The following is a 72089-nucleotide window of genomic DNA, read 5'->3' as shown; positions in this document are numbered from 1 at the left end:
TGTTCCTTCCTTCAACCATCTCTTGATCTCAGATTCTGAGAGAGCCAGAATCATATGAAGAAGCTATGCAACATGAATCCAAAGAAGAATGGACGAAGAGCATGCAAGTGGAGATGGACTCACTACATCGCAACCAAACATGGGAGTTGGTTGAGTTGCCTAAAGGTAAGCGGGCACTTCAAAACAAATGGGTGTACAAGCTAAAGGAAGAAGAAGGTGGGAAGAAAAGGTACAAGTCTAGGCTTGTGGTAAAAGGTTTTTCTCAAAAGAAAGGTATTGACTTCAATGAAATATTTTCTCCTGTTGTAAAAATGAACTCAATTAGGCTTGTCTTAAGCCTTGTGGCTGCTCATGATCTAAATCTCGAGCAAATGGATGTAAATACGGCATTCCCTCACGGTGACTTAGAGGAGGAAATCTACATGCTTCAACCAAAGGGGTATGAAGTTAAAGGTAAGGAGAAAATGGTTTGCAGATTAAAGAAGAGCTTGTATGGTTTAAAGCAAGCATCAAGACAATGGTACTTGAAGTTTGATCGATGGATGTTGGATCATGGATTCACAAGATGCAACTCGGATCACTGCGTCTACACGGAGAATTTGGGAGATGGAAAATTCATCATCCTAATGTTGTATGTTGATGACATGTTGATTGCAAGTGCTAACATGCAGGACATCAAAGACCTAAAAGAGGAGCTGCCCAAATCTTTTTCAATGAAAGATTTAGGTGCTGCAAAGAGGATACTTGGTATGAAAATATCAAGGGACAGGACGAAGAAGACAATAAAGCTATCTCAAGAAGATTACATCAAGAAGGTACTAGAAAGGTTTGCAATGCAAAATGCAAAACCAGTTTCTACACCTTTGGCTGCTCATTTTAAACTAACGAAGGATATGTGTCCAAAGACACAAGAGGAGATAGCCTATATGTCTAAAGTTCCATATGCTGCAGCGGTAGGTTCTCTAATGTATGCTATGGTCTGGACAAGGCCAGACATTGCACATGCAGTGGGAGTTGTGAGTAGGTTCATGGACAACCCAGGTAAAGAGCATTGGCAAGGTGTGAAGTGGATACTTAGGTATCTAAAAGGGACAACAACAAATGCTTTGTATTTTGGAGGAACTGATATTTTTTTAGAAGGGTATGCTGATGCAGATATGGCAGGTGACAAAGATACTCGAAGGAGCACTACTGGCTATGTGTTCACGGTTGGAGGCACAGCAGTAAGCTGGGCTTCAAAGCTGCAGAAAGTGGTTTCACTTTCTACCACGGAAGCAGAGTATGTAGCAATGACGGAGGCAAGCAAAGAAATTCTGTGGCTTCACAGATTCTTAGAAGAGCTTGGATTCAAACAAGACAATTGTGTCTTGTACAGTGATAGCCAAAGCGTTATCCATCTTGCGAAGAATTCAGCCTTTCATTCAAGGACAAAGCACATTGAGGTGAGATATCACTTCATACGCACTCTTTTGGAAGAGGGACAACTAAAGCTAGGAAAGGTGCATACAAGTGAAAATCCTGCAGACATGTTTACAAAGGTGGTCAACAAGGAGAAGTTGAGCTTTTGCTCATCTTCAATCGGTATTCAAGGATAAGAAGCCAGAATGGAAAGCAGTCACCGGTTTGGTTTGGAGATCAGTCTCCAAGTGGGAGACTTGTTAAGTATGGAGCCTGATTTACCCTCGTAATTTTCTGTGGTAAAATCGCACATTTGTAAGGCCCCCATTATGAGGAGAAGCCATTGTGCATGAAGGAAAATCACTCACCGGAAACCAAAATTTTCACGGACAAGAATCAGAGGCAACTTTAAAGGCCTCGGGGGCGGAGGCCCCCGAGACTTTTTTTCGCCGGAATATTCTTTTTCGCCGGAATATTATGGCCGGACAGCGGCCGGAAAGTGGTCGGAAAACAACCGGTCGGTTGGCCGGTGGCCGGTAGTCAATGGCCGATGGCCGGTGGTCGGAAGTCAATGGCCGGTGGCCGGTGATCGGAAGTCAATGGCCGGTGGCCGGTGGCCGAATTCAATGGCCGGTGGCCGAATTCAAAAGCGGACTTGTCTTCTCAAGGGCGGCCACACATGGGCGGATTGGAGGGTCCGATTTGGACTTATTCGCACAAGGGCAGCTACACATGGCTGTCTCTCATAAGAGAGGGCAGCCCTTTTGGCCTATAAAAGGAGGCCATTTCTACACACATTTCATAGTGTGAAGTTGATGCAACAAGGTGAGTGTGAGGTGGTGAGAGTGAAGCAAGGCGGGAGCTCCATTAAGGGTATAATCCCTTTGTAAACTACTTCTTGTTTTGAAGTACTAAAGCCATTGAGTGGCTGCTTTCCCGTGGACGTAGCCCACATTGGGTGAACCACGTATATCGTGTGTACTCTCTCTCTCTCTCTCTACTCTATAATCTCGTGTATGTAAGTCTATCTCTCTCCATTAAGTAATCTACTCAATTATCTATTTAGCTACGTCTTATTTCCTAACAAAGAGAACCAAAACTATGCCGAGAATTTTGGGGAAATTTTGTAGAGTCTCTCCCATAACTGGAGCACACATCTCAAACTGAGATGAGAAAAAATGTTATCCAAAGCATAAACAAATGCATAAAGAATGTCGACTAATTATAAGCGCATCTACCACTAATCACAAATGATCCAAAAGATTGCCAACATGCATCAAAAGCACCTAGCCCTTTCTATACATGTTCTATAGAGAGGCCTTGTAAAATAGGGTACTTCAGCAACCTATATCACCAAAAGGATCTCAACAATTGAGAATCCCCCAACTCAATAAAACCTCACCATGACCCTCCAAAAGCTTAGTAAATAATGTGGACTACAATCAAGCTTAGCACTGACTACCTTCTGGGCCAATTCTCAGAAATGGCTTGGATCGCATGGAATGCCAAGAAATAGTTCCACAAACGTTGCTAAACAACATACATGAAACAGATAGTTACTACTATCTGTAGTAGGACTTGCACAAAACAAGCACCAAAGAATGCAAGCAGTATACAAAAATCCCGCGGGAATATTGCTTTCAAAAGAGCACACAACACTCAACAGTGCACACTATACGCATAGTAAGCACATAACTCCTAAACTAAAGCAAAAAATTAGTGCCAAAGTAAACTTGTAACTTGTACCTAGCAGTACTTGTCTAATAAACAATGTCCAAGTAGCTAACTAGGCTATGCATAGGAATCTAGAGACTTGGTCTCTTTGAAAGATATCCTTAGATGTCATACAGAGAGCCAGAATGCATATGGGTATCATAAACCTCTTTGAAGAAATGCTTAGAGAGACAAAATACACTTGTAGCAAAACAATGTACATGCACGGAGCAAAAGTATGATGTCCACCCCTAGATATGAAACCTATAACTCCACATGTAGAATCACTGTCGAATCTATGCCTCAACGCGATGTGATATCCAATGGTATACTCCACCTATCAATGTTGGTGTTGATGCCTCCACCACTCAGCAACCACTACCTCCAAGATGAAGTAATGGGACTTGGAAAATCGATCAAATTTGGAGCACAATCTTCTGTCTCTCCGAATTTGGTGCTCTCTCCAATGTGTGTGATCTGGGATATGCAATCGTGTGCGGCTATCCCCCATTGCAATCGTTCACTACCTATAAAATCAATGAAGTCAAGAGACGAGCTCAAAGCCGCAAAGTGAATATATAAAGACAAAGAGGAGACTGAACAAAAATGGGATCAAAATGGGATGATTTCAGGTTGAAAGAGCTCCGTGAAGACTGAGAACAAAAGCTCAAAACAACATGTAATCTTCACACCTCTCTCTAGACTAATTTGTTGTTGTTGTAAATGCTGCAATTTTGTGAAAATTTCTAGAAATATAACATTTCCATCGCATCTAGAGCATTTCAAAATGGTAGCATAGAATATTAGATCATATAGATCTGAGTCCAAGTGTGAAAGATATGCCAAAAACAATTATTTCTGAGATAAAAAACAAAACAAAATTGTATAGCCACAATTTTTAGCTATCTAATGCGTTCAATAATCTCTCTAAGCTTGGTTGCAAGCTATTCCCCTTGCTCAACACCTCTTGAATGAAGATCTACACTCCCTGAGCTCTCTAATTCGAGTTCCAAGCTCTTCTCTTCTCTCCTATGAGCTCCAGCTATCAAATATTGATACACAAATCTCAATGCCATCGAGTAGCTCTCGCTAAAGCTGCAAGCTCTCCCTGATGCTTTGATACCACTTGTAGAGTGTGTGGGTAAAGATGCGTGCATAGTGTGGTGGAGGAGAAGGGAGAACAAAGTGTGGGTGGACCCGTGATATAGTGGCAATGACCACATACTCCTTATTGTATTATGATAAGGAAGAAAAAATGTTAGAGTTAGTATGGGTGTGGTTCTTTGGCCGATAACTTGGCTATTACCCCAACTCTTTGTGGACAACGACTACCAAGGGTCCATAAGTAGACAATTCTACTCCATGTGATCTCTCTTCATAGGCATCATCCTATTATGACCTTGCTCCAAGTGGTTCAATACAGCTCGAGCATTAGTCATGCTCCAAACATGACCACTGCCTGTTGTGTACAATTGAGGAAGATAAAAGATCGCATCCTCGCATTAAGGTTAAACCAAGCCTATTGAATCTCTACAAGCTTCTCCAACTCCTTGCAAGAAAGTGACCTGTCTGTAGGAGCCTTTGGCCGCTCAATCTCATCCCAATAAGTTTCCCAATATTTTCTTGAGAACAAAAACTTTTTTTTTTTTTTTGGGGGGGGGGGGGGGGGGGGGGGGGTCAACTTAGCTTGTAAAGGTGCTCGTAGATTACCCATAAGTGGTTGTAAACCTCGATTGCACAACATTGAGACTAGGCCAGTGGAGAGTGGATGCTCAAAGAGTTCAATGAAGGCGCCCGAGGTTGTAGTGCCCATGGGTGATCCACGGGCTAGCACAGATAGGTGGGCCATCACTAGTGACTGCATTAGGCACTCACTAGCACGAATCCTCCCCACTGGCCGTACTTCCCAATAGTTTTTCAAGGAAAAAACCTTCTTCTAGAGGGGGGGGTGGGGGGGGAGGGGATGCCAACATGGCCATCATCCGTAGTCGTGGTAGAGCTTGACTAGGCAACATTTAGAGTAGGCCACTATAGAGTGGTTGCCCAAAGAGTTCAGAGTCTAGGGGTGAGGGCGCCCAGGGTTATAGTGACCATGGCAGGCTAGCGTGGATAGGTAGGGCACCACTATATGTAGTTAAACTTGCTATCCTCATTATGCTTATCATGTGTGGTCCATTAGGCACTCACCTGCTCTCCAAGGTCAGGTCATGAACCTGAGATCCTTCCCTCCTCTCCCTTGGCCTTGGCATAGAGGCATTGAATTGGAATAATACTATGTGTGCCTTCAGATGCACACTTGGTGTTAAGTGTCCATGGGGATCGACGAGCTAGTGTGGATAGGTAGGCCACCACTATATATGGTTAAACCTATTATCCTCATTATGCTTATCATGTGTGGTCCATTGTGCACTCACTAGCCCTCCAAGGTGTCATAATAATCAAAATTTAATCCTCCTAAATGATTTTCTCATGTTAAATTGATCATTTAATATGGGGAAGTGCCAGGGGAGAAAAAGCTAGAAAATTGGTTAAGCTAGCAGACTGGCCACAGCAGGGATCCAAAGGAGGGAAAATAGGGATCCAAAGGGGGGGCCATCTGCATGTGCAATAATGGGCTAAAAAGACCCTAAGGTTCAGCCCATTAAGACTTCCAAAATGCTAAGGTTCCAAAATTCAAAGGTTGTGTCCAAAGGTCAACCATAGGGGAATTGGATGCTTTGTGTGTGTACAAAAAAGTCTTTGCAATCCCTACTTAGGAGGGGGTGAGCCTTGCATGTAGGGGATGAGAGAGAAAGCCACACACACACACACAAGCTCCCTTTACACAAAGGGAATGAGGGACACATGTCAGCTCCCTAGCCCAAATGCCCACAAGGTGTACCCAATTCCTATTGGATGGCCTGGGAGGTGGACCAATGAGAATTAGGCTAGAGTAAATCTAGTTTAATTTAAAAACACTTAACAAAATAACCAATGAGAATTAAGTCCTCTAGAAGACTATTGGACAGTCTCCCAAGGGGTCCAATGAGCATTCAGCAGCCCAATGGCTTGCCTGATTCCTATTGGCCAGGAGGCAAAGGGGTCCAATGAGAGTTTAGTTGAATTATTAAATTACCTAAAGCTCTCACAAAAGGGGAAAGGGGGACACATGTCAGAAGGCTATCACTTATACTGCTTAATTACCATTGGCTAGGCCTGGGGAGGTCCAATGAGGGTGGAGCAAGAGCAAATAGCAAGAGGGTTCATCCAAGAGAGAGAGAGAGAGAGAGGGGGCTGATTTTTGCAAGGCATTATCACACACACACTCTCACACAGTCTATGTGAGAAGCAAGAAAAAGACTATCTCTTCCCAAGCTTTAATGGAGAGCTCATCACCTACTTCAAGCTTGTGAGATAGAAGCCTACATCGACACACTCTTGGCATGTGGATGCAAATCCAACCAAGATCCAAGATCCAATGCATGCTCATCTCCTCTATCAAGCTAATTACTAAGCTAAGCTATGCTAATATGAGTGATATGTGAGGAGATGTACATCTTTCTCGTAAGACTACTCCTTCTTCCTCTCAATCTACTCTCATACCCTGCTAGCTCTCACCATCTTCGAAGGTGTGTGAGGTCTTGGGTCTGAGACCGGGGATAATTGATGTTGTGTTTGTTAAGTGTTTTGCTTAGTGAATGAAGCTTTCATCTTCATTGCACTAGCTAGTCTTGAAGGAACACAAAGAATTGTATTGTACAATGTCTCTCTTGATGGGAGAACCATAATACAAAGCCTTTTGGAGGGGGGACCGGCTCCATGCAAATCCGGTCCTCAATTGTTGTCAATAGCTTAATTTCTCTCTCTTTTGAAAGTATTGTTCATGCTATCTAACTAGGTGTTATGCTTTTTGTTGCTCTCTCCACCCAAGCACTCTCGTAATTCTCATTAGGAATCTATTATAATGAAATGCCCACTATGTTCATGCTAATTTCCGCTACACACAAGTTTTTAGGCCATTCAATGTTACACAAGGTTTGAAGGGCTAGTGAGGACAAGTAGTCCACCTCTATACATAGTTAAACCTACTATCCTCATTTTTAGGCCATTAAATGTTACACAAGGTTTGAAGGGCTAGTGAGGACAAGTAGTCCACCTCTATACATAGTTAAACCTACTATCCTCATTATGCTTATCATGTGTGGTCCATTATGCACTCACTAGCCCTAAAAGGTTCGGTCATTAACCCAAGCTCCTTTCCTCCTCTCCCTTGCGAATGGCATAGACTATGGTGGTGCTAAATTGGAGCAACACTAAGTGTGCCTTAAGATGCACTAAGCGTGTGTGTACCGTAAGTTGCACACACACACACACATTTTTTTTTGTAAATCATATTTGATTAATTTACCTGTGGGAAACCTCAAAGCGAGGAAAACCCACCAAAAAGATCAGATACAAAGAGAAGAACACAAAAGTGTTCTGTGATGTGAAAGCGCTAAAAGCACTCACGCGTGTGCACACACACACACACACACACACACACACACACACACACACACACACACACACACACTTTGATCGTCAATCCTTTCTATTATCGCTCATAAATTGCACACATTACCTTTTTCTGTCAAGTTTCTTTTAATTGTCTAGTGTAGAGCGGAGTAGGGGTTGATAATGGCACCCCACTCCCTAGATGCAAATACAGTAATCATTGGCTCTACTAGCTCCTATGACACATATAGGTGGGTTCATTATTTTATTACCTGCGAATCTTGCCAGATATGTTTGTCGATTGTCTCTAGCAGTAGCACATAGAGCAAAAAAACCCCTACATTGGATTCTTATTCGAACCCGAGATCAATCCCATCAGAAGTCCTCGCGCTAACCACCTCAGCAGTCTACTTTTGTAGTTGCCATCTTCTGCCTTTAATCTCAAAAAAAGATGTTGCACCCTCCTCCGAGCATGTGATCCACCTATGGTTGCCACGTGCTAACCGCCTTGATTCTCACAACATCCCCTTCAATTATGAACGCCATCCCCTCAGGATCGTCGCCCTTTTTTCTATTTCAGCTTCATCATTGAAATCTGTTCAACATTCGCCACCTACTTTCTTTTGTGAAAAGTGTAGGTACATACTAGATCATACTCATTTTATATTAGGGAAAATCTTTGCAGATCCTTTCATAGAGTGAACTCCAGGCAGCAAAGCCACATTAAAAAAGGTGTTCAATAGTAAGAATCGAACACGAACGCTGCGAGGAGATTGACAAACTCTTGGCATAGTCCATGCCATAGTAGTGAGTTCATTGTCTTCTTTTCAACATATTTAAGTAAAAAAATTTGCATACATGTCAGCTTTGCAACCCATGTGCGCTTGTGTTGCACTCGTCTGCCTTGTTGTCTCACACAGGTGCTGTCTCGATCTTCGCTAATGTCGTTTACAGGTCCTCTTCTCGATGTTGAGTGTAGCGTTTGCCCCTGTGTGCCGTGTGCCACTCACTTGCAAGCATACTTGCTTTTCACTTTGAACGCAAAGGGGGATCTTTAGAGATTCTATTTAATTTTGTAGGGACATATTACTATACTGGTTTGACTTTAAAGAAAATCCAACACTTCCCAAGATCCCCCCCCCCCCCCCCCCTATATATATATATATAAAAGTCTCCCCCATGAGTCTCCCCTCTCTCGACCACCTCCTCCGTGTCTGCAGCTTCTCCCTCACGCACACCAGAGCTCACCTTCCCTATAAACTGCCCTACTGCGACAAACTCCTTTGGTCAGTTGAGGACTCTGTCACCCTCACGAACATAGTGCAGCCTCCACCGCCCTCTATTCTCTCGCCCTGCTTCTCCGACTCGCAGGTTGCAGCCATGCCAACCTAAGGCTCTGTGTCAGCGGTGTAGAGAGAGAGAGAGAGAGAGAGAGAGAGAGAGAGAGAGAGAGAGAGAGAGAGAGAGAGAGAGCCAAAGAGCGACCTATTACCCTACAACTCATCGCCTCGTTGTCCAACTCTATCTACCCTGCCTCCTCCCCCCAAATGCTCTGCAGGTAAGATTGCACTTGCGTGGAGCATTGTAGGAACGATAGAGGCATTGAAGACACTTACAAAACTGCACGAGAGACACTGGAGCCACCTATGAGAGAGAGAGAGAGAGAGAGAGAGAGAGAGAGAGAGAGAGAGAGAGAGAGAGAGAGAGAGAGAGAACCAACTTACCACCTTTTTGCATGTCCACAAGCTTCAACACTCGTCACTCCACCTTCATCTGCATCTAGACAGAAAGATCCAAAATGGCCCCTTTCTTTCCGCCTCCTTTTCTCTCTCGTCGACACATCTTTGCTTATTCCCTTCAATTGGGGGGCAATTGGTGATTAGTGCGCGTGTGTGCAGATGCGTGCGTACGTGCGCGGAAGGGGAGAAGCACAAGCCGGTGTGGGTGGAGCAGCCTCACAAGACTAAAGATGAGGAGCTCCTTATTCTCATTTATAATGAAGAATAAGGTTATGTATACACGTGGGCGGGCGGTCGGCGGACACTGGACGTCTGGGCGGGCAAAAGACGGAGCGCCTTTACCCCAACAATAGTGCACATGTGTGCGGATGCGTGCGTATGGGGAAGGGGAGAAGCACAAGCCGATGTGGGTGGAGCTACCTCACAAGAGTAAAGATGAGGAGCTCCTTATTCTCATATGTAATGAAGAATAAGGGTATGTACATACGTGGGCAGGCGACCGGACACTGGAAGTCCGGGCGGGCAAAAGGCGGAGCGCCTTTACCCCAACAATCTACCCACTTAAAGGTGATGAGCCAATAAGTGAGGCCTACTAGCTAAACTACTAGTATGTACAAGAAACTAGGTGAGAGACTCTTTCAACCTACGCCCACTGGCTCACTCTATCGATCTACACGTAGTTGTATCAGCTCTGGTGGTAGGCGAGTGTGCGTACCCACGCTAGAGCCTGCATGCAATTCCCGCAGACAACTCTGTATGGTCTGCAAAGCTCCACGAAGCATCATTCTAGTGTCAGCCATGGTACGATTGACAATCCCTGCTGCAAATGCTCCCATTGCAGCTACTAGGTCGGGCCTCGACAGTAACAAGTCGAAGATGAGACGCCCGAACGCTGATGAAATTTGCGCAAGACTGACTGTACTCGCCTCCCTTGCGCTGTCTGCAAAAGCTGCATCATCAGGATTACTCACCGCGTATGGATGTGTCAACACTGACACTAGGGAAGCTACATCCCTCTCACCCATAGGCAAAACTGTGCATCCTGGCACCAACTCATCAGCCTCTAACATGAAAATATAAAAAAAATCCATATTTGTCAGCTCTGTCTGTGTCTCTAAGGAGCAGACTTGCTCTACCTCTGCTTGCACAAAGTCTGACAACACCTGCTGTGTCTCACTAGAGCACTGCCACTCTATCTCTGTCTCTATAGAGTCTACTAGCACGTCCTGCACAACTAAATGCTCTGTCTCCTGGAGCATGATGGAGATCACTGGCGAAAAAGACACGTCTCGTCTCTCGCTCAAGGCATGCTAGCACAAAACCGAGACTACGCCATCTCGAACCTCAAACACATGCATAGGATATACCGGGCCGTTGCGGGCTCCTCTGGCAATCACTAGTGAACTGCAATGCATTGGAAAGACTACTCTCTAAGCAGTACCTAACAACCAAAAGCTGCCAACTGTTTCACTGAGATCAAGCTCTGTCTCAGCTGAGGAACATAGCGCACATGTCGTAGCATGTATGATGCACCACCGGGCAATGACAAACAAACATCTCCTGCACCCTCTATGTCAAACGCCGAACCATCGGCCAAGTGCACACAACCAAGTCTCTCACTAGAAAATGTGCTAAACCACTCACGACATGATGTGAGGTGGAAAACTGCATCGCTATCTAGTAACCACTGTGGAGAAAGTGTGCTAACCATAGACAAATCTGCAAGAGGTACACTCGAGGCAAGCATGACATCATCGTCACTGGTATAGACTGCCACTGAAACTGCCTCTCTAACATTTGTCAAAGCCGTATCTTTATCTCACATACATCTCCGCTGCTGTCTCATACGCCTGAAACAACGACGCCTAATGTGCCATGTGTGACCACAATGCCTACAATGCAAGTATCAGCAAGTACGAGACCACCGTCTCTTAATGTCACACATGTCTACTACCATAAGTGAACGCCAAAATGGCAACAAAGTGGGAGATCACTCAACCACTACGCTAATCAAGCATAAACCATCCTGTAGCTCAATAGTGAAAACCTGTAATCTACATGCTGTAGTCTCACGCTCGGAATATGCGTCGATGTGAGAACATGAAGCAAAATCAAAGGAAACCTGTAACCACTATGAGCATACCATAAATGTATCGCTAAGAACCAAAGTATGGCGAGAAATCCGAGAAAATCTGACAGAATCTCCCCTGTAAACTGAGCAAAACCTCAAGTACTATCTCAACCATAAACCATGCCAAACTGGCAACAAAGTGGGAGGTCACTCGACCACTACACAATGCTCAAAAGCATGATCAATCGCATTAAAATTGACGCTCACATATGTCTAAAAGCAACTCCACAATCTGCAAACTCTACAAGCATAAACTGGGACAAACTGCTCAACTGAGCGTAAAGCACATAACCATATGCGCAAGTAGAGAGCAAACTAACTCAAAACGCATCCCACGAGAGAAACTGCCTGCAAAATATCAGCAAAAACCTGTGAAACGTGTGACTGTCTATCTGTAGCCACACAAGCATATACAATCACAATCCTCACTCCTACGAGAGTGGGTACAAGAACACCAAACATGTCCAAACTGACAAAACCTGTCAAAGTGAGAGTAAGCACTCGATCACAGTCAAAGTGGGAATATCTTGACCACTGTAGAAGATGGCATAACACTGAGAACTTTTATGGCGAGAAGACGGGGAAAAATGAACATAATTTCCTTTGCAAAATGAGTCAAAACTCAATGCAAACCGCAAGACAAAAAATTACAGACGATTGCCAAAGTGGGAGTCAACTCGACCACTATACCATCACAGAGCAAACTGTAAATATGTGCAAACCATGGCGAAATCTGGGAAAACTCCGGCAAAGTTTCCCGTGGAAACTGAGTAAAAACTCAAAAAATCTCACCAAATCGCATGAAAACTAGACACATAATGTCTCAGTAAACAAATCCACAAATGGTCTACATACACTGCCAAAAGCCTAGCAAGCTGGCTCACTCCTGACCGAGTGACTCTATGGACGTGTACCTATCTGAAGACACCTGTAAACTTGTAAATCTGCTACCTACGAGCTATACCTAGCTCAAGCTGTATCCACATAAGCATACATAGCCTGAAACTACACCAAACTGTGCGGAAAATGCTCTCTAGTGCTTCACACAAGCTGCTCGCAACCTGTAAGCAAAACCGTTGAAGAGTTGGCAACTACTACCTCATCGATGGATAAAAACGTCGATCGAAAAAACCTGTCAGAGCTGTGTGCGCTCTGTCGAAGCCAAAACTGGAGATGACCTTCGAAGTTGTAAAGCTGGGGATGGCCGTCGGAGCTGTCTTTCATCGCCGGGTGGAAGTGCCAATGCTATGGCTTCCTGTGCTCGAAGTCGAGAAAAAGCTTGATGTCGGCTTTCGCCGCCGGGCGAAAGCGCGCTAGTCAAATAACCGCAAATCAGTGTCGAAACCAATGCGCCAAGCCGAGCCGTCAATGCTTGACGCCGTAGACGATGCTAGAAGATCGAACTCGGGCCCATGCCGGATAACGTCGGGCTTACTCGCCCGCACGTGGCCAGTGCGTTCTCACATAGTTTGCTTTCTCTCAATCTCCTTCCACTCTCCAAGCAGTTGTACACCAAACAGTCTTGAAAAACATAGTCTTTGTGTTTTGGATTTTCGACCCACCTGCACTCCGAATCAAAAAACAATTTCTTCTACAAAGTTGTAGATCTTGAACTTTTGAAATCGGAGCTTCATAGCTCAAGTTATGACCAAAATACTGAACAGTTATCAAGCTGTTAAACCTGAGCGACCTGCTTCTCAGTGTCCCTAGCTCATAGAAAACTTGATCTCTCTCTCGCTCCCCTTTTGCCTGGTGGAGTGTAAGCTCTTGTTACCTTGATCTCTGAAATCTACTTTTCGAATCCGTGTCGAACTGCCTCCGATCTGACACCGCTAAGCATCGAACTCCGTCGCCATCGAGAGATCGCCGCGTCGCCTAGCCGTAGCTTTGATACCAATTGATGAGTGCGCGAATGCGTGCACGGTGCGGTGTGTGCGGGAAAGGGGAGAAGCACAAGCCGGTGTGGGTTGAGCAGCCTCACAAGACTAAAGATGAGGAGCTCCTTATTCTGATATGTAATGAAGAATAAGGGTATGTACACACATGAGCGGGCGATCGAACACTGAACGTCGGACGGACAAAAGGCAGAGCGCCTTTACCCCAACAATTGGGAATAAATAAAAAATTGAGCACGCATACTAGTAGGTATTGTTTTTTCAAAAACCTCGGAGGTTCACTGTTCAGTACCCTCCTGTATAACATATGTTCACGGAGTAGTAAAAAACCCTTCTTTTAACATGTTTGAATGAATAAAATGATCCCTTATTTTATTTTTTTTACAAAATTGAATATAAAAACTTTTTATTTTAATGTATTTATTAAATTGTTTCAAAATTTTGCATTTAAAAACCCTTAGTATCAAACCCACTTTATCCATTAACATGAGCACATAGTGCACCTCCCAACCAAAAACAATCTCATTGTTGACTTAAAGAATTACAACAAATCACATCGAAGGTGAAAAGTCAAAGTGTTTATGTAAAGTTGGCTTTTGTGTACTTTTCACCGGTAGAAATTCCAAAATTCTGGGTGATGTGTTGAAGATAACCGGAATAATTATAGTGAGAAGGGACTGTGTGTGTCAAAGAAATTTCTTTTGTGGAGCTTACAAATGTTTAAAGGCCGACGTTCAGCTTCCCATAGGGTTTGATCTCGAGGCGTTCACGTCCAACGCCACATATTTGTTGTTTCAAGAGCGCTGATTGGCCAGAGCAAAGAGAGAATGAGTCTGATTGGTGGATCGTGTTGACAAACACTTTTTTTGAGTTTTGAAACAACAGAGCGAAGTGGCAGCGTTTCTTTGCACCCGCGGCAGAGAGGAGTTGCGTTCGTGTTACAGCCAAGCAGAGTAGCTTGGCCATAGTCAAATCAAGCAGAGAAGAAGGCCCCCTTCGTCGAGGAGGTCGAAAGCAGAATAGATTCTGAGTGTCGCATTTTGGGTCTCGGTTGCAGCTCGATCAAGCTATGTTTTGACAGAAAAATACGACCAGCAGTCGCTATGGTTTCTTTGAAGCCTCTCCTTGTTGCACTCATCTTCTGCATTGCTTTCGTACTGGATGTTTCCTCTGGGTTAGTCTCCTTTCTCCTCCTCTTCTCTGAACTTTCTCGTCTGTTTGTTTCCTCTCTATATGACAATGTCCTTTCCCATCCACTTGTTGTGCAGTAAGAGCTACTACGACATACTGCAAGTTCCCAAAAGTGCATCTGAAGATCAGATCAAAAAAGCATTCAGGAAATTAGCTCTTAAGTATCACCCAGATAAGAATCCTGGAAACGAAGAGGCAACAAAGAGATTTGCAGAGATAAACAATGGTATGTATTCTTTGGTAAACATAGAATCTTGTGTGCTCATCAAGTGACATAAAGAAAGAATCTTGAAAGAATGTCTGGTCCCATGTGATCACCAAGATGGTATATTTGTGATGAATTTCATTTTGTCACCTCAAGAAGCTACTTGTAAGTGTGTGCCTGGTAGCTGCCTTATTTGCCGTTTAAGTTAGATTACAAGCATTGGGGAATGGGTACTCCCATAGGTTGTTAAAAAGTCAGATTGTTTGTTTTGATGCCTTTGATTAGCTCTCAACCCATCATAGTGTCATTGAGAATTCATCACTGTTGTTCTTGCTGGATGGCATGTGTGTGACTGTGTTTCATGGTTAATATCTGGTATGGAGACCATTTTGTGGAGTCCTTGGTTGTGTGTGAGTGAAATTTCGGAAGAACAGGCATTTGCACATTCGAGAAGACTCTGCAATTTGTATTGCCGTGATTCAAATGGGGAGTACTAGATTGTATGTATGTGTAACTTTGTTCATTGAATCGGCAATTGGGGTAGTTTAACTTATCTCATTCTGGACTTTTAGTGCTTGTTTTTTCATAATTTTTATGCTCCCAACAACTTTGGTTATTGTTGTGCCGTGATTACAAACGGGGAGTACTAGATTGTATGTATGTGTAACTTTGTTCATTGAAGCGGCAACTGGGGTAGTTTTAACTCATCTCATTCTGGACTCAAAAGTGCTTGTTTTTTTTGTAATTTTTATACTCCCAACAACTTTGGTTATGCTGCGAAGTGCATCATTCGAATATGTTTAGAAAATGGGCGGCGTTTAACATGTAAAAAGGGGGTGAAGAAGGAACATCTTTCGTGTTGTATATGTTGTTTAGCATGCAGATGTGCATTTATGATATTGGAGTGTTTTGTGTGGTGGTTACATGTGCAGCTTACGAAGTGTTGATAGATCGAGAGAAAAGAAATATTTATGACCAATATGGTGAGGAAGGTTTAAAGCAAAGCAGCGCTCGAGGTGGTGGTGGTGGTGGGAACTTTGCCCAAGATATATTTCGACAGTAAGTTTTGAATTTTGTTGTCCTTCCTGAGCAACTCTTTTCTCAGATTACAAGCGTTGTCAATTTTGCTTCAGCAAAGCAAAATGTTCTTTCTTTCATTGCAAATTAGTGGTTTGAAGTGTCCTGAAAGCTTGTGAGTTTAGGTTAAAATGGTCTAACATGTAAAAAGGACATGTATCGGGCATGGTAAAGCTGCCTATAATTGTAAGAAGAAATGATTAGTTCCATCAAGGTGCTGATTACTTGACCTTGTCACCATTAACTCCCGATTTACAGCAAAAATTGAGCTTGCTTTGTAGCCATCAATTCATACCTTTTCATGACAGATTCATTTTAAGGTCAAGTCAATTTTTAAACAGTCAAGAGTTTATTAGGTTTCTTTGATTAGATATGTTGGGAAACAATGGTCCAAACATCCTTGCCTCCTTGGTGGTTCCAAGTACCCAAGGTTTAGTGAGGCCAGTGTCAAAAAAGCCAGAAGTTTACTATGTGCATACATTGAACCAGTGTAACAAGAAACATTTCATGTGTTTCGTCGTTTCAAGGCGTTTTGTCTCGCTTTGTTTTGAAAATGCCAAGCCGAAACACAATCCTAAACAGGTGTTTTTTGGAGGTTATAGGAAATCTAATATCTAGGAGTCTAGTAGGTGGATACATCCTATATGCATGGTCACACAAGTGGTAAAATATGTTGCACATCATACACTATATGGCTAATTCTGAAATTTGAAAATTGGACTTTTCTTTTTGAGGCTGAGGAATGTGTTTCATCCTCCTGTTTTGAGTTTGTTTCGAAATGTTTCAAGCGCTTCATGTTTTGTTTTGTTTCGAAGGGACGAAACACGTTTTCATGTGACATTGGTGCATACAGCCAATGAACCAGGGAAGATAGGTCAGAACCATAGCCAAAATGTTACATGTGAATTCTGTTAACAGTCCCATTGAACAGTGTTACTTGCTTCCTCAATGTCTACATGCATGATTAACATATCTTGACATGCATATTTTGCATGTTCAATTGCCCAAATATGCATTCGCCCTTCTTGGAATAAAGTCATATCGAGAGATGTGCAATTCATCTTGAAGTTGGTCTCTTCTATGATCAACTATTAGTTTAACAAGTGTTTTTTTTTTCCCGAGAAAAAGATCCTTCTATTAGTTAATGAAACTGCCCATAGGGCTACAACCACCTCTGCGAGAGAGGGCTAAAACATCCATGATGGGGAGATTCTCCCAATGAAAACTCTAACCAGTCAGCTAAAGAGCGTGTTGGACCCGTTGCCATGGGACCCCAGGAAACATGAGGCCGACTACCAACCATGTGGCCTCTTTGAGTGCCAACCATGGGGTTCCAAACAAGGGGCTGTCGTAGGCGCTCCTCCGTGCAAGTAGGCTGTCGCTACTCCAGGCCTCGCCGCAAATGCTCCCAAGATCGAAGCAAACTCATAGCGAAGCGGTCCTCCAGTCTCCTGCTCAAACCAACTGTGCGCATCTCTGTGAAGATCCATTTGGTCAAGGGTCGCCAGGGGCCTCCCGCCCGAGGCACCCTAGCACGAAGCCACTGTAGCAAGAACTCCTGCCAGGGCTCCTCACTTGGAAGAAGTCCTCTGACTTTGAACTTCCCAAGAAGGGCTCTGCTTTGCTGTGCTGGGTCAATGATCCCAAGCCTTCCCTGTGAATAAGGAAGAGTGATGACCTGCCAAGCCACTTTGGCTCGGGCTATCTGAGTGTCACGTCCTGACCAAAGGAAGTTCCTGATCAGCCTCTCTACCTGGCTGATACAAGAACTCGAGAAGATCCAGCAAGACGTGATGTACCACATAGTCGCCAACAACACCTGGTTGGCTACTACTACTCTGCCCGCCAAAGAAAGTCGTGCTGAGCTCCAGTGTAACAACTTCCTCCTGATAGACAGAGGAGGGGAGCAATCTGCTGCTCGGGAGACAAGTCCAAACCAACCTGACAGCCCAAGTACCGAACTGCAGTCCTTGGGGGAATCCACCTGAAACCCTCACTTGGCATTCAATCGGGCACAAGAGCACTACCAACCAAGAAAGCCACTATCTTTCTCCAGTTGATCAGTGCGCCAGATGCACAACAAAAGGTCTCAAGAGCCTGCTCACACCTGTGAAGGTTGGCCTCGTGGCCATCCCAGTACAAGGCTGAGTCGTCATCAAACTCAGCGTCAAGTAGCTCATCTCCCCGAATAGGAAGTGCTAAGCCCCGCAAACCAACCTGCTGCGACATCAAAAACCTGCTCATCGCCTCAGCATAGAACAAGAAGAGAAAGGGGGCAAGAGGGCAGCCCTCTCTGACCGAACGTGAGCATGAAATGATCGCCTCTACCTCCTGACAAAAGTACTTGACTGTGTGCTCGTCTGTACAAAGCTGACACCCCTCTGATCCAAGCATCTGAAAAGCCAATCCTGCGTAGAGTGCCCTCTAGAAAGTCCCAGTCAACTCTGTTGTAGGCCTTCTCAAAATCGAGAAGAAGAACCGTCACCACCGGAGCCTCGCTAGGCCAGAAGCCTCCCAAAAAGTAAAGATGTTGTCAAGGATACTACGCTCCTTGACAAAACCAGTCTGAGTCCTATGTATAAGGCTCTCTAGAAGTGGCTGGATCCTCAAACTTAGAGCCTTGGCAAGAATTTTGTAGGCTGAGTTGAGGATGGTGATGGGGCGCCATTGTCGAATCTCATCCAAGGAGCCACCCTCCTTGGGAATGAGGTAGATCAGACCCTCACTCATGCTGTCAGGCATCTCTCTTGTGTGCAAGATGTATTGGAAAGCACTACAGAGATCTGGGCCAAGCAAGTCCCAGTACTCCAAGAAAAAACTGGGAGTCAAGCCATCCTCACCTGGACAGCTAACAAGTGATTTTTATACCACTGCCATCAAGGAAATACACCTCCAATGGTTGAAATTTTCATGCATTGCTTGCTTATATTTATCACTATAAATAGATCCACTCCCCAAGAAGAGGGGACTGAAGACGACTACATTGCATGATTCATCATGAATAACATTTGGCTCTTTAAGATCATCCTGAATTGCATGAAGCCGTCCAAGTCTCATGGATTTCACTTGCACAAATAAGCATGTTTAGGAGCTAAATTCTGTATAGTAACGGCTGTCTCAAATTTAGAGCTTGGTGAGAATTTAGAATTAGCCTATATGCCATAAACAGCTTTAAAGCCTTGAGAACTCTTGCTGTTGGTGTTGGGGTAAGTTTAGCTTATCCATCTTAGCGATAAACTGAGCACCACGTGGAAAAAGGGTTTAACTTACTGCGGTCACCATCATGCAGATTACATGGAAACTCTGCTAATGAATGAGAGAACACCCTTGGATAGCAAATTATTTCAAACTTACTAGTGCGGCCGGTGGCCTTCGGCTGCCTCTCTCTCTCTTTCTCTTTCTCGATCACTGTGCAGCCGAAGGCGCAGGTTACACCAGCCAGATTAAGGAGCAAGCACCACGTTCGGGGGGGCAGGGGCGGGGGGAGAATCCCTCCCCCTTTTATAATACTATATATACACAGGTTTGTGTCACAAACGGGAGCGCATAGAAATATAAAATATACTCGGATAAATAGAAGCTATCACTTAATACTGAAGCTAGAGGATATATATATCCCTCCCCCCCCCCCCCCCCCCCCCCCCCCCCCCCCCCCCCCCTCCGAACGTGGTGCTTGCTCCTTAATCTGGCTGGTGTAACCTGCGCCTTCGGCTGCTTACACACACACAGAGAGAGAGAGAGAGAGAGAGAGAGAGAGAGAGAGAGAGAGAGAGAGAGAGAGAGAGAGAGAGAGAGAGAGAGAGAGAGAGAGAGAGAGAGAGTTCTATTATCGTCCTGGGAGGTCAAATATGACCTATGGGACCAAATGAACATGTCACGTGGTGTGAGTGGAGTTCATAAGTGACTCTCGATGCTCAAAAATGGCTGAAATGAGCGTCGTAATAGAGAGTCCACATCGTGGTTGGGAGAGGAAGGTATGTAGGGAGAGCTCATGGCTGAATATATGGGGAAAAGAGGACCTAATGTGGTCAAAAGCTGAGCACTCAAGTAGTGTGTGGTACTCACTCTCTCGCACTTGACGAGGGCATAAGGTGCAAAGTCGATGACACTCCTCGCCAGTGCCCCAACGTCCTGTCTCGCAGCGTAGAGAATGGGAGCTAAGACGAATGGAGGCAATGGTGTGGATCGCACTCAACGGGATGGGCTCAAGGATGTAGGAATGGGTTCGGTTACCTCGTTCCGAGAAGAAGAGAGATTTGTAGTTTGGGGCAACGTGTGTGGTGTAATGGCTGAAGCGAGAACCTCCGGATTTCTCCCAAGCCATGATACATTGGCGTTGTAAGAAGGCCTCATTAACTTGGGAGTCGATCGACGCATCCTTGACCAAGTGACATGCATCCCATCTTCCAAACCATTTCTTGATATCAAGCATCCACCCCGAACTTAGTATTTTGCTCTTGCATGTCTTTTGAACCTTTTGACTTGCTTCATATGAGATTCTAGGAAGTCGATGCAAAGGGCTACGTTGTGTCTTACGCATGTACTCCACAACCCTTTCCATGTCCAAGACCTCAATGGGAAGCGATCCGGACTCAAGAAGTAAGAGCATGTAGGGTGTTTGTGTCTTGACTTGGAGAAAGTTGGTGAGAAAACACTTTTGGACATTCTCAAACTCTTTCCAAGTAGACTTCCCGATGCTTCCACCCCATACCTCCACTCCATAAAGAAGCACCGGTGTCACCAATGTGTCAAAGAGGTACTTTTTGAGAGCCCAACACTTGATCTCTCCTGCATTGCACATGTTCTCAAATGCATAATAAGCTCTCTTTCCGGCTTCCAAGCGACGCATTGCACAATCCTTCCATTTATGATTGGATGGAACCTCAAGGCCAAGGTACTTGAAGTGATCTACCACTTCAAGTTTCTCATTGTTGTATACAATGCATGGATTTTCGTCATTGAGGGTCTTTACAAGCATAACCTTGGTTTTGGATCCATTCACGATCAGCCGGCTATGTAGGTAAAAGCGTTCCAAGACACTCATAAGCTTTTGTGCATCTTCTAAGGTATGTGCCAAGAGCACTACATCATCGGTATAAAGCAAAAGCATGATCACCGCATTTCCAATCTTAACCTCTTCTATGCCTTCTTGCTGCATAAAATCAAGAACCATGTATTCCAATTCATCAATGAGTAGCCCAAAGAGGGTTGGGGAAAGTGGGCATCCTTGTTTGACACCGATAGTGCTTGCAAAAAATTCTGAAATTCCATCTCCCATACGTAATCGACATATCACTTTTTGGTAGATGCGAAAGACTGCATGCATAAATTCTCTCGGCACTTGAAGGCTTTGCATACGTCTCCAAAGATTTCCTTGCGGTACCATGTCAAAAGCTTTCTTGAAATCCACAAAGCAACAATACAACTTTTTTCCTTTCAATCGAGACGCTTCCATAAGAACTCGAAGAGTGACAAGGTGATCAATAGTGCTATGATGCTTTCGAAAACCTGCTTGGCCAAGCGCACGTTTGCCATTCTTTTCAGCCCATTCACTTATCTTCATCTCCATGATACATCCAAATAACTTTGCCATCAAAGAACCAACCATTATAGTGCGATAGTTGTTCACATTGTTTACATCTCCTGCTTTGTGCAAAGGTTTGATCCAATTTGCACTCCAATCATGAGGCATGCCATACTGAAGTGCAAGGTTAAACATATCGCATATCCAATATCGTGTTTTCTTGCTTGTCCATTTAATCATTTCAGCCTTGACACCTTGAAGGTCACCTGCCTTGCGAGTAGCAAGTTTCTCAAGCGCGCGGCATACATCTTCAATGGTAAAGAAGGGAGACATAAATGGAAGGGAGCTACAACCCTCCATCTTATCAACATTGGGTTGCTCATAGAGGTTCTTACAATGCATATACATATCCTCAAGAGTCAAGTCACCAAAGCTCTCAACGTGCTTGTCTTTTAGATTTTGCCAAAACTTGCCACATGCATGTGCTTTCTCTTGTGCTAAAAGAAGTTGTTTTTCGACTTCCCACCTTCTCCTCTTCTTTTGAACAAGTGCTTTGTATGTGTGTGAACATTCCAAGTAAACTTCCTTGTCTTTGATTGCATCCAATCTTAGCAAGTGTTTTCGGGCTTGACTACATTCCATGTCAAACCATTTCTTCTTGGTGCTATCCTTCTTAGACCTTTTGCAAAACATGTGTTTCGCCGAAAAGCATTCCTTCGCACAAGAGAAAATTACTTCTTTGAAAACTTTCCACTTGCATTCTAATGTTGGGCTCCCTTGATGCTCTATCATGCTTAACATTTGGTCCACCATATCAGCATATATAAGTGCTCGTTTGAAGTCTAGACGTAGGTACAAATGATTCACATCATGATTGGAGGCTACATGCTCGGGCCGTTTACCACACTTGAGGTCAATACATAACATCCTATGATCCGATTCCGGATTCCATTCACCAAGTGTAAAGCTTTGTATGCATTCTAGAGTGGCTTCTGAGAACAACATATAGTCAATCACGCTAGCACCATTGTGTTTTCTACATGTAAAGTCATTGGTGCCTTGCCATAGAGATACACCATTTGCAATGAGCATTCCGGTACTATTGCACATATGTAGAAGTGACTTTCCATAGTGATCCACTTCTTTTGCATCATTAGAACTTCGATTATACATGTATGAGTCATCCACTCTTCTTGATACATGCGACATGTCGATTTGTTGTGTGTCGTGTTGTAACATATTTGTGCGAGCATTCATGTCTCCAAAAACAATGACTTCACCTTGATCATTGTAATGAGCAATGTCTTCCTCTAGTTCAACAAAGGGCTGATCTCTATCCATATTCAAGCGAGCATAAAAGTTGGAGTCATAGTGAGGAATGTAGCAGCCGGCCACAAACATGACTTGACCATTTGGTGGGCTGATTTTCAGCCATAAGTAGCGTTTATACTTATCTTCTTTGACAATGGAAACATCTTTCAAACCCTTTTTGGTCATACATGCGACGCCTCCTTGGCCTCTTCGTTGCTTTGCATTTTTGGCCCACATCAAAGAATGTACATCGTATTTGTCAAATCTAAGAATTCGTTGCGCATCATGCTCCCATGTTTCGACAAGAAGTATCACATCGGAGTCATTGGTAAGCTCATCAATGCCAATTCCCGCATTCCATGGATACCCGTTACAATTCCAAAAGCTTATTCGCAAGCGTGAGTTGGTTTCATAGATCATGTGTCCCTATTTGTTGGGTGGACTTGCATCCTCCTCAAGTGCCTTTTCTTCTTGAGATGATACCTTAACCTTCTTGCTTCTTTCCTTGTATGCTTTGCGACGTACATTTTGTTGCATAAGAGTGCGATCCTCATATACATTACAACCCGTTCCTTTGAGGTAGATCCAACCATTGTCAAGGATGATCTTTCTCTTTACCTCATCAGCCATGGTACATACAATAGGTCTTTCTCCCGAGCGAGGGACTCCTTGTTTTCCAACTCGATGTGCACCATAAGCCATGATTCCTGACATGCCAAAGTGTGTAGCAAAAAACTCTTCAATAGCAACCGCAAGAGATTGGGGTGTTTCCATGCTTTCCTCCTTGATTCCACGAATGACGATGTTCTTTGAGCGTTTTTGTCGTTCTTGCAATTCTTGAGTGTCCACATTCTCTACATTCTTTGCTTGGACAACGGCTTGCGTGATAGGAGATGTAGAAACCACATTATCCTTACATATATCAGCCCATGATTTGGATGCATTTCTCATCTCACATACATCATGTCGTATTGTATCTATCGTTTCCTCTTTCAATACATGATCACTCTCAACTTTGCTCAAGCGCTCTTTCACTACATTCATGTCCACAAGAGAGCGTTTACATTCTTGAACTTCATTCTCAAGATGCATCAAGCGTGTTGTTTGCATTTCAAGAACCTTCTTGAGGTGCTCATTCTCCACAACGAGAACTCTTAAAGTACCATTCTCCATTGCAAGTGTGCGCAACTCTTCACCTTGCTTGTTGACGGTTTCTTGTAACGAGATCAAGTAAGCCATGATCATTGCTTCCGTTGTTGTAGACGATGTGGTTGGATTAGCATCCAAATTCCTTGGAGATTTTGCATCATTCTCCATGGCGAGTGTGGCTTTTCCACCCTTGCGAGTTTTGTCTGACATTGCCTTCAAGTCGGCAACAAAAACGCAAAGTTTTGACAGTTTTTTCAGTTCTGAGATGCTGTTACAGCAAAGCCTTCCATTACACAGAAAAATTCTGTCTTTACATCAATGCGTAGAGGGCTTCGTGCTCTTCGATTGAGGCTATAGATCACCTAAATCGGAGTTCGGATGAGCAAGTTATGGTCAAAAGAGTGAACTGCTGTCTACTAGGTCAAAAAACGAGTGTGTGTGTGTGTGTGTGTGTGAGAGAGAGAGAGAGAGAGAGAGAGAGAGAGAGAGAGAGAGAGAGAGAAGATCGACATAGTACTGGGGACACGAAGATGGGCTCGTCCCCCCCCCCCGTAATAGTATCTTTATTACTAAGGAGAAGTCTATACAAGCACTTGAACCGAACGTATTACCACGTTTATTCTAGAATAAGACTTGATGGTTCCTGGAAGCCTTGGCTTCCCGCGTAGAGATCGCGGCCATTTTTTTTTTTTGGGTCTTCTGCCAGAAAGAGAGAGAGAGAGAAATCGCTGGCTGATTTTTGTTGCTTTATTTTCCAGGTGGTTGCCCACTTATTAAGTGGCCGGCCGGTCACTTTTAAAGATGGTACGAATCTTCCCAATAACTCAATAAAACCCTGTAAATTAAAAACAATGCTTTCACAGCACTTCCCAGGCGTCCCTGGATGCAATCACATGCACAGTTGCAATGCAGACATAGACTTCCTCGCGGGAAAGCATCTGCTTTCCCAAAAGCAAACTGCTTTCTCAAAAAGCAATTGTATTTCCTCAAAGTTTCCTTTAAACCCATCTTCATTCAAGTGCTTGCTTTTACCTTGTGCACAATTCTAACACAGTTTGGTATTTCCTCCTACTATGGATATTCCCTTTCCGATGCACCCGTCACCCACCTTGTGACGCATCAAGAATACCCATCACCTAGTCCTTTCCTACCGAACTTACGGTACAATCTCCTTCACGATGCTCTATGTCACCCATTCTATGATGCATTAGAGATGTCCGTTCCCGAATGGTTGAATACTTTTTCCCGATGCTTCCCGTCACCCATCCGATATGACGCATCAGGAGTAACCGTCCATGGTGGTCTTACAGATATTCCCTTTCACAATGCTCCCATCATTACTCTGAATGATGCACTAGAAATATCTATACTCGGATGTCTCCAATGAGAAAAACCCTCTCCCTTAATTCCAGTAATCCATTTAAAATTATTCTTTTCTTGGTGTTCCAAGCGAGAAAACCTTCTCACTTACTGGGGAGAAACCGGAAAATTTCAAAATCTTGCTCAATGGTGAGTTGAACTGGGCCCTCTTTCAAAAGAGAACTTATAATTTTAATTAGACAAAAATTCAATAATTCAGTACTTACCTTACCAGTTCATGTCCTTCCTCTAGTACCTCGAAGATATCCCCATTCATCAAACTTATGAACCATGTAAGAACTCGTCATTCGCGTCTTTGCAACAGATCGGAAGTTTCCTCATCCGATGTAAGGTGCAGCGGAAGTGAATGTTGATAGTGCTCAAGATGAGTGCTCCGAACTGTGCTCAAGGGTTCCTTTTACTTGCGGAAGGGAGAGCCTTTCGTTCCTTTAAGAGAGAGAGAGAGAGAGAGAGAGAGAGAGAGAGAGAGAGAGAGAGAGAGAGAGAGAGAGAGAGTGTAATGATCACAAACAAAGTGAATGCTATTGCGAATGAGAGTGTTGAGAGAGAGAGAGAGAGAGAGAGAGAGAGAGAGAGAGAGAGAGAGAGAGAGAGAGAGAGAGAGAGAGAGAGAGAGAGAGACGACACCAAGCGGTTCTCAAACCTCCTCCAAGGGCCCCCCTCTCTATGGCGAGAGAGGTCTATGCTATAGATTGCACAAATCTGGTACAATGGTCTAGATGATGTGGTACTTGATGATGACTATGTTGACGATGACGATGGAGACTATGACAGTGACGACGATGGTGTTGTCGTCAAGTCCGGGACTGCGATGACGATGTCGACGACGACGTCAAGGCTGAAAATTGACTACTGTGGATCGGCTGCTAGGGATCGGCTACTGTGGCAGCACTGCGGCTTGGATCTGCAACCGCCGAGTCGAACGATGGCTGGAAATGTTGGCTGGTCTGGCTGAATTGCAAAAACGCTAGGGCTGTTTTGGGCTGAAAACTGTCTACTGGCAGATCTGCAACAAGGTGGCACTTGCGGCAAGGATCTGCTACTGGATCGGGTCGGTGTAAGGTACAACGGAAGTGAATGTTGACTTTGCTCAAGATGAGTGCTCGGAACTGTGCTCAAGGGTTCCTTTTACTTATGGAAGGGAGAGCCTTCCGTTCCCTTAGTGAGAGAGTGCAATGACCACAAACAAAGTGAATGCTACTGTGAATGAAGAAAGTGCTGAGAGAGAGAGAGAGAGAGAGAGAGAGAGAGAGAGAGAGAGAAGAATACGACACCAGACGGTTCTCAAACCCTCCTCCAAGGGCCCCCCTCTCTATGGTGAGAGAGGTCTATGCTATTGATTGCACAAATGTGGTACAATGGTCTAGATGCAATGGACTTGCCAACGATGTCGACGACAATGATGACGACGACGAGGACGGGCTGAAATCTGAAAAATGCTTGGGTTGAAATATGAAAAAACGCAGACTTCTGTTGAATTTTGACACTGTGCCGACGAGGACTGCGATGGCGACGACGCGACGTTGATGCGCTGAAAACGCAGATGCTGAAATCTGCGGACAGCGGGCTGAAAAACGTTGGCTAATCTGATGGTATGGCGAGGATCTGCTGTGAGAAGGTGAGTTCTGCGAGGGTAGGGGCTGATCTGTTGTGTCTAAGTGCTGAAAACTGAAAACGCTGATGCACTGGGGCTGATCTGTCGCCGGAAACTCCAAAACGCTAGGCTAGATCTGCAACTGCAAAAACACCATATGGAAATCTGTTGTGGATGAAAAACGCTATGCTGTATCTGCTACTAGAAACGCTAGGGGAGGAAAATCCCAAAAACGCTGACAGTTCTTGTTGGCTGGAAAATGCTAGGCCTGTAACAAACTTGGACACCCCAAGTCAAGATTCTACCGCGACACAACAGAGATTCACTTCACAACAGTTCACAATTCACACTTGGGTCGCCACGGCCCGGCGGAGTTCCGTGCCTAGAGATATTGGCCCCAAAGATTGGCGCCCCTTTCGGTATTTCTTTTTGTATTAATCTGCGCTCAAAGTTCAAGAGAGTGGAAGGGTGCTCACTCTCAGACTTTGCATCCAGATGCTCTGAGAAGAGAGGGCCTAACCACTTATTTATTGGTTACAAGGGATGCCCAAAAGCAGAGCCCCAAAAGGAGTAATCCAAAAGCTTTTCAAAGATAAAGCAACTGAGCCCAAAAGCTGCCAATTCAGCCAGCATATTTTTCGGAAACCCGTACGCTTTGCCACGCCAGCAAGTCAGTGCAAAAAGTGGGATTTTTCGTACGGTAGTGCCACGTCAGCATGTTGCCGTGTTTTACGGGCTTGTACCTTGCTACCAGCCGGTGTGAGTGTGTCCGAGGGCAGTGCCACGTCGCCATTTTGTGACATACCCCCCTCTTGAAAGCATTGTGATCGCCCTCGATTATGCCTGCAAAACAGATAGAGACCATAAACTGTCTTAGCAGACACTGACTGTTAGTACCGACGCACTAGGTACAACACATCTAGCACATATACCAATCGACATGACATCCCAGGACATCACTTGACAAATCACATTCAAAAATCATTCCAAATCTCAGACCATGATTAATCGGTAACGTATTTAGCAATCGCATCTAGATTCAGTTGGGACCTCACAGATGCCCAATTAACTAATCCATATGGCAATCATGCCTATAGAGATTTATGAGACCGAAATGCTGCAGTCATTTCGTCTATCAGTTCTTGCACTTAAACAAGTCAAGTACAAATCAATCAGTATCATTTTCATTATCGGGAATTCCAGTTCATAAAGTCATACAACAGAATTGTTACAAACTGTTGACGTGTCAAAGCCCTAAAGAATGGAGCCAACTTGCAGATCCTGGCGGAGAGGCCTAAACCCTAGGAAGAACAAGTAACAAAAGAAGAAGTCCTACCAACTTATGGGGACCCCGTCCGATGGGGCCCCAATGACATAAAGGAATTAAAATAAAGCAAGACTTGCGCAAAAACTAATGACGTGGAAGCTGTACGGACGCTCCGTGTTTTGCGTTGACTGTTGATGTGGTAGTTGTATGGATTTCCGTGATTTACGTTGGCAGCTTTTTGGCATTGCTTTTTGGACCAAAAGCTTTTGAGTTTGAAGGCTTTTCATGTAAACTGCTTTTGGGGCCTAGAGCCTTTAAATATGAGGTTAGGGCTCATTCTTTGGCATGCTTCCTGGAGAAGGTGCAGAGTCTGGAGTACCGGCTTGTACTGTGTTGATACAATATAAAGAAATACCGAAAGGGACGCCAAGGTTTGGGGCCAATACTCTCGGGTGGAATTCCGCCACTCCGTGTCGCGTGTCGTCTCTCTCTCTCTCTCTCTCTCTCTCTCTCTCTCTCGCTCAGTTCAGTTGTTATTGAATTGCTAAAAGTCTGTTCAGTCTATTCTTTTCTATTGGCACGGGGTGCCCGTCTTGTGACAGTGGTATCAGAGCATCATACCGGTCCTACAAAAGAGCAAACACAGCAAACCAAAGACTACTGGGAAATTGTTATTTGAAGTATCTTCGAGTCCCGGCCCCGGACTCATTAGCCACTCCCACCCTTCATACATTGTGCATCGGGCGCGCTCCCGTCTTCACCGCTCATGTCTTACAAGGCATAAGCCATAAAGATCACTTGCAAGAGAAGGATCCAAAGACTATATATCAAAATATCGGGGCAATCTGTCGACAAAGGAGCGGAGTGACTCCCCTCTTGTGCAAACCCGTTGCACTAGATTCGCCCATGCTGAAATCGGGGGTCTATCAAAGTAGGCTATGCTAAATCGAATGCTTCAAGGTAAAGCTCCACTATCTGAGGAGTATCTGCTAGGTCCTCCTCCTCCATCCACTTTGCATCCAATGCAGGATAGTTCTTGAATTTAACCAAGAACCGCCTCATCACTTTATGTTTAATCTTTTTATCTTTATGTGCCAGTACCTGTTCTGGAACGAGTATCTCCTCGCTTTCCTCCACTTTGGGTTGCTCATCTGGCTCCCCATCATCGGGCACATCGTCTTTAAAAGGCTTCAAGAAACTCACATGAAAAGCATTGTGAATTCTCCAAGTATCGGGCAGCTTCAGTCTAAAGGAGACATCATTTATCTTTTCTTTTCTCTGGAGAGGTCCATAGTATCTCATGCTAAGCTTTGGAAAAAGCTGCTCCTTTCTCTTTTTCTTTCTCAGGCGTGCCTTCACAAAACGTAAGAGCACCCAATCGTCTTCCTTTAATTTCAAATCGCAACGATTCGATTTGCTGCCTTCTTGCGTCTTTCTTGAGATTTCTCTAAAGCCTCCCGGACCTTGGCAAAAGCAGTGTCCACGTCCCTCGTGTACTGGTCAGCTTCAAAAATCTTATCTTTCGTGCTAAGGAAGGGCGGAACCTTTATAGCACCTTCAATAATCTCAAATGGCGCCTTCCGCGTCCACCAAGGGCAAAAACTTTTCCCGTTGAGTCTTCTAATCTGAAATGTAAGACTTTGATAAAATCCAATTGTCACGTGACACATCCCAACCCTATGTGTCTGTGGACAAGCTATACCACAACAGGGTTCAGTCAGTCCAGTCAGTTTAGATTAGCAGTGATTTGGCACTTTTGTGAGTCTATTCGTAGACCGTGCATGCCGAGTCACTTAGCATAGATGCATATCCTCTGGTTGCACACAGCATGATCATCGGAATTCCCATCAGAATCCATTAGCATCAGTTAGGGGAATTTTCCAGTGCAATTAGCCTATTTTCTTATTTATTGGGATTTTCACTTATTATTTTTAAGTGACTTTCCTACAAAAGTAGGCAGGGCAATTTTGCTAAGTTAATATATAAGCAAACCCAAGTTAGCACTTTCTGGCAGAAGAGGCAGTTGGAGCACCTTGCTCAACATGCAACTTCTCAGCAAGACAAACCCCCGCGACTACTCTGGCGTTTTCTCACAACAGATCAGCCTAGCGTTTTTGCATTTGCAGAACCCCGGCGACAGAAGGACCAATTTCAGCCCCTGGCGTTTTTGGATTTCAGCAGCAAATTAAGACCGGCATTATTCACCTAAAGTGTAGCAGATTCAGCCCGTAAAGACCATCAGTTTTCAGCTCCAAGAAACCTCCTTTTTCAGCCAAGAAAACGTAGCCAAAACAGTCATTTTCAGCCACCGAAACAGTCTCGAAATTCAGCGATTAGAAGATCTCTGATTTCAGCCATCATCGTCGTCGTTGTCGTCATCGTCACCGTCGTCGTCGTCGGCATAGACCAAGTTGCATAGTCCATTGCATACGCATTGTACACCTTTGTGCAATCAAAGAATAGACTACTCTTGCCGACGAGAGTGGGGCCTTCGGAGGAGGGTTTTATAACCTCTCGGGTGTCGTATCTCTTCTCTCTCCTTCTCTCAGTCTCATTCACTTGCACGCACAATCCACTCACTTTGTTCGTGACCAAAGCACTCTACAAGACGGAAAGCTCTCTCTTTCCCTAAAGAACTAAAAAGGAACCTTGAGCAATAAAGATCACTAATCTTGAGAAAATACAACATTCATTCCGCATCACCTAACATTGGTCTCAGAGGTTTGGAAGTGTTCTGCATTACTCAAGGAAAGAACCACAAGAACCACAAGATTTTTTTTTGCTTGTTGCGATCGCACGAACCCAAGTTTACTTGGGCGTGGCGATTCCTAATCGTGTTTTGTTGAAGAGTGACAGGAATCCCAAGAAAGAAGGGCTTGTCCAGCCTCCCCTTGTGTCTCTTTTCACTCATTGAGAGCGGACCATGCACTTAGCGGCCGGCCAATCAACGTGAGTTGGGAAAAAGCAACCTTGGTGTGAGCGCAAGGCCGCCAAGGGGTGCACCCGCAGAAAGGAGTAGAACTCGAGTGAAGAGAAGATTCTTCTAAACTCGATTTGCAAGCGAAAGAAAACCTCAAGAACCCCAAGAACCCAAGACCCTCAAGACTCAAGAACCTCGAGAACCCAAGATTCTCACGAATCAAGGACCTCAAGAACCCAAGTTCCTCGTGAACTTAAGAACCCAAGACCCCCAAGAACCCAAGTTCTTCGTGAACTTAAAAACCCACAAGAACCTACGACTTCTGAATGATCATCACTCGAAGCGGAATGGATCCTTCGCTTGGAAGTGATGAGCATGAGAGAGGCGAAGAAGAATTTTCCCCACCAGGAGGTTTTTCTGACCCTTCCCCATCTACGACACCGATTGCACTAACTCCTATGGAGGCTTTCGACAAGAGGATGATTGACAAGAAGTTAGCAGACAAAGCAAGAGATGCCGAACGAAAAGCAGAAAGAGCGTGACTACGAAGAAAAGATGGCAGCCATAGAGCATCCGTCCCAAGAAAGAATGGCAGCCATAGCGCGTGCGAGCGAGCAAGCACGCTTGGAAGCCAAAGCAAGAGAAGCAGAAATGGATCGCAGACACGCAAAAGACAAAGCAGAAAGAAAAGCAATACAAGAACAAAGCGATCGACAAAACAAAGAGTTTTGGCTTCTCTATTCTCAAGTAGAGGCACAGATGCAAGAGATTTGGGGAAAGGAGACTCTCTCAGTCTCTTCTTCTCCAAAGCATGACCGACAGGATTTGCATGATTGTGTGAAGCTTGATGATGTTTTGATTGACAATGATTTGCATAATGATTTGGATGACAATGACAAGCATGCTGATTTGCATGATCAAGATGTGATTTCTCACAAGCATGATGAGTTGCATGAAGATGATGTGATTGTTCACAAGCATGATGTGTTAGTGGATGCTTTTACCAGTGAAGCTAACCTCGTTGTAGATTCGATCAATCACCAAGAATCAATCTTGGCTTTCGAGTCGAGGTCCACAGATCCTCCACAAGAAGATTCGATAGATCCCAAAAAAGCGATCTTGGCTCTCAAGCCTTGGTCCAAAGAACCATCACAGGAAGTATTATGTGTTCGCATGATTGATACGCACACATTGTTCGAGTGTTTCATGCGTGAAGGTTTCCTGTATTTTAATCAGCATTGTTATGTGATCCCTTTTCATAGGCATGACATATTGTATGTTGAGCACGTTTCTCTCATGGATGAGCACGAATGTATGCGGATTTTTCGTGAAAAGTTGAAAAGTTGTGTGTAAGGAAGTCACATTCCATGTCTCTTCCTTGGCATGACACAATTGTAGAAAGAGCACATGATAGTATGAGCACCAAGCATGGGCATTTCCATTGTGATTTGCCACAGTTGATTGATTTTGATCAACCAGAAAAGATTCGATCGCATTTTTTGCATGTGTTTGATGAACGGGTTGTCACTCCGTCTATTTGTTCATCTACATTGCATACACGGTCTTTAGAGAAGACAAGATTTTTTTCCTTCACTTTACATGGAATGGGTATGTTCATGGCTTTGTGTTGGAGATTGTTTCAGGAATTTTCAGCCATGAAGATTCTTGAAGACGAAACAAGCAGGACTCTAGACAAAGTTGAAGCAAGAATGGAGCCACAGAAGACTTTGTCGCTTTCGACGCGGCCCAAAGAAGCAAGCGTTGCAGACCTTTATGAAGTTCAAGTACCGCACGACCCACACATCCGAGTGGGCCGGCGAAGAGTCCCTTCCAGGATTCCGAATGCTGTTGGCGATCTCCCTCGACGCCATACAGTTCGGTACCAGTACCTCACTTTGAAAAGGAGGGGATGTCACGTAACACATCCCAACCCTATGTGTCCGTGGACAAGCTATACCACAACAGGGTTCAGTCAGTCCAGTCAGTTTAGATTAGCAGTGATCTGGCACTTTTGTGAGTCTATTCGTAGACTGTGCATGCCCAGTCACTTAGCATAGATGCATATCCTCTGGTTGCACACAGCATGATCATCAGAATTCCCATCAGAATCCATTAGAATCAGCTAGGGGAATTTTCCAGTGCAATTAGCCTATTTTCTTATTTATTGGGATTTTTACTTATTATTTTTAAGTGACTTTCCTACATAAGTAGGTAGGGCAATTTTGCTAAGTTAATATATAAGCAAACCCAAGTTAGCACTTTCTGGCAGAAGAGGCAGCAGGAGCACCTTGCTCAACAGGCAACTTCTCAGCAAGACAAACCCCCGCGACTACTCTGGCTTTTTCTCCACAGAAGACCTAGTGTTTTTGCATCAGATCAGCCTTGGCGATTTGTGCACAGCAGATCAGCCCTGGCGTCATCACGACACAGTAGATCAGCCTAGCGTTTTTGCATTTGCAGAACCCCGGCGACAGAAGGACCAATTTCAGCCCCTGGCGTTTTTGGATTTCAGCAGCAAATTAAGACCGGCATTATTCACCTAAAGTGTAGCAGATTCAGCCCGTTAGACCATCAGTTTTCAGCTCCAAGAAACCTCCTTTTTCAGCCAAGAAAACGCAGCCAAAACAGTCATTTTCAGCCACCGAAACAGTCCCGAAATTCAGCGATTAGAAGATCTCAGATTTCAGCCATCATCGTCGTCGTCGTCGTCATCGTCATCGTCGTCATCATCGTCATCGGCATAGACCAAGTTGCATAGTCCATTGCATACGCATTGTACACCTTTGTGCAATCAAAGAATAGACTACTCTTGCCGACGAGAGTGGGGCCTTCGGAGGAGGGTTTTACAACCTCTCGGGTGTCGTATCTCTTCTCTCTCCTTCTCTCAGTCTCATTCACTTGCACGCACAATCCACTCACTTTGTTCGTGACCAAAGCACTCTACAAGACGGAAAGCTCTCTCTTTCCCTAAAGAACTAAAAAGGAACCTTGAGCAATAAAGATCTTGAGAAAATACAACATTCATTCCGCTGCACCTAACACCAATACAACTGAATTTGCATTCTCAGATTGCCCATCTGTCTGCGGGTGGAAAGATGACGAGAACTGCAACCGTGTGCCAATGTTCTCCCAAATAGCCTTCCAAAACAAACTCGTGAATCGGGGATCTCTGTCAGAAACTATTGTCTCAGGCATGCCATGTAATTTGAATATCTTGGCAATGAACAGCCTCGCTAAATGATCCAGCTCGACTGTTTTCTTCATTGGAATGAAATGAGCTTGCTTGCTAAATTTGTCAATAACAGTTCAGATACCATCGTGCCCACTGTGTTTTCGGGAGATCAAAAATGAAATCCATAGCAATACTTTCCCAGGGGCGGGTGGGAATGGGTAAAGGCTGTAACAATCCTTGTGCTTTATGCCCGTCAAACTTGACCTTCTGGCATACCAAGCAACTTTGTTCAAAATCGTCCACGTCCTTGAGTCTCGTCCTTGATACTGTGACAAGATGTTAGCCCATCCCATCTGCTTTTCTGATAGCTGCTTTTGTGACAAGAAGTAGCGTAAACTCTGATGGTCAGTGAAGATCGTAAAATCGGCTCCGAGTAGGTAATGTCGCCACTGAGTAAGAGCATGGATAACCACCAAAAGCTCTTTCTCATATATCTGTGCTGTCAATTCCGGCATTGAAAACAATCGGCTCTCATAGGCAATGACATGGCCTTCTTGCATTGAGACAGCACTCAGACTACGACCACAAGCATCTGAATATACTTCGAATGACTTCGAATAGACTATGCTTGCAATCGGTGTTAGAGAAGGCTTTGCTCTTACCCGAGCTCGACTCTTCCCTGCGGGCGCGGCACCCCTTGGCGGCCTTGCGCTCACACCAAAGTTGCTTTTTCCCACCTCACGTCGATTGGCCGGCCGCTAAGTGCACGGTCCGCTCTCAATGAGTGAAAAGAGGAACAAGGGGAGGCCGGACAAGCCCTTCTTTCTTGGGTTACCTGTCACTCTTCAAAAACGCCCAGGTGGACTTGAGTTACGTGCGACCGCAACAAGCAAAACATTTCTTGTGGTTCTTTTCTTGAGTGATACAGAACACTGCCAAAGCTTTGATACCAATGTGAGGTGCAACGGAAGTGAATGTTGACTTTGCTCAAGACAAGTGCTCCGAACTGTGCTCAAGGGTTCCTTTTACTTACAGAAGGGAGAGCCTTCCGTTCCTTTAGTGAGAGAGTGCAATGATCACAAACAAAGTAATTGCTACTGTGAATGAAGGTGCTGAGAGAGAGAGAGAGAGAGAGAGAGAGAGAGAGAGAGAGAGAGAGAGAGAGAGAGTACGACACCAGACAGTTCTCAAACCCTCCTCTATGCTATTGATTGCACAAATCTGGTACAATGGTCTAAATGCAATGGACTTGCCGACGACGTCGACGACAATGAGGACAGGCTGAAATCTGAAAACGCTGACTTCTGCTGAATTCTGACAGTGTGTCGCAAGGACGGCGATGGTGACGACGCGACGACGATGCGCTGAAAACGCAGATGCTGAAATATGCGGACAGCGGGGTGAATCTGAAAAAACGTTGGCTGATCTGACGGTACAACAAGGATCTGCTGCGGGAAGGTGAGTTCTGTGAGGATAGGGGCTGATCTGCTGTGTCTAAGTGCTGAAAACTGAAAACGCTGATGCATTGGGGTTGATCTGTCGCCGGAAACTGCAAAACGCTAGGCTAGATCTGCAACTGCAAAAACACTAGATGAAATTTGCTGTGGATGAAAAGCGCTATGTTGTATCTGCTGCTGAAAACGCTAGGGGAGGAAGATCCCAAAAACGTTGACAGTTCTTGTTGGCTGGAAAATGCTAGGCCTCTTGCCGGTCTTGGTGAGAAGGTGCGCTGTAAGTCACTGAAACTTTTGCTGCCTCTTTTGCCAGAAAGTGCTAGCGCTAGGTTTCTTATATAGTCACTTAGCAAATTTGCCCTACCCTGTTTTCCAACAAAGTCACTTATTAAATAATAAGTGAAAAATGGATAAATAGGGAAAATTGGTTCTGTGCACTATAAAATGCTCCTGATGGGTACTGACTGTCATGCTAATGGTCATGCTGTGTGCAACCAGAGGATATGCAACTACTCTAAGTGCCTGGACATGCACGGCCTGTGCACATGCTCTCAAAGGTGCCATAACACTTCCTAAGCTGACCTGAACCCTAGACCTGAAGTAGCTTGTCCACATGCACATAGGGTTAGATGTGCACGTGAGTCGGAACTGACGAGGTTAAGGACTGAAAAGCAAAAACGTTCGGCTGAATCTGCAAACGCTAGACTGTCTGAAATCTGAAAACACCATGCTGATCTGCTGAAATATGGAAAAGCCAGGCTGATCTACTGAATCTGGAAACGCCAAGCTGATCTGCTAAATCTAGAAACGCGAGGCTGATCTGGGTCTTCTTCTTCTTCTTGAGAAAACGCTAGGGTTCTTGCTGAGGTGCTGTCTTACTGTTGGGTGCCTGCCTCCTCGTGTTCTTACTTCTTTTGCTTCTATTGAGTGACCACTGAGTTTCTTTTATATTTCTTTAGCAAATTGCCCTACTTACTTTTCTAACAAAAGTCACTTATTAATAAATAAGTGAAAATTGTGTATTTTGGCAAAAAGGGTTCTATGCTCTGGAAAATGCTCATGATGGGTATTGAATGTCGTGCTAATGATCATGCTGTGTGCAATCAGAGGATATGTAACTAATCTAAGTGCCTGGACATGCACAGCCTGCGCACAGGCTCACAAAGGTGCCAGAACACTTCCTAGGCTGACGTGAACCCTAGACCTGAGATAGCTTGTCCACATGCACATAGGGTTAGATGTGCACGTGACATCCCCTCCTTTTTAAAGTGAGGTATTGGTATCAAGCTGTATGGCGTCGAAGGAGTGCGCCAACAACTCCCTGATTCTTGCGAAGAACTCTTCGTCGGCCCACTCTAATGCGTGGGTCGTGCGATACTTGAAGTTCATGAAGGTCTGCAATGCTTGCTTCTTTGGGCTGTGTCGAGAGCAACACAAAATGATCTTTTGCGGCTTCAATGCTCCAACTTCGGCTATGGTCGTGGGTCTACCTTCTTCAAGAATCTTCGAGGAGGAAAATTACTGAAACCATGTCCAACACAAAACCATAAACATACCCATTCCATGTAGAGTAACTTGAAAAAATACTATACTTCCTAAATGACTGGGCATGCAATGCAGATGAACAAAGTGACGGAGTGCCAAACTGTTCACCAAACACAGCAAAAAGTGGGATCGAAACTTGACTTTTCGACCTAAACCTATCAACTGTGGCAAATCACAACGGAAATGTCACGTGACACATCCAACCCTATGTGTCTGTGGACAAGCTACAACATGACCAGGGTTCAGTTCCGTCAAGTCAAGTCTAGAACAGGAAGCGATCTGGCACTTTTGTGAGTCTGTTCGCAGACCGTGCATGTCCATACACTTAGTGTAGATGCATATCCTCTGGTTGCATACAGCATGATCATAAGCATTCCCATCAGAATCCATCAGAATCCTTCACGGGAATTTTCCAGTGTATTTGACCTATTTTCCCTATTTTTGACAATTTTTCACTTATTAATTTAAGTGACTTTTGTTGGAAAGTAGGTAGGGCAAATTGAGTAAGTTTGTATATAAGCAAACCTAGGCTAGCACTAATTGGTAGAAGAGGCAGCAGGAGCACAAGCTCAATAGGCAACTTCTCAATAGAACCCAAGAGGCCTAGCGTTTTTGCATCACTGCAGCAAGCTAGCGTTTTTTGGAACTCGGACCAGCTAGCGTTTTTGCATCTACAGCAAGGAACAAATCAGCCCTAGCGTTAGCAGTTTCCCACCGCAGAACCCCAACGTTTTTGCATCAGCACAAAGATCAGCCCTAGCGTTTTTGGATCTGCCAGACAAGCCAGTGTTTTTGTGGATCTTCGCGACGGAACCTCTTTAAGTACCAGCGTTTTCAGTTTTCAGCTGTCAGACATCGCAGATCAAGCCCTGAACCTCGCAGATCTCACCTTCCCGCTGCAGATCCTCACCGCACGGTCAGATCCCGCAAGGTTTACAGTTTCAGCTTGGAAAACGCAGATTTCAGCATCTGCGTTTTCAGCGCGTCGTCATTGCATCATCGTCATCGCCGTCGTCACTGACATAGAGTCAGAATTCAGCAGACAAAGATTTACAGATTTCAGCCCTTAGCATTCTCAGATTTCAGCCCGTCTCGTCGTCGTCGACATCCTGGGCAAGTCCAAGCATTGTAGAGATTTTGTGCAATCATAAGTAGACCGCTCTCGCCATAGAGAGTGGGGCCTTCGAAGGAGGGCTTGACAACGTCTCTAGTGTCGTATTCTCTTCTCTCTCTATCTCTCAGTCTCATACACTTGTACGCGCAGTGTCCATTCACTTTGTTTGTGTTCATTGCACTCTCTCATTAAGAACGGAAGGCTCTCCCTTCCATAAGAACAAAAGGAACCTTGAGCACAGGTCGGAGCACTCATCTTGAGCAAAGTTCAAACATTCATTCCGTTGCACCTTACTGGAAATGTTGATGCTTGATGGACAATCTTGCTCGTGCTCTTTTTGAGACCGTCTCATGCCAAGGAAGAAACATGTAAAAGCGATTGACAAAACAAACAATCGAGAAACAATGTGAATTCCTTAAATGCAAACTTTTTTTTTTTTCAAGAGTGATCCGCATACATCCGTGCTCATCCGTGAGTGAATCATGTGCATCGTACAATACGGCATGCCTGTGAAAAGGGAACACATAAAGACGATGACAAAAATACAAGAAACCATCACGAGTGAGAAACTCGAACAAAGCGTGCTGACTAATCATGCGAACACACACTACTTCGGAGTGGGTTCTTTGGACCTCGGCTCGAGAGCCAAGATCGGTCCTGCGTGACTGATCGTATTTGCAATGAGGTTAGCTTCACTAGCAAAATAATCATCATCCTTTCAAACAATCACATCACTATCATGCAAAAAATGTGTGTCGTGCCTCAGAGAAGAAAGGAATGAGAGAGTCTCCTTCTCTTGTTTCTTTTCAAGCTTCGCTTGTACATTAGAAATGAGAGGTAAAGAATGCATACCCTCCTCACCATGAATGATAATCGGAGAGTCACTTTTGGCATTTAAAGTGAGCGTATTGTCTGCCCAAGCAATGAGAGGGTTATGTTCACGAAACCATTGAATGCCCAAAATCATATCACATTCTTAGAGAGGAGACACAACAAATCTTCTACGGAAGGAAGCTTGCTGAATAGTGAATAACAAACACATCACGGCACTCGTGTAATGAGAGAGTTCATATCGGGAGCGAAGCTCGACACCTCGAGAGGAGTTGTCTGGCTAACGTCCAAGCGGGCTCTTTCTACAAGAGACTCAGTCACCCATCACATCATGCATACTACCAAAATCAAACAAGATCACCATGCTTTGACCATTCACATGACCATAACACTTCATGAGAGACTCATCAGCTAGATGATCATTAGAAACTTGGGACACACTAGTGTTCTCATTTATGGCATGAACAGAGGATGTGGGTTCTTTAGGTTCGTTGGATTCTTTCTTAGGACAATCTCTTTTTATATGACCTTTAGTGTGACTTTCAAAACATCTTCGATTGCGTGCATATTCAGCTCGTTCTTCAAGAGTTAACCAACCTCCTAAATTCCTTGAGCAGATTCGGGTTTTCTTGACTTTGAGCTTTTCCTTTTCCCTTAGTTTCATTGTGAGAGTTCTATGCTTGAGAAATAGAGGAAGATTTATTAGGAGAATGATTGTTGTTCCTACCATAGCTTCCATTAATTGGTTTAGGCTTCAAGCTTAGCGAAAGCTTTTACTCTGCTTGAAATTTTGGAACGTTTCCTTCCTTTCTGCCGTCCTACCCGCAATAGCATGTAATTTGTTGGAGAACTACCGGATACCAAATCCATTATTGACCTATTGGATGGTTAGCAAACCAGTTCATCTCATAGAACAATGTTCCAACTTGATCCGACTCTCATAAATACTCGAGAGTGATTGTCGGTTAGACACATGCATATCTTGGGCATAAAAGCAATATGGAGTTTATGAGTTCCTCAAAGATTTAACTTTGATTAAAGACCTGCCCTCTCACTTAAAGTTCTAGGGTCTTCTGTTCAAAATCTCAGGAGTCAGTTTGAATTCCCTTACTCCAAACTTTCTTCGGATAGCCACATATCCGTCGAGGAGGCCTAACAAAAATTTGATGTTTCTATGTTTAATGGTTCCCGTCCCATTGAGGTGTACACTTTCATCTTGTATTGCCTACTCCACCATCTGTTGCAAAGTATCTTGATGATGCGTCTACAAAATTCGGGCAAAAGTACTTCGTTGAATTTCTTCATCTTTCCTTCCTTAGAGAAGGGTCAAGAGTGGAGCTACCTTGGCAAGAGTGAACCACTACTTGCTTTGACTCGCTCGTGTTTCTATTGGGCACACCGATTCCAATCTTCTCGGATGCCTTCCTCAAAGCGTAGCGGAAAAAAATTTGTTGGAAAATTCAGCCTGGAATTGAATCCAAGTCTTGTTGTAAGTTCCTTGCAGAGCTTTGGTATACCACCAAGTACTTGCAATCCCTTACAGGTGTTTGGTCACATGCCTCACCTTCGACACTCCTCACAAATCGCCGTTTGCAAAGGCAACTTCAAACCGTCGAATGAAAGCGGTAGCTTTCGAGATATCTTCCCTTCCATCAAAAGTATCCCCGGAATGATGGGATTTCTTGGCTATGGTTCTGGATTGGTGTTCATGGATATTTTTTGGATTCTAAAGGATCTTTAAAATTCTGCTCCTTGGATTCTCTAGGTTCGTGAGCATCATGCTCTTGTCGCCTTCTTAGAGAATCCCAAGTCTTGTGTCGACTTCTTGCAGAGAGAAAAATTTTCCCAACTCTGCGAGCTTTTCCTGTAAGACTTAGGTTTCCGCCTGCTTACTTCTTCTCTCTTGGCTTGTCATGGCTTCTTCCCGTGTCTTCCCAGAGTCGTTCTCCTTTACAGAGAAAGAGAGGAGACCATGCTCTGATACCACTGTCACAAACGGCAACGCATAGCAATATAAAATATACTCGAATGAATAGAATTTATCACTTAATACTGAAGCCAGAGGATATATATAGAGAAATATATATATATATATATATATATATATATATATATATATATATATATATATATATATATATATATATATATATATATAGAGAGAGAGAGAGAGAGAGAGAGAGAGAGAGAGAGAGAGAGAGGATTGACTCAATACCGGGGACTAGAAGATGGGCTGGGTCCCCCCCCCCCGTAATAGTATCTTTATTACTGAGGAGAAGTCTATACAAGCACTTGAACCGAACGTATTACCACGTTCATTCTAGAATAAGACTTGATGGTTCCTAGAAGCCTCGGCTTCCTATTCCTAGGGCAAACCCCTATTCCAAGGAACTTCCGTTCCTTATTCCAAATCCTCGAGAACCAAGGTTCTCGCCTTTGGATCTCACCTTCGAGACTCAGGGCATGGCATCCCTGCAACTCTTTTCCGACTCTGTTTCTAGAGTCCTCTTCCTGCAGGATTTTGCTTTCCTGGACACGAAGTCCTTCCCTTGGGAATTTCAACTTCCGGATCACACCTCGAGAGTACCACTCTCGGATCCGTAGTTCTACTTCCCAAACTCGGGTACGAAACCCTTGGGTTGATCTCGCTCTAGTTCCTCAGAGAGCTTTCTCTTGTAGAGGCTCTTGCCTTCTTCTGCTCCTACTCCCTCACAAAGAGGAAGTACACCTGCAAACACACATAAACACGGGACAACAATTCGTATGGCGAATCCACAATTGATACCTCTCGCTCTCTGCGTGGGAAAAGAGACCTCTGTGCTTCGTAGTCTCGCTATCTCTTGCGTCTTCTGGCGGCAGGTTCTTCTCTTGCTGACGTTGGCAACTCCCTTCTCTGAGAGAGGGCGTGTGACGCTTTTACATCTCCCTGGCCACGACAAGAATAGCTAAGCGCTGGCTGCCCGCGTAGAGATTGCGTTCTTTTTTTTTTTTGGGTCTTCTGCTAGAAAGAGAGAGAGAGAGGTCATTGGTTGGTTTTTGGTGCTTTATTTTCCAGGTGGCTGCCCACTTATTAAGTGGCCGGCCGGTCACTTTAAAAAATGGTATGAATCTGCCCAAAAACTCAATAAAACCTTATAAGTTAAAAACTATGCTTTCACAACACTTCCCAGGTGTCCCTGGATGCAATCACATGCACAGTTGCAATGCAGACATAGACTTCCTCGCAGCAAAGCATCTGGTTTCCCGAAAAGCAATTGTATTTCCTCAAAGTTTCCTTTGAACCCATCTTCATTCGAGTGCTTGCTTTTCCTTGTGCACAATTGTAACCCAGTTCAGAATTTCCTCCTGACTATGGATATTCCCTTTCCGATGCACGCGTCACCCACCTTGTGACTCATAAGGAATACCCATCACGTAGTCCTTTCCTACCGAACTTACGATACAATCTCCTTCACGATGCGCTATGTCACCCATCCTATGACGCATCAGAGAGATGTCCGTTCCCGGATGGTGGAATACTTCTTCCTGATGCTCCCGGTCACCCATCCGATGTGACACATCAGAAGTACCCGTTCCTACCTGTTCCCGGTGGCCTTACAGATAGTCCCTTTCACAATGTTCCCGTCATTACTTTGAATGATGCACTAGAAATGTGTGTACTCGGATGTCTCCAGTGAGAAAAACCCTCTCACTTAAAATTCCAATAATTCATTTAAATTTAATCTTTTCTTGGTGTTCCAAGCGAGAAAACCCTCTCACTTATAAATCCAATAATTCATTTAGAATTATTTTCCTGTTAGATAAATCCAATTTAGCAACAGTTTGTTTCTTGGAACTTTAGCAAGAAACAGTGGACACCAAGAACAAGGAGTAGATACGGTCACTTAGTCATATTCATGTGTGTAATCACGTTGGGTACATACTTATAGACGAAGAAGTTAACATTTCGCAAGTTACCATAGAGTTCAGAAATTGGATACCGGTTTAATGCAAGTTAACACCTGGCATGGTGCATGCCCAAGGGAAAGTTGTTGGCTACTAAAAACAACATAGGATCCACCTCCTTTGATAAGAGCAATACATACCATTTTTGATACGCAATGGGAAATTTCGTTGTTCCTGTTTATCACGTAGTCCCCTTCATCTTGCTCCTCAACTTGCGGGTTTTTCTAGGGCATGGCTGTGTCTTCAATGATAGAGATAACTCCACAGAGATCAGCATATCCCTTTGACAATGTGCTTAACATTTTTTCCTATCTCAGGTTCAATTTCCTTGGCCTCCTGCAGCTCTTCCCCCGATGTCTTCCCCTTTTTTTTTTGTTGTGAAGAGAGAACATGCTTTGTTCTGATGTACTCGTTGAGAGACTATATTGCATCATCCCAATTCTCCTTGTGTCTTGGTATCATAGCCTGGGGCGTGGCTCCATGGGTTCCGTTTCCTTCAATCGTGTCACCGGAGTTTCCAGGCGATGTACCGTACTATTTAGTGCTACTCTTGTCTCTTTGTGGATTTCGTGTGCTAAAGCAAAAAAAACTTAACAAAGCCTAAGCATTGCTGTTAGGATCATGGAGAAAGCACGCTGTAAGGGCAACAGTAAGTTTTGCTTGGATCTAATCTTTGAAGTGGTGGTGCTTTGACATAGCATTGGAGTCATAGCATCTACGGTACGGGACGAGACGTTTTATACGCGGTGTACAATACGCGTACTAGACGTATTTTTGAGAATCTAAGATAAAATACATCCACTTTTTTGAGATATGATACTTTAATAAGGACAAATGAAGTGGTTCATGGACCTCTTCAATGACTCTTCAATACTTAACCATAGCATACATAAACAAGCACCATGAAGCTCTAAAACACAATTGATCAACTAGGAAAAGACATACGCTTTGAGCAAAAAAACGTTAGAATAGAAAACGTTATGAGACGTATTGTATGTTTCAATACGGGATGTCGTGTATTCTAAATAAAATACACGTATTTTAGTTGCTATGATTGGAGTTCCAATCTTGCTAAGTCTTGGAGTTTGTGGTGTAGTAGCGGCTTGTGATAGTACTTGTTCGGCAACTTTGAGAGAGGTTTGACGGGCTCGTGTTTGAGTTTCTATTACTCCTTGAATTTTATTGGAAGGGTACATACCATCAGGCGGGCAGGTACGATAAATACGGTATGAAAAAACATTAAAAAACATTGTACAGTTACCAGTACGAACAATACGTTAAGTACTGATTAGAGAGAGATGTACATGTCTACTCAGGCATGGTTGCATACATGTAAATATGCATGCATACACACACATACATGCACACGTATACATATATACATACATATGTCTACAACCTAATATACACACATGCATACACGCATGTATGTGCACTGATGAGTGTGTTTAAGTAACAACCAATATGTTGAGTACTAATACCAATACGTGTATTTATCGTACGGTATGGAGGAATGATAAATACGAGTTTGGAATGCAACCTTGATCACATCTGAGGAGTTAGTCAATATGGTGTTGGACCTAGGTACCTTCTCGAGGCTAGGGACCTGATTCAGAGAGGTGCTTATCTGATGGTGTTGTACCAGCTGCAATGGTTCTGAGTCTTTTCCATCCATCTTCTGCTTCCACTTATGGCACCTTCATATAGCGACACGTCCTTGAGGCAAAACAGACACACCATTTAGTGTAGACGCGCAACCATTTGCTAAAGGGTTCCAACGGTGTAACCTATGATGAAGAGTCGCACCCAGTCGAGGGCAAGTCCTTGGTTAGTGACTTTTCATGATAGATGTAAATAGTTTTTAGCAAAAATTTACCAAAATACCCTTTAAATCTGTGGAAATTCCCAAAATACCCCTCAAATCTTAAAAATTCCCAGTATGGCTCATATTTTACCGAAAGTTCCCAAAATGCCCTTCAATTTCTCCAATTCGTAATGGGAAGTTGGAACAGAAACGGGAAACAGAGACGTGAAAAACGGCCATTTCCTGTAACTATGGTCGAGACCATGTTTTGACCTAGTTTGACTTGCTTCCTCTCATGCTAGTTCATTTTGGTCTCTGCCTATACGTGCTACAACATCAGAAAAAAACAATTGTTATTATGGTACATAAGAAAATTGTTAGTACAATCTTAGATTCTCTTCAACGATTCGAAATCCCTCTTCAACACCAGTAAAAAGAAATTTGTTATTATGGTACCATTATGTCGACTGCACATAAGAAAATGCACTCCTCGGAGCCTACCTTGCTAGTGAGTGTCGAATTGGAGGCATGAAGACGAAGGTTTCTTTGTTGCTCAGTAGATTGCTGCAAGCACTTAACACTATTTTGCAACGTATTGATGTAGAGGCGGTAGACACAAAGGGTAGCATAAAAAAGTCATGGGATGGACTATCTTCAAAGCTCCATGGAGGGAAGCATGGCAGTATTTTAAGGCTGTCTTTTGTCAGAACTTCTTAGAAGCAATTTGTGTTTCTGAGGAGTAGCACATGTGTATGATCGAATTCAACATAAAATTACCTTGTGTGTGAATAGAAAACTCGGAAGGAGAAGCACTTGGTGGAGAAGTTGTGTAGCTTCATGCATGGGTACAAAAGTTTGAAGGTGACTCGAGTGCTTCTCCTTCAAGTGCTTCTTCTTTTGGCTCGAATGCTTTTGATACTCGCCCATTCGATGGTAATGCATGTATGGGGTATCCTAAAACATGCAATGGCAACTACTTGATCTGAGTAGCTGTTTTAAGAAAGTTGCATAATCTGTCTGACCAGTCCTTATGTGAGAGTGTAGGTAGTTCTAAATGGTGTCACATTTTTCAAAGCTGATGCATGCATGCAGGCTGGCTTGCACGCACGCGCACGCACACACATTTGGCATTTCTTGCATTCAAACATGATGTACACTGGCTGTTTTGCAGGTTTTTTGGTGGGGGCATGGGGGGTGAAGAAGAGGAAGAAGACAAGACTCCCAAAGGAGATGATGTTGTTGTGGAAATATTTGCAAGCTTGGAGGATATTTATTCTGGAAGTACAATGAAGGTGATCTCCTATATTGTGGCAATTTGGATTTGCAACTTCTGAGCTTTTCTCATAGCAAGCAAGCTTTCTCATTGATCAAACATTTGCAGATCTGGAGGGAGAAGAATGTGTTAAAGCCAGCCCCAGGTAAGCGTGATTGCAACTGTAAGAATGAGGTTTTCCACAAACAGATAGGGCCTGGCATGTTTCAACAGTTTACTCAACAGGTATCTTGAAAGTGTTATTTTGAGGTTAATTCCAATGCTTGTCATGTTAATGTTGCAAAAGCTAAATGATTTTGCCTTTTTTTAAGGTCTGTGACAAGTGTCCCAATGTGAAGTTTGAGCGGGAAGGCTACGATGTCACTCTGGATATAGAAAAGGGTACTCCAGATGGACACGTATGTTCAAAAAAGCGTCAAATGTAGAAATTGCATCTTGTAAATTTTTTGGTTTCTGACCATCTGAAGGTACATGCAGGAGGTAGTGTTTTATGAAGATGGGGAGCCTATTATAGATGGAGATCCAGGGGACTTGAAGGTACATAATTCCTTTTTCAAATTCAAGTACATAAAGTCGGATCTTGGCTTTGGCAAGTCGAATACGTGAAGGTGGTTGGGGTTTCGTACTTGTAGAGTGTCAATGCCGTGGAGTTTTGGTTTGCTTCTAATTATGTGCAATGTTTATTCAATATAAGTTTTGCAAGAGATAAAACATTTCCCGATAGCTAATCTTGGAACCTCTAGACCTCTAAAGTCTTTTGAAACCTTTCGAGTCCATTCAAAGCCATCTGCACTAAAAAAATGAAAATAGCAGGTGCTAAAGCAAGAGATGCTGAGGATGCAATAGCTACAGCTTGTAGTATATATAAGAGGCTAAAGATTGTGTATTAACCAGGAACCAGTGTGGTTGCCCATCCATTGTGATCATTCCTGCTCCAAGTGTGCAGGAATTTGTCCATCTCTTTTATTCTCAATCAGCAAACTGTCATTATATCTCTGAAATCTTGCTTCCTCAATCTATGGTATTCCTTCTTCTCAATCCCAGGACCCAGCTCGCGCTGGGTGTTAGTATGGTGGTGCAACCGTGGCTAGGAATAGAAAATTCCATGCAACTTTTATCAACACTTTATTTCATTGACTAATGGTTTCTTGCCCCAACTCTGAGAAGAGTAGTGGGTGTATCATGTTTCTTGTGAATGCTCTCAATGTTTTATCTACAATGATCAAAGAAATCTTTTGATGAAGATAACAGAGAAATTAGATCAAATCTGGAATTTATTTTTTCAGTTTAAGATCCTTTCTCGAAAGCATGACCGATTCAGAAGAGAAGGCAATAATCTCCATATCACCATTACAATTTCTCTGGTAAAACTTTGTGCTTCTTTGCTTGTTGATGGCTTGCCAGAATTTGGTGAAGGTTTTGAAAGAGGAATTTTACCTTCTTTTGTTTTTCTGTCTGTGCTTTCAGCTGGATGCATTGGTAGGATTTGAGAAGGACATCCCGCACTTGGACGGACACAAAGTCAGCATAGGCACACAGGTGAGTAACTTCTGTGGTTTTACGAGCTCTTAACGTGAGGTCCTTGGAAAATGCGGTTTGAATGCAGAAGGGTCAGTAGGTCAATCAGAAAAGTAGTGCCTGAGAAACATCTAAGAAGTTGTTTCGATTGTTTTTATTAAGAGGAAAGTTTTCTAGCTTGCTACCCTAATAGGACACACATTAATGCTGAAAAGGTGTGCATGTGCGCACGACTCGCATGCTCTCTCTTTCTCTCTCTCTCTCTCTCTCTCTCTCTCTCTCTCTCTCTCTCTCTCTCTCTCTCATCGATCGAGCTACCGAGCTAGGGAGATCCAGATGCCCACGACTGCGGAGGACTACACAACATCGACGGAGGCTGCATCAGAGGATTCGGATTACTTTGACTTGACATGCACGACGCCAGGTCAGACTATTGACCATGGAGGAGATTGATGATATCTGCTGGCGACCGATGATGGATCTCCTGTGATTTAGCTCTTTTTGAGGATACACCCACATTGTGTTGTATTACCCCTCATTCACTACTCTCACCCCCCTACTCATACCCTGCTTAGTTCACATCTAGCAGTTTAGGATCCTATAGTACCCTTTTTTTAAAATTTTGGTACTTTTTGGTAGTTAGATATTGTATCAGATTCATCCATTGTAACTTTTTGGTCTCATAGGTCATGTTGGCCTTTTGAAGACGTTAATACAACATTTCATTGCAGAGTTCTCAGAACTGTAGAAAGTGTGGAATAAACATGTATGCGTGATGTGGGTTCAGAATTGCAGAGATTGTCGACAAATATGGCATAAAAATGTATGCATAATGTGGAAATAACTATCTATGCATCTCTACCTGTGCTACTTGATGAATTGCCAACGTCCTTGATTGGCTCGGATTTCGAGGTGAGTACCTGTAGGACCAACTCTTGCATGCGTTGGTCTCTTTGCGCCTCACGCTCTAACTCCGTTACTCCATAGCCGTTCGCTTTTCTTCGGCCGCTATGAGTTGAGCTTCGCGCGCTTGCTCTCGCTCAAGCTCCATAGTTGCCCTTCGGTCTTTGACTGCCAAGCGCACTGGCTCACACTCACGCTCCATGGCTGCCCTTCTTTCTGCTAAGGCGGCACGTTGCACCTCTTGTTGTAGCATCATCTCCATCATCGACTTGACCAAAGCCTCCATAGAATTTGGTGCAATCCGTGGCATAGATGGGGATGGGGGAGGATCGGGAACAATCCTCTTGGTATAGAAACTTCTTTTCCTCCAACTCCACTCTCATCACCTTCACGCAAAGTATCCATTCCGCTTTGGGTGATGACCATACACTGAGATCTTGGGTACTTGGGTTCTAGGTTCTTGGAAGACTTGGGTTCTTAGCTTGCAATTGGTGTTTGAGAAGGCTTTTCTCTTACCCGAGCTCGACTCTTCCGTGCGGACGCACCCCTTGGCGGCCTTGCGCTCACACCAAAGTTGCTTTTTCCCACCCCACGTCGATTGGCCGGCCGCTAAGTGCACGGTCCGCTCTCAATGAGTGAAAAGAGGAACAAGGGGAGGTTGGACAAGCCCTTCTTTCTTGGGTTACCTGTCACTCTTCAAAAACACGTTTAGGAATCGGCACATCCAAGGGGACTTTGGTTACGTGCGACCGCAACAAGCAAACATTTTTCTGTGGTTCTTTCCTTGAGTGATACAGAACACTGCCAAAGAGCTCTGATACCAATGTAAGGTGCAACGCAAGTGAATGTTGATAGTGCTCAGGATGAGTGCTCGAACTTTACTCAAGGGGTTCTTTTTACTTACGGAAGGGAGAGCCTTCCGCTCTTCTCAGAGAGAGTGCAAGTGTAGTGACCACAAGCAAAGTGAATGCTACTGTGAAAGAGAGAGAGAGAGAGGAATACGACACAAGATGGGTTCTCAAACACCCCTCCAAGGGCCCCCTCTCTATGGCAAGAGAGGTCTATGCTTTAGATTGCACAAATTTGGTACAATGGTCTAGATGCAATAGACTTGCCGAGGATTCGACGACTATGATGACGATACGAGGACGGGCTGAAATTGCAAAAACGCTAATGCTGATCTGGCTGAAATCTGAATTTTGATATGAGGCTGATTCTGGGACTATGTCGGCGATGACGACGATGCGACGAAAACGTGGAGGGCTGATGGCTGAAAACTCTGCTGAAATTGAAAATGCTGGGCTGAAAACTGAGCGTGGGCTGATCTGGAATGTGTGGAGCGGATCTGCTACGGGACGGGGTGAATTCGTGAGGCTAAGGGACTGACCTGCTGCCGGCTATGGCTGAGAACCAAAACGCTGGCCTGATTGCTGTGCTTGAGGGCTGAATCCAAAAACGCTAGGCTGAATTTGCTGATGCTGATGGTTGAGGATCAAAACGCTAAGGGAAGGGCTCGTGGTGTGGGTATTGCTGAGAGAGAAGCTGCCTGCTTGGTGCGTTGCTTGGACACCTTCTTCTGTTGCCTCTTCTGCTTGTGAATGGCGCCCCCCTTCTCCTTATATAGTTGCCAGACACTGGGTCAAGCAGTTGCTTCCTAGCCCCCACGACCTTGAAAAAAGCTTTAATAAATTAATAAAAATGCCAAGTTTCACTGCTCAATTGGGTTTATGAAGTGGAAAATGCTCATGTTGGGTCCTACTGGGTTGTGCAATCAGAGGGCATGCAACTACTGTAAGGTGCAGCGGAATGAATGTTGAACTTTGCTCAAGATGAGTGCTCCGAATTGTGCTCAAGGTTTCCTTTTACTTACGGAAGGGAGAGCCTTCCGTTCCTTTAGTGAGAGAGTGCAATGGACACAAACAAAGTGAATGGACACTGTGAATGGAAGTGCATGAGACTGAGAGATAGAGAAGAGAATACGACACCAAAGACGTAAAACCCTCCTCCGAAGGCCCCACTCTCTATGGCGAGAGCGGTCTACTTATGATTGCACAAATCTTACAATGCTTGGACTTGCCGATGATGTCGACGACGACGAGACGGGCTGAAAACTGGAACTGAAATCTGCAAATCTTTATCTGCTGAATTCTGACTCTGTATCGGTGACGATGTCGATGACGACGATGCGTCGACGACGTGCTGAAAATGCAGATGCTGAAATATGCGTTTTTCGGGCTGAATCTGCAAATTGCGCAGGATTTGACCGTGCGGCGAGGAACTGTTGCGGGAAGGTGAGATCTGCGAGGTTCGGGACTTGATCTGCGGTGTCTAAGGGCTGAAAACTGAAAACGCTGGTGGTTCTTGATGTTCCGTCGCGGTGAATCTGCAAACCGCCGGGGTTGATCTGCAAACCAAAAACGCTAGGGCTGATTTGAAATCTTCTTGCAAAAGCTTTTGCTAGTTCTGTTGTTGTCGGATGTCTTGCAAATGCAAAACGCTAGGCTGATCTGTGGTTCTACTATCGCCGGGAATCTGCAAGTGCAAAAACGTTGGCTGATCTGGGTTCTTGATGCAAAACGCTAGCCTCGCTGCTCAAAAATGCTAGACCTTGCTGGGGGTTCCTACTGAGAAGGTGCCTGTTGAACCGAAGCTCCTACTGCCTCTTCTGCCAGAAAGTGCTAGCGCTAGGTTTGCTTATATACAAACTTAGCAAAATTGCCCTATCTACTTTCCAACAAAAGTCACTTAAAAATAATAAGTGAAAAATGTCAAAAATGCACTGTAAAAATGTTATTGATGGGATCTGATTGGAATCTGATGGTCATGCTGTGTGCAACCAGAGGATATACATCTAAATTAAGTGTCTGGACATGCATTGTCTGCGAAAAGACTCACAAAAGTACTAGATCACTTCCTATTCTAGATTGACTTGACTGAACTGAACCCTGATCATGCTGTAGCTTGTCCACCGATACACAGGGTTGGATGTGTCACTTGACAACTACTCTAAGCGCCTGGACATGCACGGCCTGTGCATAGGCTCACAAGGGTGCCGGAACACTTCCTAGGCTAACCTGAACCCTAGAACTGGGATAGCTTGTCCACATGCACATAGGGTTAGATCATAGATGTTCACGTGACAGTTAAGAAGGACACATACTTGCTATACATTTACATCAGAGACTGACCCTGTCTATATAGAGGAGATCTATGGTCATCTATGTATAGTAGCCAAGCCAGGACTCTTAGTGGAGGAGCTCATCCCTTTATTAATTGAGACATTGCATGATGCAGCAGCAGAGGCATACCCAAACACTCAGCCTGATCAGAGACGCCGTCTTGGGAGCATGCCTCAAAACAGTTGGTATGACGAGGAATGTAAAGAGACGAGAGCACAACTGTAGAGGGATCTTCTCCTAGGGGTCATTGATCACAGACAGGCTCGGATAGCCTTCCGACGCCTTGTGCGACGGAAGAAGCGAGCGTTCCTAGCTCGGATGGAGCGAGACTTATACCAGTTGTTCTTGAGCAGAGACTAAGGAGAGGCAAGATGTCTCTTTCATGAGTACTTCCCTCCCCCAGTGATTACTTTCCCTAATTTATGGGGTCAATATGCAACATCCTTATATACGGTCCCTGGACATACACCCTTTCTAGATCCTCTTGAGCCATGCCCATCTACAAGTATCTTCTTTACCACTGAGATGGTAAAGATGGCCATTAACAGGATGAGGACTAGGAGGGCATATGATCATGATGGTCTAGCAGTAAATCACTTTATACATGCTAAAGATATGCTGGTAGAGGTTCTTGCAGTTCTGTTCAATCGTGTCATTTGTGATGGTCTACGTGAGACTCGGAGATTGTCTACTATTGTGCTTATCTTCAAGGCAAGTGATCCTTCAGAGCCTAGCAACTACCGTACGATTATGATTGGACACACATTGGCACATTTGTATGCATCTATCCTTTAACAACAGATGAGCAGATGGGAAGAGAGTGAGGGTGTGTGGGCAGCGGGCCAAGCCGGTTTAAGGAGAGGCTTCTTCACTCTTGACCGTATTGTGACACTCAGAGTCATCATGGAAGAGGGTAGAGTACATGGAAGACGGATTTATTGTAGCTTTGTGGATTTCCAAAAAGCATTTGACATGGTGCCCAGAGCCAGATTGATGCGCAGACTACAGGAGATGGGAGTGCCCAAGGAGTTGATTTGGGGGATCATGGCTCTATACACATCAGTTTGTACGCACTTCAGAGGGGATATCTGATTTAATGCACTCCACTACTGGAGAGAAACAAGGTTGCCCACTGTCCCCTACTCTATTTGGTATGTATGTATATGGGGTTTCTGATTACATTGATAGAGAGGGTGACAGAGGTGCCCAACTGGCAGGGACATGGATTCCATTGTTGCTATATGTTGATGATATTGTGTTGATATCCGACTCACCGGAGGGCATCCAAGGCATCACCCTCCTTGGGGATAAGGTAAAATCAAACCGAGGGATCCCAAGCCTCGAGCAAATATTTCCGAGCAGGTAATAATCCGAGCCAACAGACAAAAAAAATAAGGATATGCGTTCTTGATCATCATTAAGAAAACCAACCCTTTCCTTGTCAATTTTGGATCAATTGATATCCAACCTAGCACTTAAATCCACAGCTCTAATCCTCTAAAGTCTCCTAAGCATATCTAGTCAACCATATAGATTAGCACAACTCTTATAAGGCAAAGCCAAGAGTTAAGATATGAATCTTATACTCTCAAACTTTGCAATTCAAAATATGGCGAATCTTATTTTAAATATTTTATTGTTTAGCAATTCTTTTACAATGCAAAGCCCAAACGACATAGTCGATAAGGGCATGGTAAACTGCAAGCCTTGGTAGGTTCTGACCACGATAGGTACAGAGGCTCAAAGCATCACAGGCAGCAACAAGTAGTGAGAGGGAGAGCGAGGCACAGAGAGGAGAGAAAAGGAGAATTGACCGGCAAGGGATTGGCATAATTTGAAAATTGTGTCTTTTTAGGCATAGTAACAAAAATCTGCCTTTTTAAGCATAGTAACACAACTATGCCGATGGACAGTTCTCTATTGTCAGAGATGGTTAGGTGATATAAGTGGGATCTAAGCCTCACTTGACCATCGCCTAAACTCTTAGAAACAAGGCCACCTACAATCTAAATACTATTCCAAGATACCTTAACACAAGCTTCCGACCATGGTAAGGTTCATAGACATCAACCTAATACCCCGTACGTACAATAGTTATAGCTTACAACATACAAAATGGCATATCTAGGGTTTTGCATGAGAATATTGAAGAAGGTCCACATAAATAATTTTTTGGGTTTCATTTTGTTTTGGAATTGTCTTGTCATAGAGAAGGCAATGCCATGAGGCACCAATAAACGTGGAGGAAAGACGACGAGGGGCTACGAGGTGCCAGGTAATGCTAAGAGTTGGGCGTAGGTGAGCTACGAGTGAGCATGCAGTTGAGCTGGCTACTGCGAGGGCAGATCACGTTCATACTTTTATTTTAATGTATGGGTTGCCATGTGCAACAAGATCACGTGGACGAGAGCCATCATTGAGCGTATCTTTTCAAAGCCATGCACGATCAAATCTTACATCTGTCCTTTTAGATAGAGAGAAATACAAATATGAAAGCTAGCAGTGGGAAGTAAGGCTGACATTGGGAGGAATCTTTGAAAGAATGAATAAAACACCGAAGGAGCCACAATGTGTGTCCCACAACAAAAAAAAGAAAATGGAAGGTTTATTAAAGAAGGAAAATGGAAGCTTTATTTGTTTGCAGATTCTCTCTCTCTCTCTCTCTCTCTCTCTCTCGTGTCTACCTTCTCTCTCCGTTTGTCTCTCTCGTGTATCCATGTTGGACCAATGAAAAGTCAGGTTCACAAACATGCAAAATTCTCTTTAAGGGAGATTCAAAGAGGAATTTTTTCAAAATAATCATTATTTTTGCAATTTTACTCTATTTTCTTAAATTTTCTAAGCGGATTTTCTCCTTTTGTCCCTCCCTTCAACTAATTTTTCAACTGGCTCAAGGCTAAGCTGAGGCACACTTTTCCTGCTATGTCCATAGGGTTCTCTCTCTCTCTCTCTCTCTCTCTCTCTCTCTCTCTCTCTCTCTCTCAACATGATGCTTACTTTACATTTGCCACCATATGTGACGAATAGCTGCCATAAGTGATTGTTCCATCTATGTCTACAGCATTATATGTAAAAACACCTATTGCACACAATTGGCATGCTTTACGCTTGTCGACCGGCATCCACGATCCCCTATTCGGAATGTCAACATTTTTGTACCCACTTCTATCACAATGCCCACAATCTCATGCTTGCATAAACCGAGTCCCATCATCAAGTGACCTGCCAATGCACAAGAGGGGCTCTAGAGATGCGCACTAGCCCCACCCTAACCGAACGCTTCCACTCATTTTGAATCTAATGCAAGTCGGTGTGGCAGATTCCACAATGTGTTACTTTGAAAGCTACATCATCTTGCCAGTAGCCCTGCGGACAAAGGATAAGGGAGAGAGCATGCAAGGTTTCCCATGCATGCATCCGTCGCAGAAGACGGAGCCATGTGCAAGCTGTGAACAATGTTCTCTCCGCTCTCTGTGTGCCTCCTCTCTCTCTCTCTCTCTCTCATCACTACGAGTGCAGTTGATGCAGCCCCACGACGCAAATTAGAATGGGAGCCTTGATGTGTAGGTTGCAGCTAGCCCTTGACGGCCTGTGACGAGTGTAGTCTCTGGCCCTTGACGACCTTCGCGCGACACAACCACGGGAGAAAGCTGCTCGAAGAGGAGCGCATTACTTGCTACTAGCGCGAGGGATGCGGGGAGGGTATCTCGAGGAGGGTGAGGGGTGGGCAAGCACAGCAGGCAGCGAGCAATCCTCCTCTCTCTGCCTCTCTCTTTCATTGTGTTCAGTTCTTTCAATTGAAGTAACCTTGTGTTTGCACCAAGTACTAGATCTGAGTTAAAATACTTGAACCCTTCCGTTGCACTTGACACCATCCTCCAAAGACTGAATAGATCCTTTAGCCTCTACCAAGGAAGTGGGAGCCAACGCGAGCCTTGTGATAAAAAAGGACTCTAATAAGAATGCCCTCATGACGATGTATGTAAGAGGCTTGGACACCCAAGCGAGAAATCAATAGCAACACACAAACAATGCACCAACTAAACGTGAATAGGGGAATCCACTTTTGAAAGTTGAAAATTCGCAACTTGCCGAGAAGAGATGACAGCAGACGGGTCCCAACCACCCTCAAGAGCCCCCTTACTTTGTTGCCAGAGAAAGTACTTGCTTTAGATTACTTGCACAAATGTTGATACAATGGGTAAAATGCTGAAAACTGATTGCTATGCCGATGCTGATGCAAAATCGCTAGGGCTGATCTGATGCTGTAGGCCGAAAGCGTTGATATGGGTACTTGGCGTGGGACTGGGTAGTATTGAACTTTTGATGCTCCAAATGGTGACCAATGGGTTGCTTATATAGATTCTTTAGCCATTTGCCCTACCTTATTATAAATGTCATGTCAAAGTCACTTATTAATAAATGACTTAAGTGACTGCTCATATGTCTACATGCTCAAGTGACTAAACTGTGCAAGTGAGGGTATGCAACTATGACCTGCCTGATCATGCACGTCTTCTAGAGGCTCACAAAGTGCCAAGCTAGATCCTAAGCTAACTAAGACTAATGCTAACCTGTAGCAGTAGCTTGTCCACGTGGCTCAGGTGTGCTGCGATGTAAAGACCGAACTACCGAGTTACTAGGTAGCCTTACTACTGTCGCAGAATATCACTCGTAATGCTTACTCTCCCTTGCAAGTAAAAGCTACCATTTAGTTTTGTCATGAAAACATTACGGGTGAAGATGGAAGGTAAGGGTGCTTGAAGGTATTTCCAATGGTTCCAACAAAAGTGGATGCACGCTACATTCAAATGCAGATGAGGGCTAGGGATCGTTTCTCCAACTCCTTCCATATCCGCATACGAGGCAAATAGATCTTGGTACTTAGATTTTGAGTACCAAGATCTGGATCTTCGTGTATCCAATGCCGATCTTTGTTCAAAGACATAGTGATGACGGGAGCGTGCCTGATGCGCAATGGACTAAGAGTGGGATTGGCTAGTAAGTCTGTGACAGGGATGTGAAAAAAAAATGAGAGTTGTTCTTTGGGTTCTTGGTTCTTGATTCTTCCCTCCAGTTCGCGAAGCCGATGCACGTCCAGAGCTCTGATTCTAATGTCAGGTGCAACGGAAGGTTTTAAGGATTTTAACTTAGATGTAGTACTTCACACAAACACAAGGTTACTCTACTTCAATTGAAAGAACTGAACTTGATGAAAGAGAGAGGCAGAGAGAGAGGAGAGATGACACCAGATGCCGGGTCCCAACAACCCTCAAGGGCCCCCTTGCTTTGTTGCCAAAGCCTTAAGTGACTATATTGTGCAAGTGAGGGCTCTACTAGTGTCACGTGACACATCCAACCCTATGTGTCCGTGGACAAGCTACACCATGATCAGGGTTCAGTGAGTCCAGTCAAGTCTAGATTAGAAGTGATCTGGCACTTTTGTGAGTCTATTCGTAGACCGTGCATGCCTAGTCACTTAGCATAGATGCATATCCTCTGGTTGCACACAGCATGATCATCAATATTCCCTTCAGAATCCATCAGATTCAATCAGGGGAATTTTGCAGTGCATTTAGCCTATTTTCCCTATTTTTGACATTTTTCACTTATTATTTTTAAGTGACTTTCCAACAAAAGTAGGTAGAGCAATTTTGCTAAGTTAATATATAAGCAAACCCAAGTTAGCACTTTCTGGCAGAAGAGGCAGCAGGAGCACATGCTCAACAGGCACCTTCTCAGCAGGACCCCAAGGACTTCTAGCGTTTTTGCTCCACAGCAACTTGGCTAGCGTTTTTGGACAAGACTCCACAGATCAGCCAGCGTTTTGCATTTGTAGAATCCCAGCGACATAAGACAAATTTCAGCCCCTAGCGTTTTTGCATCTGTAGCCAACCCTAGCGTTTTGCAGATTCTTCGCGACGGAAACTCAAGAACACATGAGCCCCCCTTATCGCAGCAGATGCAGCAGCGTTTTCAGCCTTGAAGATGGTAGCAGATTCAGTCCGAGTTGGTTGTAGAAGACCTCCATTTTCAGCCATAAAAACGCAGCCAAAACAGTCATTTTTAGCCACCCAAAACAGCCCAAAGATTTGCAGATTTTCAGCAGTTAGAAGACCACATATTTCAGCTCTAAAGTCGTCGTCGTCATCTCCGTCGTTGTCATTGGCATAGTCTAAGGTTGCATCAGTCCATTGCATTGTCATTGTACCACTTTGTGCAATCATAAGTAGACCTCGCCGACGAGAGTGGGGCCCTCGGAGGAGGGTTTTACAACGTCTCTGGTGTCGTATCTCTCTTCTCTCTCTATCTCTTAGTCTCATACACTTACACGCACAGTGTCCATTCACCGATCATAGCACTTTCCATAAAGAACGGAAGGCTCTCCTTTCCATAAGAACTAAAAGGAACCTTGAGCACTTTCGGAGCACTCATCTTGAGCAAAGCGCAAACAATCATTCCGTTGCACCTAACAACTAGGTTACTGCAAAAGGATTTCACATTGTCGTTGTCATCAGAGCCTTGGAGTTCCCTCCCCAACTTTGGTCTTCAAGACATAGTCACAAGGGACGCGTCAGGGGATGGGGCTCAAATGGATTTTTAGTGTAAAAAAGAGGGCGGGACGGCAATTGGGACGGGAAGCCCAAAAATGGGCGTCCCTTGTGACTATGCTTCAAGAGCCACCTTCAGCTATCGTGGCTCATAGCTCCTTGTCTGCTGTAGTGCAGCGCTTTGTTCCTCAACCTGTGTCAACCTCCTGCCGTCTCTTTGGTGATGTCAGATGTCTCTTATCTATCATCCTTGTCGTTGAGTGCTCTCTCCCTTGTGTTTGTTCATTGGTTAGATCATACTAGTTGGTGGGCATATTCCCGATGTCCGAAGTTCCTTGTCCTTTTCACGGCTGGTGGCCTTTGGTGGTTGTGGTTTTTGATTTACAGCTGCAGAGTGCGCATATCTTTCAGATCCTCTCTCCACCTAGCTTGCTAGGGCACTTTCTACTCTATTTAGGAGAGGTTTTTTACCTTGGCTTTCAGTTTCTACAATTTCCCCTTGTGGCTAGTTGTATCTAGTTTTTACAGTTTCGGTTTATTGCCTTTGGGCCTGCCTTTAAGCAGTGATGTACTTGCCCTCAGAATTGGCACCGTCCGGAGGACTTTTCAAGTAATAGAAATCAGCCTTATTTCTCTCTCTTGCGCGCGCGCGCACACACACACACACACACACACACACACACACACACAGAGAGAGAGAGAGAGAGAGAGAGAGAGAGAGAGAGAGAGAGAGAGAGAGAGAGAGAGAGAGAGGAGAGAGAGAGAGGATGAAATGATATATTAACGTCTTCAAAGGCCAAAATGACCTACAAGACGAAGCTGTTACAACATAGTGAATCTGATACCATGTCCGGAATAAAAAAGAACTGAAACAAAAAATACAACTACTCCAAGCTGGGACTGTGTGGATGTGCCAGCTAATACAAAAGGTGCCCAGTACAATGTGTAGAGCAATGAGAGAAGAGGTGCGAATGGGGTGGGGGGTGAGGTATGGTAGAGATCCATCCTCATCTGCACTCTGGACATCGAGAAAGTATGGCTTGAATCCTCTGCTGTAGTCTCCGTCGATATTGTGTAGCTCCTCTCCTCAATTGCGGTCGTCTAGATCTCCCTAGCTCCATTGCTCGGTCTATGAGAATGCAGAGAGAGAGAGAGAGAGAGAGAGAGAGAGAGAGAGAGAGAGAGAGAGAGAGAGAGAGTTTGAGTTTGAACTGGAATTGCAGGGTGTGACAAAGCCCAAGTCTGTCAAAAGATTTCGAGGGGAAGGAATGCCTGCGTTTGAGAGTATAAAGAAGGGTGACTTAATAGTTACCTTCGAAGTAGCTTTTCCGGAGTCACTGTCAGACAGCCAAAAATCTGCTATCACTGCAGTGTTCAAGAGTTGAGTATGCACAAAAATGCATGGATAAAGAAAGAGAAACCTAGCTGTTGAACATGGACGGAGCCAACAGTTTTGAGAAATAGGACATTGAGATTGAGTACTGTGGCTGTGTTGGAGGCAATCCTAAAGATAGTTTTGTTGTTCAAATTCCACCAAAACTGGTAATCTTTACTCTGGATTATCAGAAGCAGTTTTGAAAGCTTCTCTCTTTGTCCATTTATAGCACCATGTTTTCATCATGACCCAGGCACATTGACCATTGCATAAATAACACATCCTTGGATGGTTTCATTGCCTTAAGGAGGCAATGCTTAGTGGATGAGATTCCATCCGCGGAGTTACTTATGTATTCTCCCTACCGAGATGCACGACGTGAGGGACTTTGTGATGGGCTAGCCCCTTCAGCTATATGCAAACATTAAATTGTGTTCTAAAATTTGGCTTTCTATTCCACCTTTGATTTTATAGCAGTATTTTCTGTGTGTATTGTATTTAGCAACATTTTTTGGAGAACTATGTGCACATCAAGATGCCTCCTAGTTTTGGTGGTATAGAGGTTAATGGAGAAGGTCTAAAAATTGGCAATCTTCCTACCTTTGATTAGGGCAACAATTTGGTCTCTCTCAATCAACCCCCCCCCCCCCCCCCCCCCCCCCCCCCCCCCCCCCCCCCTCTCTTTCCCCCTTTTCTAGTATTACAGTCTCTTGACTATTCATCATGTTTTTTGTCATCATGGGCTACAATGCTTTTTCATGTAGTGTTGGTAATTGCTATTCCCTGGAGAGCATTCCATTTGGGCTTATTGAATCAACCTCGGTGCTTCAAAGAGCTCTGTATCTCTACCTTTCCAATTTATCCACCTCTTTACCTGTAAACTGGAGTCCTCGAGAAAGTTGTTATACTGATGACATTTGTGCCAGACAAGCTTTTCTTCGTACAATCGGGTCACTTTCTTTGGAATAGTCTTTATTTGTTTCCTTTCCATAGGTTTTTTGCAAGCCTTTGTTGTTGATGTTTTGATGAAGGCCCTTGTTGGATGTTTGGTCCTCGAACATCTTGGTGTGATTAAACCACTTTTCCTAGAACATGTACTCATTAAAATGAGACTTGTTTTTTTAAGCTCAAGAACTTAGTATTTGTTGAGATTGCACTTTATATGGCCCTCGTTGTTTTGACTCATTTAGCACCGTAGAATAGAGGGAGCGTTCTCGGGAATAGATTTTTTGAAAGGATGAGAAAGAGATGAACAGTTTAAGTGAGTAAAAGTTTTTGCCCTTTATGGAACATGTTTTACTGGCTTGAAAGTTGGAGGTGTAGCTCTTAATTTGCATGAGAGGTGCCTACCACTGACATGATACCCAGGTGCTAGAATACAAATAGATTTCATGGCTCTAGGCACAATCATACCTGAAGACATTTCTTTTTTCTAACATAATTATCGTTTTCACACAATCAAATCTATAATGGAAGATATTCTCCCAAGAATACATTACAAGTCATGCGAGGACGGATAAAACTCCTCCTCTACACAATGAGCTCGTGGCCAACATTGTTGTGGTGCGTGCTCTACTGATGGACCCATTAATTAGCTTATGACTGTGAAGTGGCTTTGCTTGTAGTGTGGTGTTGTGAGTGCATCATGAGACCTAATTATCCTTGCTGAAGATTGCAATGAATCTAAGACAATGGTATACGTAAAGAGAAGTGGAGCCATTATGTCATGATGCTAAGACTAGATACAACATGCACATCGAATTCTAATTGTAAGCATCATCATCCTCATTTCCTACCAAATGCAATAGAGAATGCCTAATAGTTTAAGAACATTCTTATGGCAAGAATTTCCTAATAGTTTGAGAACATTCTTATGGCAAGAATTTCCTACCAAATGCAATAGTTTAAGAACATTCTTATGGCAAGAATTTCCTACCAAATGCAATAGAGAATGCCTTCATAGATATTGTCTTTTTGTTAGTAGAGATTTTTTTTGAAAAAAGGACCTCGTAAGGAAGAGAAATGATTAATTTGCTAATTTGCCTCCAAAAATAGGCATTTTCACAACATTCGGGTATATCTTTTGCCTTTACCGATTCGTTTCATCCATCGTCGCTTTCCTTGGAACTACAAATTTGTTCCTCACCTATGCTTCGTGCAGGGTATTTTAAAATATTTGTTCTTTTATTCAATGTCCACATCCCATTTAACACACTTTGAACCCACATTTGTATTTATGGTAATCTCTAATCACTTTCGAATCATTCCACTCCACTCTCTTTTTCTTCAACACACTTCTATATCCTTGCACAAGGTATGTTTCTAGGTAGTCTCTACATGCACATGAGAAAATATCTTCTATTTGGACCCTACAAAGTGTGCTTCTTGACATGCCAACAAGCATTGTAAGTATGCAAGTTTCATTTTAATGAGATAAAATCTAACATAAGAGATTCTAGACACTCTAAATGAGCCCTGTTTTGTTGTTCTAATGTTTTCTTTGACATGGTATAAAGGGTAGCCAATTTTCCACTTCATAGAATTCTTCTGGCTATTAAAAAAAAAAGGAATTGTCATCCATCTTTTGTGGAGATTTGTGCAAAGATTTAAAAGCAAAAAAAAAAAAAAAGCGAGCGAATTTTGCTTCGGCAACATGCTGGAATGGTAGAGATCCATCCTCATCTGCACTCTGGACATCGAGAAAGTATGGCTTGAATCCTCTGTTGTAGTCTTAGTCGATATTGTGTAGCTCCTCTCCTCAATTGCGGTCGTCTAGATCTCCCTAGCTCCATTGCTCGGTCTATGAGAATGCAGAGAGAGAGAGAGAGAGAGAGAGAGAGAGAGAGAGAGAGAGAGAGAGAGAGAGAGAGAGAGAGTTTGAGTTTGAACTGGAATTGCAGGGTGTGACAAAGCCCAAGTCTGTCAAAAGATTTCGAGGGGAAGGAATGCCTGCGTTTGAGAGTATAAAGAAGGGTGACTTAATAGTTACCTTCGAAGTAGCTTTTCCGGAGTCACTGTCAGACAGCCAAAAATCTGCTATCACTGCAGTGTTCAAGAGTTGAGTATGCACAAAAATGCATGGATAAAGAAAGAGAAACCTAGCTGTTGAACATGGACGGAGCCAACAGTTTTGAGAAATAGGACATTGAGATTGAGTACTGTGGCTGTGTTGGAGGCAATCCTAAAGATAGTTTTGCTTTTCAAATTCCACCAAAACTGGTAATCTTTACTCTGGATTGATCAGAAAGCATTTTTGAAAGCTTTGTCCATTTATTAGCAACATTGTTTTCATCATGACCCAGGCACATTGACCATTGCATTACTATCACATCCTTGGATGGTTTCATTGCCTTAAGGTGAGGCAATGCTTATGTGGATGAGATTCCATCCGCGGAGTTACTTATGTATTCTCCCTACCGAGATGCACGACGTGAGGGACTTTGTGATGGGGCTAGCCCTTCAGCTATATGGCAAACATTAAATTGTGTTCTAAACTTGGCTTTCTATTCCACCTTTGATTTTATAGCAGTATTTTTCTGTGGTTATTGTAGTTTAGCAACATTTTGGAGAACTATGTGCACATCAAGATGCTCCTAGTTTTGGTGGTATAGAGGTTATGGTTGAGAAGGTCTAAAAATTTGCAATCTTCCTACCTTTGATTAGGGCAACAATTTGGTCTCTCTCAATCAACCCCCCCCCCCCCCCCCCCCCCCCCCCCCCCCCCCCCCCCCCCCTCTCTTCCCCCTTTTCTAGTATTACAGTCTCTTGACTATTCATCATGTTTTTTGTCATCATGGGCTACAATGCTTTTTCATGTAGTGTTGGTAATTGCTATTCCCTGGAGAGCATTCCATTTGGGCTTATTGAATCAACCTCGGTGCTTCAAGGAGCTCAGTATCTCTACCTTTCCAATTTCTCCACCTCTTTACCTGTAAACTGGAGTCCTCGAGAAAGTTGCTATATTGATGACATTTGTGCCAGACAAGCTTTTCTTCGTACAATCGGGTCACTTTCTTTGGAATAGTCTTTATTTGTTTCCTTTCCATAGGTTTTTTGCAAGCCTTTGTTGTTGATGTTTTGATGAAGGCCCTTGTTGGATGTTTGGTCCTCGAACATCTTGGTGTGATTAAACCACTTTTCCTAGAACATGTACTCATTAAAATGAGACTTGTTTTTTTAAGCTCAAGAACTTAGTATTTGTTGAGATTGCACTTTATATGGCCCTCCTTGTTTTGACTCATTTAGCACCGTAGAATAGAGGGAGCGTTCTCCGGGAATAGATTTTTTGAAAGGATGAGAAAGAGATGAACAGTTAAGTGAGTAAAAGTTTTTGCCCTTTATGGAACACGTTTTACTGGCTTGAAAGTTGGAGGTGTAGCTCTTAATTTGCATGAGAGGTGCCTACCACTGACATGATACCCAGGTGCTAGAATACAAATAGATTTCATGGCTCTAGGCACAATCATACCTGAAGACATTTCTTTTTTCTAACATAATTATCGTTTTCACACAATCAAATCTATAATGGAAGATATTCTCCCAAGAATACATTACAAGTCATGCGAGGACGGATAAAACTCCTCCTCTACACAATGAGCTCGTGGCCAACATTGTTGTGGTGCGTGCTCTACTGATGGACCCATTAATTAGCTTATGACTCTGAAGTGGCTTTGCTTGTAGTGTGGTGTTGTGAGTGCATCATGAGACCTAATTATCCTTGCTGAAGATTGCAATGAATCTAAGACAATGGTATACGTCAAGAGAAGTGGAGCCATTATGTCATGATGCTAAGACTAGATACAACATGCGCATCGAATTCTAATTGTAAGCATCATCATCCTCATTTCCTACCAAATGCAATAGAGAATGCCTAATAGTTTAAGAACATTCTTATGGCAAGAATTTCCTAATAGTTTAAGAACATTCTTATGGCAAGAATTTCCTACCAAATGCAATAGTTTAAGAACATTCTTATGGCAAGAATTTCCTACCAAATGCAATAGTTTAAGAACATTCTTATGGCAAGAATTTCCTACCAAATGCAATAGAGAATGCCTTCATAGATATTGTCTTTTTGTTAGTAGAGATTTTTTTTGAAAAAAGGACCTCGTAAGGAAGAGAAATGATTAATTTGCTAATTTGCCTCCAAAAATAGGCATTTTCACAACATTCGGGTATATCTTTTGCCTTTACCGATTCGTTTCATCCATCGTCGCTTTCCTTGGAACTACAAATTTGTTCCTCACCTATGCTTCGTGCAGAATATTTTAAAATATTTGTTCTTTTATTCAATGTCCACATCCCATTTAACAAACTTTGAACCCACATTTGTATTTATGGTAATCTCTAATCACTTTCGAATCATTCCACTCCACTCTCTTTTTCTTCAACACACTTCTATATCCTTGCACAAGGTATGTTTCTAGGTAGTCTCTACATGCACATGAGAAAATATCTTCTATTTGGACCCTACAAAGTGTGCTTCTTGACATGCCAACAAGCATTGTAAGTATGCAAGTTTCATTTTAATGAGATAAAATCTAACATAAGAGATTCTAGACACTCTAAATGAGCCCTGTTTTGTTGTTCTAATGTTTTCTTTGACATGGTATAAAGGGTAGCCAATTTTCCACTTCATAGAATTCTTCTGGCTATTAAAAAAAAAAGGAATTGTCATCCATCTTTTGTGGAGATTTGTGCAAAGATTTAAAAGCAAAAATAAATAAATTACCGAGCGAATTTTGCTTCGGCAACATGCTGGAATGGTAGAGATCCATCCTCATCTGCACTCTGGACATCGAGAAAGTATGGCTTGAATCCTCTGCTGTAGTCTCCGTCGATATTGTGTAGCTCCTCTCCTCAATTGCGGTCGTCTAGATCTCCCTAGCTCCATTGCTCGGTCTATGAGAATGCAGAGAGAGAGAGAGAGAGAGAGAGAGAGAGAGAGAGAGAGAGAGAGAGAGAGAGAGAGAGAGAGAGAGAGAGTTTGAGTTTGAACTGGAATTGCAGGGTGTGACAAAGCCCAAGTCTGTCAAAAGATTTCGAGGGGAAGGAATGCCTGCGTTTGAGAGTATAAAGAAGGGTGACTTAATAGTTACCTTCGAAGTAGCTTTTCCGGAGTCACTGTCAGACAGCCAAAAATCTGCTATCACTGCAGTGTTCAAGAGTTGAGTATGCACAAAAATGCATGGATAAAGAAAGAGAAACCTAGCTGTTGAACATGGACGGAGCCAACAGTTTTGAGAAATAGGACATTGAGATTGAGTACTGTGGCTGTGTTGGAGGCAATCCTAAAGATAGTTTTGTTGTTCAAATTCCACCAAAACTGGTAATCTTTACTCTGGATTGATCAGAAAGCAGTTTTGAAAGCTTCAGGTCTACTCTTTGTCCATTTATTAGCAGCATTGTTTTCATCATGACCCAGGCACATTGACCATTGCATTACTATCACATCCTTGGATGGTTTCATTGCCTTAAGGTGAGGCAATGCTTATGTGGATGAGATTCCATCCGCGGAGTTACTTATGTATTCTCCCTACCGAGATGCACGACGTGAGGGACTTTGTGATGGGGCTAGCCCTTCAGCTATATGGCAAACATTAAATTGTGTTCTAAACTTGGCTTTCTATTCCACCTTTGATTTTATAGCAGTATTTTTCTGTGGTTATTGTAGTTTAGCAACATTTTGGAGAACTATGTGCACATCAAGATGCTCCTAGTTTTGGTGGTATAGAGGTTATGGTTGAGAAGGTCTAAAAATTGGCAATCTTCCTACCTTTGATTAGGGCAACAATTTGGTCTCTCTCAATCAACCACCCCCCCCCCCCCCCCCCCCTCTTCCCCCTTTTCTAGTATTACAGTCTCTTGACTATTCATCATGTTTTTTGTCATCATGGGCTACAATGCTTTTTCATGTAGTGTTGGTAATTGCTATTCCCTGGAGAGCATTCCATTTGGGCTTATTGAATCAACCTCGGTGCTTCAAAGAGCTCAGTATCTCTACCTTTCCAATTTCTCCACCTCTTTACCTGTAAACTGGAGTCCTCGAGAAAGTTGCTATACTTATGACATTTGTGCCAGACAAGCTTTTCTTCGTACAATCGGGTCACTTTCTTTGGAATAGTCTTTATTTGTTTCCTTTCCATAGGTTTTTTGCAAGCCTTTGTTGTTGATGTTTTGATGAAGGCCCTTGTTGGATGTTTGGTCCTCGAACATCTTGGTGTGATTAAACCACTTTTCCTAGAACATGTACTCATTAAAATGAGACTTGTTTTTTTAAGCTCAAGAACTTAGTATTTGTTGAGATTGCACTTTATATGGCCCTCCTTGTTTTGACTCATTTAGCACCGTAGAATAGAGGGAGTGTTCTTCGGGAATAGATTTTTTGAAAGGATGAGAAAGAGATGAACAGTTAAGTGAGTAAAAGTTTTTGCCCTTTATGGAACACGTTTTACTGGCTTGAAAGTTGGAGGTGTAGCTCTTAATTTGCATGAGAGGTGCCTACCACTGACATGATACCCAGGTGCTAGAATACAAATAGATTTCATGGCTCTAGGCACAATCATACCTGAAGACATTTCTTTTTTCGAACATAATTATCGTTTTCACACAATCAAATCTATAATGGAAGATATTCTCCCAAGAATACATTACAAGTCATGCGAGAACGGATAAAACTCCTCCTCTACACAATGAGCTCGTGGCCAACATTGTTGTGGTGCGTGCTCTACTGATGGACCCATTAATTAGCTTCTGACTGTGAAGTGGCTTTGCTTGTAGTGTGGTGTTGTGAGTGCATCATGAGACCTAATTATCCTTGCTGAAGATTGCAATGAATCTAAGACAGTGGTATACGTCAAGAGAAGTGGAGCCATTATGTCATGATGCTAAGACTAGATACAACATGCGCATCGAATTCTAATTGTAAGCATCATCATCCTCATTTCCTACCAAATGCAATAGAGAATGCCTAATAGTTTAAGAACATTCTTATGGCAAGAATTTCCTAATAGTTTAAGAACATTCTTATGGCAAGAATTTCCTACCAAATGCAATAGTTTAAGAACATTCTTATGGCAAGAATTTCCTACCAAATGCAATAGTTTAAGAACATTCTTATGGCAAGAATTTCCTACCAAATGCAATAGAGAATGCCTTCATAGATATTGTCTTTTTGTTAGTAGAGATTTTTTTTGAAAAAAGGACCTCGTAAGGAAGAGAAATGATTAATTTGCTAATTTGCCTCCAAAAATAGGCATTTTCACAACATTCGGGTATATCTTTTGCCTTTACCGATTCGTTTCATCCATCGTCGCTTTCCTTGGAACTACAAATTTGTTCCTCACCTATGCTTCGTGCAGAGTATTTTACAATATTTGTTCTTTTATTCAATGTCCACATCCCATTTAACACACTTTGAACCCACATTTGTATTTATGGTAATCTCTAATCACTTTCGAATCATTCCACTCCACTCCCTTTTTCTTCAACACACTTCTATATCCTTGCACAAGGTATGTTTCTAGGTAGTCTCTACATGCACATGAGAAAATATCTTCTATTTGGACCCTACAAAGTGTGCTTCTTGACATGCCAACAAGCATTGTAAGTATGCAAGTTTCATTTTAATGAGATAAAATCTAACAGAAGAGATTCTAGACACTCTAAATGAGCCCTGTTTTGTTGTTCTAATGTTTTCTTTGACATGGTATAAAGGGTAGCCAATTTTCCACTTCATAGAATTCTTCTGGCTATTAAAAAAAAAAGGAATTGTCATCCATCTTTTGTGGAGATTTGTGCAAAGATTTAAAAGCAAAAATAAATAAATTAGCGAGCGAATTTTGCTTCGGCAACATGCTGGAATGGTAGAGATCCATCCTCATCTGCACTCTGGACATCGAGAAAGTATGGCTTGAATCCTCTGCTGTAGTCTCCGTCGATATTGTGTAGCTCCTCTCCTCAATTGCGGTCGTCTAGATCTCCCTAGCTCCATTGCTCGGTCTATGAGAATGCAGAGAGAGAGAGAGAGAGAGAGAGAGAGAGAGAGAGAGAGAGAGAGAGAGAGAGAGAGAGAGAGAGAGAGAGAGAGAGAGAGAGTTTGAGTTTGAACTGGAATTGCAGGGTGTGACAAAGCCCAAGTCTGTCAAAAGATTTGGAGGGGAAGGAATGCCTGCGTTTGAGAGTATAAAGAAGGGTGACTTAATAGTTACCTTCGAAGTAGCTTTTCCGGAGTCACTGTCAGACAGCCAAAAATCTGCTATCACTGCAGTGTTCAAGAGTTGAGTATGCACAAAAATGCATGGATAAAGAAAGAGAAACCTAGCTGTTGAACATGGACGGAGCCAACAGTTTTGAGAAATAGGACATTGAGATTGAGTACTGTGGCTGTGTTGGAGGCAATCCTAAAGATAGTTTTGTTGTTCAAATTCCACCAAAACTGGTAATCTTTACTCTGGATTGATCAGAAAGCAGTTTTGAAAGCTTCAGGTCTACTCTTTGTCCATTTATTAGCAGCATTGTTTTCATCATGACCCAGGCACATTGACCATTGCATTACTATCACATCCTTGGATGGTTTCATTGCCTTAAGTTGAGGCAATGCTTATGTGGATGAGATTCCATCCGCGGAGTTACTTATGTATTCTCCCTACCGAGATGCACGACGTGAGGGACTTTGTGATGGGGCTAGCCCTTCAGCTATATGGCAAACATTAAATTGTGTTCTAAACTTGGCTTTCTATTCCACCTTTGATTTTATAGCAGTATTTTTCTGTGGTTATTGTAGTTTAGCAACATTTTGGAGAACTATGTGCACATCAAGATGCTCCTAGTTTTGGTGGTATAGAGGTTATGGTTGAGAAGGTCTAAAAATTGGCAATCTTCCTACCTTTGATTAGGGCAACAATTTGGTCTCTCTCAATCAACCACCCCCCCCCCTCTCTTCCCCCTTTTCTAGTATTACAGTCTCTTGACTATTCATCATGTTTTTTGTCATCATGGGCTACAATGCTTTTTCATGTAGTGTTGGTAATTGCTATTCCCTGGAGAGCATTCCATTTGGGCTTATTGAATCAACCTCGGTGCTTCAAAGAGCTCAGTATCTCTACCTTTCCAATTTCTCCACCTCTTTACCTGTAAATTGGAGTCCTCGAGAAAGTTGCTATATTGATGACATTTGTGCCAGACAAGCTTTTCTTCGTACAATCGGGTCACTTTCTTTGGAATAGTCTTTATTTGTTTCCTTTCCATAGGTTTTTTGCAAGCCTTTGTTGTTGATGTTTTGATGAAGGCCCTTGTTGGATGTTTGGTCCTCGAACATCTTGGTGTGATTAAACCACTTTTCCTAGAACATGTACTCATTAAAACGAGACTTGTTTTTTTAAGCTCAAGAACTTAGTATTTGTTGAGATTGCACTTTATATGGCCCTCCTTGTTTTGACTCATTTAGCACCGTAGAATAGAGGGAGCGTTCTCCGGGAATAGATTTTTTGAAAGGATGAGAAAGAGATGAACAGTTAAGCGAGTAAAAGTTTTTGCCCTTTATGGAACACGTTTTACTGGCTTGAAAGTTGGAGGTGTAGCTCTTAATTTGCATGAGAGGTGCCTACCACTGACATGATACCCAGGTGCTAGAATACAAATAGATTTCATGGCTCTAGGCACAATCATACCTGAAGACATTTCTTTTTTCTAACATAATTATCGTTTTCACACAATCAAATCTATAATGGAAGATATTCTCCCAAGAATACATTACAAGTCATGCGAGGACGGATAAAACTCCTCCTCTACACAATGAGCTCGTGGCCAACATTGTTGTGGTGCGTGCTCTACTGATGGACCCATTAATTAGCTTCTGACTGTGAAGTGGCTTTGCTTGTAGTGTGGTGTTGTGAGTGCATCATGAGACCTAATTATCCTTGCTGAAGATTGCAATGAATCTAAGACAATGGTATACGTCAAGAGAAGTGGAGCCATTATGTCATGATGCTAAGACTAGATACAACATGCGCATCGAATTCTAATTGTAAGCATCATCATCCTCATTTCCTACCAAATGCAATAGAGAATGCCTAATAGTTTAAGAACATTCTTATGGCAAGAATTTCCTAATAGTTTAAGAACATTCTTATGGCAAGAATTTCCTACCAAATGCAATAGTTTAAGAACATTCTTATGGCAAGAATTTCCTACCAAATGCAATAGAGAATGCCTTCATAGATATTGTCTTTTTGTTAGTAGAGATTTTTTTTGAAAAAAGGACCTCGTAAGGAAGAGAAATGATTAATTTGCTAATTTGCCTCCAAAAATAGGTATTTCACAACATTCGGGTATATCTTTTGCCTTTACCGATTCGTTTCATCCATCGTCGCTTTCCTTGGAACTACAAATTTGTTCCTCACCTATGCTTCGTGCAGAGTATTTTAAAATATTTGTTCTTTTATTCAATGTCCACATCCCATTTAACACACTTTGAACCCACATTTGTATTCATGGTAATCTCTAATCACTTTCGAATCATTCCACTCCACTCCCTTTTTCTTCAACACACTTCTATATCCTTGCACAAGGTATGTTTCTAGGTAGTCTCTACATGCACATGAGAAAATATCTTCTATTTGGACCCTACAAAGTGTGCTTCTTGACATGCCAACAAGCATTGTAAGTATGCAAGTTTCATTTTAATGAGATAAAATCTAACAGAAGAGATTCTAGACACTCTAAATGAGCCCTGTTTTGTTGTTCTAATGTTTTCTTTGACATGGTATAAAGGGTAGCCAATTTTCCACTTCATAGAATTCTTCTGGCTATTAAAAAAAAAAGGAATTGTCATCCATCTTTTGTGGAGATTTGTGCAAAGATTTAAAAGCAAAAATAAATAAATTAGCGAGCGAATTTTGCTTCGGCAACATGCTGGAATGGTAGAGATCCATCCTCATCTGCACTCTGGACATCGAGAAAGTATGGCTTGAATCCTCTGCTGTAGTCTCCGTCGATATTGTGTAGCTCCTCTCCTCAATTGCGGTCGTCTAGATCTCCCTAGCTCCATTGCTCGGTCTATGAGAATGCAGAGAGAGAGAGAGAGAGAGAGAGAGAGAGAGAGAGAGAGAGAGAGAGAGAGTTTGAGTTTGAACTGGAATTGCAGGGTGTGACAAAGCCCAAGTCTGTCAAAAGATTTCGAGGGGAAGGAATGCCTGCGTTTGAGAGTATAAAGAAGGGTGACTTAATAGTTACCTTCGAAGTAGCTTTTCCGGAGTCACTGTCAGACAGCCAAAAATTTGCTATCACTGCAGTGTTCAAGAGTTGAGTATGCACAAAAATGCATGGATAAAGAAAGAGAAACCTAGCTGTTGAACATGGACGGAGCCAACAGTTTTGAGAAATAGGACATTGAGATTGAGTACTGTGGCTGTGTTGGAGGCAATCCTAAAGATAGTTTTGTTGTTCAAATTCCACCA

At 43.4% G+C, this 72089-nt stretch overlaps 1 protein-coding gene across 7 annotated transcripts; it reads left to right on the top strand.

Moving 5' to 3' along the window:
• Positions 1–14186: 14186 nt before the first annotated feature.
• Positions 14187–69120, top strand: ATERDJ3B (DNAJ heat shock family protein). 7 transcript variants are annotated; one of them, XM_086508510.1, is made up of 12 exons: positions 14193–14523; positions 14618–14766; positions 15678–15804; positions 46004–46124; positions 46214–46330; positions 46417–46503; positions 46583–46642; positions 47392–47469; positions 47573–47644; positions 59480–59798; positions 62532–62850; positions 65641–66298. In XM_086508510.1, the coding sequence occupies exons 1-10, from the start codon at positions 14453–14455 to the stop codon at positions 59639–59641; spliced, it is 1044 nt and encodes a 347-aa protein (XP_086364636.1). In that variant the 5' UTR covers positions 14193–14452; the 3' UTR covers positions 59642–59798; positions 62532–62850; positions 65641–66298. The 7 variants fall into 7 exon arrangements, with proteins under 7 accessions (XP_086364638.1, XP_086364639.1, XP_086364640.1 ...); XM_086508511.1 differs by lacking the exon at positions 65641–66298 and adding an exon at positions 63451–63829; XM_086508509.1 differs by lacking the exon at positions 65641–66298 and adding an exon at positions 62934–63140.
• The last annotated feature ends 2969 nt before the right edge of the window (positions 69121–72089 follow it).

This window comes from Adiantum capillus-veneris, chromosome 3 (assembly GCF_014529385.1).
Source record: "Adiantum capillus-veneris isolate H3 chromosome 3, ASM1452938v2, whole genome shotgun sequence".
NCBI lineage: Eukaryota > Viridiplantae > Streptophyta > Polypodiopsida > Polypodiales > Pteridaceae > Adiantum > Adiantum capillus-veneris.
This window is presented reverse-complemented; position numbering and strand designations above follow the sequence as displayed.

Bases quoted from the DNA above. Each gene is read 5' to 3' on its own strand.
- ATERDJ3B (XM_086508512.1), top strand. From the start codon at position 14,453: ATGGTTTCTTTGAAGCCTCTCCTTGTTGCACTCATCTTCTGCATTGCT. The intron at 14,524-14,617 runs GTTAGTCTCCTT...CTTGTTGTGCAG, and splicing joins GTACTGGATGTTTCCTCTGG to TAAGAGCTACTACGACATAC. The intron at 46,125-46,213 runs GTGATCTCCTAT...AAACATTTGCAG, and splicing joins ATTCTGGAAGTACAATGAAG to ATCTGGAGGGAGAAGAATGT.